Below are 72089 nucleotides of genomic sequence, written 5' to 3'. Positions count from 1 at the left end.
TTAAATATTTTATTGATTTATTTGTAAATTGCTATATATTTTTTTTATAAATAGCAACGTAAACATAACTATATATATAGGAAGCTTATTAAGGATGTCCTTATTTAAGAATAATGAAGATATTTTATTACGGGCCTATAATTTATTGATTGATCGAAACCGTTCATATTTTAGGACATCTTTCAAGATCATTTATGCAAAAAATTAGCCAAATTGAAAACGTTTTAGCCATTTAATTATCATCAACATCATTTTAATATTATTTGACGGGCTGTAATTGTCTACAAACAATTTGACTAATTTGATTGATTTAGAGATTATCCTTAAGAAGAGACCTAAGAAATAGACGGTTTCAATTATTGAACTGAACTTTTGGGTAATCCCCATAAAATATGATCTCACTTTTCTAAAAATGAGGATATCTTTACTTGAAATTCTCTATCTCTATATATATAGTTATTGTGAGGCATCTAAAACTTTTGGATGTGCGGTATTATAACTTGAACATGAGTTACAATTCACTTATATATGGCTGTGAAGATGAAAAACATGTATAATGCGAACTTCTATCTGTTATAGTTAAGCATGAGACACGTCTACATACATTGAAGCATTTATATGAGAGTCCTTGGTTTTGTATTGATATTGGAGTTTTAAAATCAAATGCAAGTGTTTGGCATGCAATCCAACAATTTCAATATCAATACTCTCTTTCTTAGAGTTATTTTACAATACAAATTTGTAATCTATGAATCACATTATACATTAAAGGAAAAATGTGATTCGTCACAATATTCGAAGACTAAAAGAATATTTGTTTAACATAAGGTTGTATTGCTGAGTTTTTCTAGTTTTCCCATGCTTTAAGACATATAAGGCTAAAATGTCCCTGTAAATATTTAATTAAAAAATAAAGCAAGAACTTTGATGATCACCATACAGTGTGATATGAAAGGATGAGACTAGGTACATGCTTAATTTTCAGCCCATTCGCCACACCCTTTGAAAGATCAGACTAATTAACGACTTTTACTTAGTTGCTAGTCAATGTGCATAATCATACTATATAACAATCAGAAAAACTCTAGCTGCCACTCCAAAAGAAAAAACTCTTTCTTCTCCTCAACCTATCCATAGGAGAGGGGCGGCCCTTGTGTTCTTACAGACTGCTCCTCCCCTCGCCCCTCTATCCTTTGTTTTTCTTTTTCTTTTTCTGTGTTTTTTATTTTTATCCTTTCGGATACTCTCCTCCCAATAAGTGAAAGCGTTTCCATCTCTCATTGCGAGAGTTTCTCCTGCTAAACACTTTTGTAGTTTTGTTGGCTTGCCTACGGAGTATGTTAGTAGTAATTATCCAACACAAAAAGGTATATCATGTAATGCTACTTGATTTTTTAAGCAGCCTTTAATCATCTGACCAAAAAAAATAAAAACAGCAGCCTTTAAGTAATGATCAAATTGGGGTCGCTACACTCCTGTGATTTGATTTAGGGCAGGCGTCATGCCCCCAATCAAGGTATTAAATTTTGAAATTTTCGGTGAAAATTGCCAAAAATTTCGTTTTTTTAGGAATCTGAAATTGAAACACATGTTTGATAATTTTTCGTGAAGACTTCGGCCAAATTTATCGAAATTTTCCTATTTTCTATTTTATCCAACTTCAAAAATTTACCAAAAATAGCTTGAAACTCCAAATAATTCACCGAAAAATTCTATGGACTCGTATTGATGAGTACTAATTTCCTATGATCTCAAAATAGTCAAATTGCTTTCAAAAAAATTATGAAAAATCCTACTCTCATCATTTAATTCTAAAAATAATAATCATCGCCAAATTCTTGAATTTTCATTTTCTAAAATTCATTTCCACACAAATAAGCTCTAAAACCACAACCAAAGGTCTAAGTTAGTTAAAATAAACTTAAAGAAATTTCTAATTCCTTTAAACAAACCTTAAAACAAGTTTAAAAAATTTAAGTAACAAAATTATCATAAGCCAAAATTTGAGTTGTTACACTCAGTGAAGACAAAGCTTGGCTAGGTGAGAGGGACGGGAAAAAAGGAAGGAAAGATAAAATATAAAAAAAATTGTAGAGAGAGGCACGGGGAAAAAATTAAAGAAAGAAAAAAATTTTTATAAAAAAAAAAAAAAAAGAAAAAAGGAGGGGGGGTTTGGGGCCTTTGGGCAATTGGAAAGAAAAAAAAAAGTCTGGGATTTCGTTTAGTTATTTTAAACCTTAAACTCTAATACATTTCTATATAAAAAAATAATTAAAAGTATCATAAAGGGTCTAAAACCTAATATCCTAAAGAATATAGAGTATATAGGGTTTAATGTATAAATTATAGAATATAAAGAGTATTAGGGTATATAGAGTATATAGAGTATTAGGGTTTAGATTTTAGTGTATAATTAAATTATATAATATAAAGAAGATACTAATTTTATTTAACAGTATTTGCTACAGCGCATTATATTCACCTTATATCACATAAAACCTACTATATAATTTGATTTCTTCAATGTTCTTTATCAATTTAGTAGATAATATGTTAAATAAACATATGGTAAAGTTTCATTAAAAATTTCCGTATTTTGATAGCAATTTTCATCGGTTCCGTCTAATTTTTGTTGAAATTTAAAAATCTTCGAAATTTTCATTGAAATTTTCGTCGAAATTTCCATCTAAATTTCCTCGAAATCTGAAATTTAATTATTTGCCCCCAATGTACCGAAGAATAATTTTCTTTTTTGCACATCCTAGATATTGTGACATTTGCCAGTTCATGCATAATTTGATATTTAAAGTTTAGAATTGACTTTTAATATTTCTATTGTTACTCACTCTTTAAACTACCTATTCCTAACTAGAAGATATTAAGAAGTGGAAGCTTAGGTGTTACATTATATAATATAGGCTCAAATACATTTATATCCACTAACTATAGGGTCCATTTCAAGTTGGTCCATGAACAATTAATATTTCAAATTTCCCCATTAACTATAGGGTTCATTTCAAGTTAGTCCACGAACTATAAAACATTTCAAATTTTCCCATTAACTATAGGGTTCATTTCAAGTTGTTCCACTAACAAAAAACATACAGAATGGTAGACAAAATCAGGTTGACAAAAAAACCGAACCAAACCGGATTATTTATATATATAATTTTTTGTTTATTAAATAAAAGTTATATATTTTGAATAAAAAAGGTATAAGGTGTTTTTGGAACATGCTTAGTTCAAACCCATGACCACTTGAGGAGAGTGAAAGTGTGAATTCTCACTACACCATTTAGTCACTTATGATATTTAAGTATATGCAATATATTTATAGGCATACTGATACTTGAAATATAATAATTTATAAAATTATAATTGGTATTCTATACTATAACCTTATACACTAAACCATAAAGTCTGAAACCTTATACCTTAAAAATTAACCCTATACTCTAATAATTTTAGTATATAAATTATAAATTATAGTTTTGGACTTTTAGTAATATGTTTACAATAAAGAAACTATATAATATAAACTAGTAGAATTTTTAGACTTTTTGCAATGATAATATTTAAATAGAGACCTAAAATAATATCTTAAAAAAAAGGAATGATAGATAAACTATATTTAATTTTATAAATTATTATATTTCAAGTATCAGTATGCCTATAAATATATTGCATGTACTTGAATTTCATAAATGATTAAGTGGTGTAGTGAGAATTCATACTTTGACTCTCCTCACAAGGTCATGGGTTCAAATCCCAACATGTGCAAAAAACAACTTACATCTTTTTTATTCAATATATATAACTTTTATATAATATAAATATATATAAATAATCCAGTTCGGTTCGATTTTTTTGTCAACCCGATTTTGTCTACCATTCTGTATGTTTTTTGTTAGTTCATGGACCAACTTGAAATAAACCCTATAGTTAATGGAGAAATTTGAAATGTTTTATAGTTCGTAGACCAACTTGAAATGAACCCTATAGTTAATGGGAAAATTTGAAATGTTTTATAATTCGTGGACCAACTTGAAATGAACCCTATAATTGGTGGATGTAATGTACTTGAGTCTATAATATATATGGTGGTCTAAGTTGGGATGGGTGGCAGTAAAGCTGGATATTGCACTTTAAGTGAAAATTTGGACAAAAGGACAATATTGATGTGTTGTAGTAAAGATGAAGGACCACATTGAGTGAAAATACACTTTAAGAATCAAATTGATATTTGAGTGAAAATTGAGAGATCATTTGTGATAAAAAGCCTATTTTTAATATTACAAATTAGTTAATGAACTTTTTTAAAATAGCATGATAGTCAATTATTGACCAAAACGAAATTAAGAGAAATTATGTGAATTAACAACCGGACAAAAAACAAAAAGGAATTTACGGAAACTGCCACTGTGCTGACATGTGGCTGATGTCAACAATGTCCAATTTTTAAAAAGTACATATAAGTCAATAATAATCACTTTTTTTTTTTTAATTGGTAACTATCACACAATTGCCGTTTTTAGTTGGTAATCATGTGACAATTATCGTTTTTTATTGGTAATTGTGTGACAACTGTTACCGTTTTCCGTTTTTTAATTGGTAATTAACTATTACATAGTTACTATTTTTAAACTTGGTGATTGTGTGACAGTCACCATTTTTAAAATTGAATCAAACTATTTTTGAAGGGCAAGTTAGTAATTTAACATGAGGAATAGTACGTATAGGGCTGTCCAAATTGGGCTGGGCACATTGACTGTTATGTAATTTACAAATATGTGCAAGTGACTATATATTATGGGAACCCAAATTGTATTTTGACTATTATAAAATTTTTAAATATTTTTATTGATTTATTTGTAATTTGCTATATTATTTTTCTTATAAATAGCAACGTAAACATAACTATATATATAGGAAGCTTATTAAGGATGTCCTTATTTAAGAATAATGATGATATTTTATTACGGGCCTATAATTCATTGATTGATCGAAACTGTTCATAGTTTAGGATATCTTTCAAGATCATTTATGCAAAAAATTAGTTAAATTGAAAACGTTTTAGCCATTTAATTATCATCAACATCATTTTAATATTATTTGACGGGCGTATTTGTCTACAAACAATTTGACTAATTTGATTGATTTAGAGATGATCCTTAAGAAGAGACCAAAGAAATAGATGGTTTCAATTATTGGAGAGAACTTTTGGGTAATCCCCATAAAATATGATCTCAATTTTCTAAAAATGAGGATATCTTTACTTGAAATTCTCTATCTCTATATATATAGTTATTGTGAGGCATCTAAAACTTTTGGATGTGCGATATTATAACTTGAACATGAGTTCCAATTCACATATATATGGCTGTGAAGATGAAAACCATGTATAATGCGAACTTCGATCTGTTATAGTTAAGCATGAGACACGTCTACATACATTGAAGCATTTATATGAGAGTCCTTTGTTTTGTATTGATATTGGAGTTTTAAAATCAAATGCAAGTGTTTGGCATGCAATCCAACAACTTCAATATCAATACTCTCTTTCTTAGAGTTATTTTACAATACAAATTTGTAATCTAAGAATCACATTATACATTAAAGGAAAAATGTGATTCGTCACAATATTCGAAGACTAAAAGAATAGTTGTTTAATGTTGATGCAAATTTCCGTAAGAAAGTTACAACAACTTAGGGGTAGTGACCTGGCTGATCCAAAGTCCTGCTGGATGATGATGATGTGATCTTCCTGTAGACAAACACAAGATCAAAGGAGATGGACCGGTGTGGTACCAGCCAAACACGCTCCGATGATGAAGTCAGTGATGTGTGTTTGATGGTGTTTGAATGGAAGTGAGGAAGAACATGTGATGAACTTGGGAGAATGGAAAGAACAAGGCAAATGTTCTGGGTTTATTCTCAGCAAGTCCAAGTGTGTTTTTGGTAAGCCAAAGTTTGTGCAAGTGTTTGCTTTGTGATGGCTGGATGGGTGGTGATTCTGGCTTTGTGCATATAAGTTGGTTTATATAGACAAGGGAAGGTGTGGAGAGTAAGTTACCTGCATGTGATTGAGTGGCTGAGAGAGATCCACGCGTTCGGTCATAACTAGTAGCATGCACAGCTACTCACCTCCTTTGCATTCAATGCTGCATTGAATGCAAGGATGGAAGATCAGGTGGAATGCCCCAATAGTCATGGCTGTGAGCTGGAATGTCTTATCTGTCAGAGAGTCACGTCAGGTGCACTTGAGTATGGCGGTTCGTCCCAACGTGATCTTCTTTAGGATGGCGGTGGGAGGCCGAGCCGATCCGAACACATGTCCTCACGTGTAGACGTGAAACCCATGTGTGATCGGATCAGATTTAGACAAGTCGGCCAAGCCGATTAGGTAGGTAGTGCAGTGATCCTCTCAAGTGAAATCCGGCCGCAACTAGGTTCTGAGATGACGATCACCAAAGCCGAGCCGATCCGAACTGGGAATGGAATGGACTGAGTTGATGTGGTGATGTGGAGATCCACGTCTGATCGTGATCGGTCATTGGTCCGGGCCGAGCCGAACCAATGGTTGAGATGATCAGGTGGTGACAAGATTGTCGAAGCACGTCTGATCGTGATCGGTCATTGGGCCGGGCCGAGCCGAACCAATGGTTTGAGATGATCAGGGGGTGACAAGATTGTCAAAGCACGTCTGATCGTGATCGGTCATTGGTCCGGGCCGAGCCGAACCAATGGTTGAGATGATCAGGTGGTGACAAGATTGTCGAAGCATGTCTGATCGTGATCGGTCATTGGTCCGGGCCGAGCTGAACCAATGGTTGAGATGATCAGGTGGTGACAAGATTGTCGAAGCACGTCTGATCGTGATCGGTCATTGGTCCGGACTGAGCCAAACCAATGGTTGAGATGATCAGGTGGTGACAAGATTGTTGAAGCACGTCTGATCGTGATCGGTCATTGGGCCGGGCCGAGCCGAACCAATGGGTGAGATGATCAGGTGGTGACAAGATTGTCGAAGCACGTCTGATCGTGATCGGTCATTGGGCCGGGCCGAGCCGAACCAATGGTCGAGGTGTGACTGGAGAAAAATGATCTCCAGATCCGAGCCGAACTGATGGTGCCGAAAAAGATGATCTCTCGAATTCCTAGTGGATCCCAATGTCGGTTCGGATCGGATATGGGTAACCCGGAGGTAAGAGCCGATCTCAGATGTACATGTTGTTGGCATTTGCTGAGCTAAGATGATGACACAGATGGCTGGGTCTGACCAAGTTGACTATCAAAGAGTCTGAACAAAAATGGGACCTGGTGTGCCACGTGTTGGTCTGTGTTTGGCCATTGAATCCATGTGGATTTATCCACAAACAGGAGTCCCCTAACTTCCGGTCCGAGCAGACTTGTGATGGATTGGAAGTTGAAAAAAGGTGATGACCTGTAAGAAGTGACATTCGGCCTGACTTGGCTATTATGATAAAATGCAATGATAATTCCCAACTTGTTTTCGGATAAGCCTGATGTGCATGATGAAAATAAGTAGAAACTATAAATCCCTGATGATCTCAGATGGGTTTGATGTGTCCATTGAGATATTAGGAATTTTGTTTTTGAGAAAAAATATTCAAACTTACTTTCAGATCGGCTCGGTATGTACGATGAAAGTTTGAGTTTGAGGGTATATTTTTCTTTTTGGAAATATCCTGTCGAACGTTAGGACTGTAGAAAGTCACTTCGGCTCGGACAGGGGTTTTTATAGACCTGATGAGTCTTTTTCTGTTGGGCGCCGGGACTGTGGCCAGTCGCTCCGGCTTGGACCAGGTGTTTTTATAGACCTGATGAGTCTTTTCCTGTTGGGCGCCGGGACTGTGACCAGTCGCTCCGGCTTGGACCAGGTGTTTTTATAGACCTGATGAGTCTTTTCCTGTTGGGCGCCGGGACTGTGGCCAGTCACTCCGGCTTGGACCAGGTGTTTTTAGCTTCAAAATCTGAGAATCAAAGTGGATCTAGATGTGTTCATCTATATTTGTCGAAAGAAGATCAGATCGGACAGTCCCCGATCTTGATCAAGTCAGAGGAAATGTTTAGAACACCATTGTAGAACCAGGCAAACACTTTAGTATTTGTGCGTAGGTATGTAAGTGCGTTTGAGCACTGAGCCGAGCTGATCTGAGTCTTGAGCCGATCCGAACAGGTTGGTCCGATTTCTCCTCGACAAAACCGGGACTTCTTCCCAATCCCTAATAAGGAGAGGCCGAACCGATCAGGCAGATAATGCAGTAATCCCTTCAAGTGAAATCCGGCTGTGACTAGGATTTGAAATGATGATCACCAAAGCCGAGCCGAGCCGAGCTGGGATAACCAAGAAAGGATGAACACTCAATTCTTAGAATATCCTCAGATCGGGTCGGATTGGATGTGGGGGATCCGCCGGGATGATCCGACCTGATCTGAAGGGCCAGAGGCGAAGTCGAAGGTCTTAGCCCTCAACCAATATGAGCATCTCTGGTTTCAACGGTGTTGGTGGTCCTCCTTGGGTCAGTGATCTTCACCCTTAGGGCTCCGGTCAGGAATTGATTAATCTTGTCAGCTCGGGCGAGAGTCTCTATTGCGTCACGAAGAGAGTAGCAGTTGTTCGTGACGTGACCATGGTTGGAATGGTACCTACAATAGATATCTTCCTTGATTTTGTCCTGAGGTGGACCTCGAATCTCCTTAGGGACCGGGAGCAGATCCTTGATTTTGGAAAAGATATCCTCCAAGCTTGTGTCTCAAGGTACTGGACGTAACGAGGCTCCCCGCTTAGGAGTTGGCTTGACTCCGCAGTTTTGGTCTTCTTCCCCTGAGACAGGCGATTAGGGTATGAGGTTTCTTCCTCCTTCCGCTTGGGAGTTGACTGGTTGGTTTTCAGTGCTTCCACTTGAGCGTTCCACTCTTCAGCTCGAGCCCATTTGGTGGCTTCAGCGGAGAGCTCGTCGTAGGTGGATGAAGGGTTCCTCATCAGATGGGAGCGGAGTCCCCCGGCGAGCAGACCTTGTATAAGAGCGTTCTTAGCCGATCTGTCGTCGCAATCATCACACTTCGTGTATTCGATGTTGAAGCGGATCAGATAGGTCTTAAGGCTCTCCCCTTGATGAGTGACATATCGTTCAAGTTGTAGAGTCGTTCGGATACAACCCGATATCTCGTCAGGAAGGCTCTCCGGAGATCGGAGAAAGAGTCAATGGAGTTCGGCTGGAGAGTTCGAAACCACCCCCGAGCCGATCCCTTCAAGGTTGAAGGGAAGATTCTGCACTTCGTGGCCTCAGATGCCTGGCGGGCCTCCATGGCATATCTGAAGCTGTCAAGATGATCGTAGGGATCTCTAGTCCCGTCGTACTGATCCATCTTGGGGGGTTTTGTATCCCGGGAGACCTCAGCATCCATGATCCTGCTGGTATATGGGAGGGGGAGCTCTTCCCCGTGATCGGTTCTACCGATGTACCCCCTGGAGACCTCGACTTGGCCGAGCCGATCGTGGACACTCCGGATTTGGCTTTGTACAAGGGTCCGGACCAAATTTTCCACGTCGGGAGTGGTCGGCTCGGCATGATTCTCCCCCGAGCGCTCGGTTCGATCACCGAGTCTCTCGCTCACTGGTTGGCGGGTGATCCTTTCACTGAGTGGACGACGGTCGGACATGACCATAGTATCCCCCAATCGCTCCGCGGCGGATCGTCTCCCCGAATGAGTGTCCGATGTGGAGGGGCCTTGACTGGTGGCGGGACCAAGTCTGCTTCTGACTGGCACCCTGGGTTCAGTCGAACCAGTTGGGTTGACATCCCCCAACCTGGATCGGATTGGAGGTCGTTGATCCGTGCCCGGCTCGGCACGGTCTCCTCCCAGACCTTCGGGAGAGTGTTTCCTGAAGGCCGCCTGCTTCTGCTGGAGGAGGCGGTGGGCTTTCAAGAACTCGGCCTGCTCAGCCGGAGGCATGTCCTCGAAGCCCGGAAATATGTGATCCGCACTTTCCCGAGCCGACCGGTCGTCCACGTCGGCTGGGGAGCTTTGCCGAGAAGGAGACGGTGAGAAGACTTCCTGCTCGGCTCGGGTCTGGCGCGATCGGAAACCTGATCCCTCACTGTTCTCGAGCTGAGCACGATGGCGTGCAAGTTCCCCGGCCAGCTCGGCCTGTTTTGCGAGCAGCTCATTATTCTGCTTCAGGAGTACATTCTCAGCGGCTAGATGTCGCTGGCTCTCCTTAAGGAGTTTGTGAGCAGCCCTGATTTTTGAGGGACCCTTGGGTTTTGGTGTCCTGGGGAGTTGTGCTCCCCTCGTCTTCTCAGGTGTCTCAGGCTGATGTTGTTCATCATTCTGAGACGCCCCTGAAGAAGAACTGCTGTCACGAAAGATGGTAGCCATGATGACTTGTGTGAAGGAAGAGCTTAGCACACGCAGTGATGAACGCAACGGCTGAAGTCGATCCTCCCACAGACGGCGCCAATCTGTTGATGCAACTTTCCGTAAGAAAGTTACAACAACTTAGGGGTAGTGACCTGGCTGATCCAAAGTCCTGCTGGATGATGATGATGTGATCTTCCTGTAGACAAACACAAGATCAAAGGAGATGGACCGGTGTGGTACCAGCCAAACACGCTCCGATGATGAAGTCAGTGATGTGTGTTTGATGGTGTTTGAATGGAAGTGAGGAAGAACATGTGATGAACTTGGGAGAATGGAAAGAACAAGGCAAATGTTCTGGGTTTATTCTCAGCAAGTCCAAGTGTGTTTTTGGTAAGCCAAAGTTTGTGCAAATGTTTGCTTTGTGATGGCTGGATGGGTGGTGATTCTGGCTTTGTGCATATAAGTTGGTTTATATAGACAAGGGAAGGTGTGGAGAGTAAGTTACCTGCATGTGATTGAGTGGCTGAGAGAGATCCACGCGTTCGGTCATAACTAGTAGCATGCACAGCTACTCACCTCCTTTGCATTCAATGCTGCATTGAATGCAAGGATGGAAGATCAGGTGGAATGCCCCAATAGTCATGGCTGTGAGCTGGAATGTCTTATCTGTCAGAGAGTTACGTCAGGTGCACTTGAGTATGGCGGTTCGTCCCAACGTGATCTTCTTTAGGATGGCGGTGGGAGGCCGAGCCGATCCGAACACATGTCCTCACGTGTAGACGTGAAACCCATGTGTGATCGGATCGGATTTAGACAAGTCGGCCAAGCCGATTAGGTAGGTAGTGCAGTGATCCTCTCAAGTGAAATCCGGCCGCAACTAGGTTCTGAGATGACGATCACCAAAGCCGAGCCGATCCGAACTGGGAATGGAATGGACTGAGTTGATGTGGTGATGTGGAGATCCACGTCTGATCGTGATCGGTCATTGGTCCGGGCCGAGCCGAACCAATGGTTGAGATGATCAGGTGGTGACAAGATTGTCGAAGCACGTCTGATCGTGATCGGTCATTGGGCCGGGCCGAGCCGAACCAATGGTTTGAGATGATCAGGGGGTGACAAGATTGTCAAAGCACGTCTGATCGTGATCGGTCATTGGTCCGGGCCGAGCCGAACCAATGGTTGAGATGATCAGGTGGTGACAAGATTGTCGAAGCACGTCTGATCGTGATCGGTCATTGGTCCGGGCCGAGCCGAACCAATGGTTGAGATGATCAGGTGGTGACAAGATTGTCGAAGCACGTCTGATCGTGATCGGTCATTGGTCCGGACCGAGCCGAACCAATGGTTGAGATGATCAGGTGGTGACAAGATTGTTGAAGCACGTCTGATCGTGATCGGTCATTGGGCCGGGCCGAGCCGAATCAATGGTTGAGATGATCAGGTGGTGACAAGATTGTCGAAGCACGTCTGATCGTGATCGGTCATTGGGCCGGGCCGAGCCGAACCAATGGTCGAGGTGTGACTGGAGAAAAATGATCTCCAGATCCGAGCCGAACTGATGGTGCCGAAAAAGATGATCTCTCGAATTCCTAGTGGATCCCAATGTCGGTTCGGATCGGATATGGGTAACCCGGAGGTAAGAGCCGATCTCAGATGTACATGTTGTTGGCATTTGCTGAGCTAAGATGATGACACAGATGGCTGGGTCTGACCAAGTTGACTATCAAAGAGTCTGAGCAAAAATGGGACCTGGTGTGCCACGTGTTGGTCTGTGTTTGGCCATTGAATCCATATGGATTTATCCACAAACATTTAACATAAGGTTGTATTGCTGAGTTTTTCTAGTTTTCCCATGCTTTAAGACATATAAGGCTAAAATGTCCCTGTAAATATTTAATTAAAAAAATAAAGCAAGAACTTTGATGATCACCATACAGTGTGATATGAAAGGATGAGACTAGGTACATGCTTAATTTTCAGCCATTCGCCACACCCTTTGAAAGATGAGACTAACGACGTTTACTTAGTTGCTAGTTAATGTGAATAATCATACTATATAAACAAGTTATTAACAACTGTACCCAAATCAAATTTTTGGATAAGCAAAGCTTGACTTTGTGGACTACACTTCTTACTTACTCCACTTCTATCAAATATCAACCTATCATGCATCAAAACCATATAAAGCATGTTTGATTAAAAAAAATTAAAAAGAAATTTGAAAGAGTACGTGTTTATCTTTAATTCAAACTTCAAAGCACATCCTAGTGTACGTACATCATTTGATATCTAAAGTTTCGAATTTGCTTTTGAAATTTCTAATGTAACTCATTTTATACAATTCATCGTAATCCAATGTCTCAACTATCTATTCCTAACTAGAAGATATTATTAAGTGGGAAGATTAGGTGTTACATTATTAATGATTTCCTTATCTATGGTGGTCTTTGTTGAGCTGGGTGGCAATTAAGTTTGTTAATGATTTCCTTATTAATGCAGCGTGGATATGTAGGTCAGTAGGTCGTAAAATTTTTATTAATTAATATCATTTGTTATAAATGGCAGCGTGCTGAATCTAATTATATATAGTGATCCTTCTAATGTGAGATCTTTCATTTAAAAGTAAATAAATGATTGTTTATGGGGCTTATTCCATATTGTAATTTGACAATAGAAGCTATTAATTTTTTAAGTCTCATTTTAAGGATTAACTGCAAAAAAATTGATAAATTATAAATTATTTAACCGTTTGATCAAAGAGTCCTCATTTCAAGTATTTGTCGAAGACATTATATATGCTCATCAATTTATTTGATCAAAATTAGATATCCTAATGATTTTCAATTTGTATACTTTTTTGCATAAATGATTTTTGATCATAGAGACCTACAAAATGGATGGTTCAGATCATTAAAATACAATATAGAATGAGCCTCATGAGAGATCCCTTAAATGAAATTATGTAAAAAATTCCTTAACGGAAGGGGTTATCTAACTATATATGTATATATATATAGATAATTAGGATTAAATACCAAATCCCAATAATGTTTTGGTATAGCATGAATACCATATAATATTTCAATTGAACTACTAAATTTAAATGTAGTTTTTTAGATTAGGTTACAAATATGTTGGCCCCTTTGATTTGAGCCTTTTCCATCTGACATTTTTGTCCTTTGGCCCACATATGATGAGTGTTAATTAAAATTTATAAGGTTTTGACAAAATTGCCCTTGAGGCTTTTATATTATCTTGAAATTTGATAATGTAGTCTCAACTTCACATTTAGTTGTGATCGTACGACACTCATAACTTCAAATTTAGTTGTAACTGAACAACAGTCGACACATTTAAGTTGTAAGATAGTCACAGTTAAATTGTGACTTAATTGAATTTTTTTTAAAGAAATTATACAACAATATAGTATAAATAGAGATCAAAAACATACTTTTACTCAAAATAATACATAGTATAATGGTGTGAGTTCTCTTTTTCAATTTACCAAGACAGTCACAGTTAAGTTGTGACTGGATTGATTTTTGTTTTAATACAATATAGTATAAATTAATGTAATATTTGTGATGTAATCAAGGAATAAAATTTTAGGTTTCGAGGAAATTTCGATGGAAATTTCGACAAAAATTTCGAAGATTTTTAAATTTCGACAGAAATTAGACGGAAACGACGGAAATTGCTATCAAAATACGGAAATTTTGAATGAAACTTTACCATATGTTTATTTAACATATTATCTTCTACATTGATAAAAAACATTGAAGAAACCAAATTATATAGTTGGTTTCATGTGATATAAGATGAATATAATGCGCGCTAGAGGCAAATACTGTTAAAAAAATAGTGCACTAATTAATAATTACATAAATTTGATTGAACAAACACCTCAGAGTTTGTGTAATTTATTTTCCAGTTTTCATAAATGAAAAGAACTTTTCAGAGCTTTGGATTGTTGTTATTTGTGCTTGTTTGAAGTTGTTCCATTATTACTTTCATTGGAAATTTCAAGGACGAAATTCTTTGAAGGGGGATAGATTGTGAGACCCTGTATTTTTCCAAGTTTTATTTTGAAAAATATTTGAAAGATTTTAAAAATTTATTTGAGAAATAAAATATTTTAGATTAATTTTATAATTTTTGTTTTGAATTAGTTTAACCCGTTTTTTGACTTTTTGAACTATTGGGCTTTTGACTTCAATTTGTGGCATACAAACATGTGAGCGCAAAGTGTGCATCAATCGGAACTACGGTTTGAGAGATATGAGCAGTTGAAATGATGGACATTTTTGTAAATTTATAAACATAAATTTTAAAAACCCAAAATCAAATTTTTTATGTTAATTTCTCTCTCCACATTATTATTTACGCAACCCACTACCCATTACCCACCACCTGATCTCATTCTCTCCTCCTTTTCTCTTTTTTTTTTTTTTTCCTTCTCCTTTTTTTTTTTTCTTCTTCCTTTCTCTCATTTCCTCCTTCAGTAACTCCATGTCTGCGCCGACCACTAGCCCACCCTCTTTCTTTCTATCTATCTATCTATCTATCTATCTATCTCTCTCTCTCTCTCTCTCTCTCTCTCTCTCTCTCTCTCTTAGTATCGCCATACTCACCTGCGCCGACCACCAGTCCACCCTCATCTCTTTCTCCCTGCTCTCGCCCCCTGTCGTCGCCCCCTGCCGCCGAAACCCACCAAAACCTAGGCCCTCCTCTATTCCTCCACATCTTCAGCTCCTCCCAAATCGCAGCCTCCTCAAAACCCAGAAAATCCCACTCAACCGAAAACTTCACCGAAATTTCAAGAATTTCAGCGAAATTATCGAAATTTCGGCTAAATCATCGAAATCCAGAAGAAATTTTGTTGGTTTAGTGTTAAAATTTCCATACCTCAAAAAATAGAAAATTTCGACGAATTTTTTGAAATTTAAATCCTTGGATGTAATATTATTTTTATTTTTTTTATTGTTATGGCATGTGATGTAATATTTGTAAATTTTAATACTTTTTACTTTATTATTTTATTTGACTTTTCAATTAATACCTAATCTAAAATGCTATTTAATTTTGGGATTAATGTCATTTTGCTCCCCAGACTATTACACATGTATCAGTTTGCTCCCCAGACTTCTAATTTGGAAAATTAAGGACCCTGACTTTTTCAGTTTTGCCAATTAAGGTTATTCCGTCAATTTATACATTTTTCATCTAAAATGTCGAGATGATCAAGCAAAATTTAGCAAGAAATAAAAGAGGAAAAATGATGCATGAGGAAAAAATGATAAGATCTAATTGGAAGGGACCATTTTGCCCTCAAAGATTTGGATAAAAAATGTGTAAATTGACAAAAGAACCTCAATTGGCAAAATTGAAAAAGTCAGAGTCCTTAATTTTCCAAATTAGAAGTCTGGGGAGCAAACTGATACAAGTGTAATAGTCGGGGGAGCAAAATGGTATTAATCCCTTTAATTTTAGTACCTAAACTAAAAAATTATTAAAATTTTAGTAACTATATATATATATAATTAGGATTAATATATATTGTGACACCCATCTTAAAATATTATATGTAAGATTCTCTAATTTTAACAAGAGTGGCCATCCATATATGGTTATGAAGATAATAAAAATATATAACGATAACTTCTCTTATAGTTAAACATGAAAAATGTAAGCATTACAAGAGATGTATATCTTGTAATGATATACAGCCCCATTCCATTAAGAGATTTTTTAAATAAATATATTTAAAGGATGTCTTGTGGGGTCCATTCTATATTGTATTTTAACCATTCGAACCATTTATGTTGTAGGTCTCTATTGAAGGATCATTTTTTGCAAAAAATTAGACAAATCATAAACTATTAAGATATCTAATTTTGATAAAATAAATCGACAAATAAAATGTTTTCGATAAATACTTAAAATGGTAAGCATTTAATCAATGGTTAAATGGTTTCTGATTTATCTAATTTTTTGTAAAGTTGATCTTCAATGGAGACCAAAAAAATAGATAGTTCCGATTATTATAATACAATGTGAAGTAGATCCCACAAAAGATCCCTTAAATAAGCTTATTTAAGGAATTCCTTTAAGAGACACCTAAAATATAGACGGTTTCGATAATTGAATTCCTTACTCTATGTTGAGCTGGTGAGTAGGTGATCAATTATATATATAGTCCTTCTCTAGGGCGGATGCTCACTTTTTTTTTTTCACGGATTTCTAGCACTGAGCGCTAGATAGCGTCATCGAGTGCTCAACAATGTCTTTTTCTTCTTCTCTCGAGAGCTTAGCACTGGCTTTGTCGGTTTTATGTTAAGTTTTGGGATGAACCATTCTACAAGCCCTATTATACACCCTAGGAGGGTATGGGTGAACTGTCAGAAAGTACCCTAAAAAATCGTGGAGGAAACGGTGTTGAGCGCTCGGCTGTTATAAAATAATCACTATCGAGCGCTTGGTACAATCACCAAGTGCTCGACTACGAGAATTTGAAAAAAAAAAAAAAAAAAAAAAAGCGGATGCGTCCGCTCTAGAGAAATTCCCTATATATATACAGGCCCCTTCTATTAAGGGATCCCTCAAAGAAGCTTATTTTAGGGATCTCTTGTAGGGTCCATTCCACATTGTATTTTGATGATCAAAACCGTCTACTTTTTTGGTGTCGATCCATTGTAGGATTGTCTTTGCAAAAAATTAGGTTAATCGGAAACCATTTGATCGTTGATTAAATGGTCACCATTTCAAGTGTTTATCAAACATATTTTGTTCTTCTATTTATTTGATCAAAGTTGGATAGCTTAATGATTTCTGATTTTTCTAATTTTTTAAAAGGATGACCTTTCAATATAAACCTAAAAAACAGACGTTCGAATCGTTGAAATACTATATGGAGTGGGTCCATGACGGTTCTCTTAAATAAAATTATTTGAAGAATCGCTCAGTGGAATGAGCTTATATATATGTACAGTTTTTCTCTAAGAAGGACGCATCCTTTTTTTTTTTTTTTTTTTTGCGGATTCTCGTCACCGAGTGCTCAGTAGTTCATTTTTTATACTAGCCGAGCGTTGCAACAAGCACTCGGCATCGCTTACTCCGCTGATTTTTAGGGAACTTCCTTGACGGTTCACCTTATACCCTCCTAGGGTGTAGAATGAGGTGTAAAGACAGCATGTTAGGTTTTAACTCGGAGATTTTGGACGGAGCCCAAAATCCTGAAGTTAAAACCTAACATAAAGCTGACAAACCAGTACTGAGCGCTCGGGAGAAGAAGAAAATGGCACTGCTGAGTGCTCGGTGCTGGAAATCCATGAAAAAAAATTGTGGGTGTCCACTCTAGAGAAGGACTATATATATATATTAGTATCGACATGAGTTGTATGTTTAATTGACATTGGAGTTTTAAATCAAATATGAGTGCTATATTTATTTTCTTAGAGTTATTTTACAATACAATCATACAACCTTGTATTTTATGCAATTGCATCCAACAGCTTAGAGTTAATCATAGAAACAGTATGCGAACTTTACCTTGACTTTCACTTAAATTCCGTGAACTTTAGTTTTAGATTCTTGAGTCCTCAAACTTTTCCACGTTACTCACCTCAGTCCATTTCGTCCAATTTTTTTCCAAATTTCTATCAAATACTTGTACGTGACAAGCACATGATTGACTTTTACGGGGCAAAAATGTTAAATTTTAAAGTCCATGTGCATATCACATGCAAATATATGACGAAAATTGAAAAAAATAAAATTGCAGAGCAGATTGAAGTAAGTAACATGGAAAATTTTATGGACTCAAGAATCTAAAAGTAAAGTTCGTGCACTCAATTGAGACTCGGGATAAAGTTCACGGATTGTTAGTATAATTAAGTCTACTGTTTGTTATCATTCTATACTTTTAGATAAGAAAATGTCATTTCTCTCATTCAAAGAGTAAAAATAGTAATTGTATAACATAAGACTGTAGGGTTAATCTTTTTTTACCTTTTCATATTTTTTTTTTTACTAATTAATTAGCTTTCATGCGATTTGAACTCATAACCTACTCTGACACTAAGAAACTAAATGTCATCCACTAAATCAAATAATCATTAACTATTTAATCTATATATATATATAAAGCAAACTCCCCTCTTAAATGAAATTTTCATAAACTCCCAAAACACCCTCCTATTAAAAAAATACTACAGCAAAATAATTTAAGGGAAAATTTTTCAAAAAGGACTTAAACTTTGACCCTTGTGTCAATTCAGGATATGAATTATGGGTTATACCAATCTGCCTCCTCAACTTTACTTTCGATGCCAATATACGACTTCCATCAATTCGGTTTGCAAATTTTGTCCAACAGCACGTAATCACTTTTTCAGCGGTAAATTCATTATTCTACTTGTATAAATTCATCATTTATACAACTCATAATACGTACGCATCTTGATCTGACACGTAGGTCAAAGTTTAAGTCTTTTTTGAAAACTTTTCCCATAATTTAATAAAGGGCAAAACAGTAAAACCATCATTTAAAAAAAAGGCCAAATGACACTTTTGGTCCCTGTACTTTCATGAAATTTCCACGTTGGTCCTGTTCTTTTAATTTTGGCAATTTTAGTCATGTGCTTTCAATATGATAGCAATTAATTAAGTCCAAATCATTAATCTTGTTTAAATTGATGATGGAAAATTCAACGTGCATTGTACGTGAGTGACATTTTAGACATATTACTCCACTTGGATGCCTATGTAAACCCATACCTACCCCTATACGCAATCAATAAGGAAAAATAATAAATTTTAACGTCAAACTTAATATGTTAAATAACGAATAGGAGCTTAAATAAGCATCTAAGTAGACTAAAAGATTCGAAATGTCACCCATGTGCGAAGCACGTGCTTCCACGTCAGATTTTCCGTTAACAATTTAAAATTAACTATTTGGAATTAATTGTTATATATCATATAGAAAGTACATGACCAAAATTTGTCAAAAATAGAAGTACAGACCAAAGTGGAAATTTCGTAAAATACAGTGACCAAAAATGTCATTTGGCCTAAAAAAAAAATTTAAATTAAATAGTACTAACTCACTACTCTCCTTCTAAATCAAACCACTATAACACACACAAGCCCCAAGAAAAAAAAATTAACTAAACAATATTTATATTATTACAAATAGATAAGTTAGGGATTATGATATAAAAAGTTAAGTTATCCATCTATCTACCGGTTAGTGTTTTAGAAAAGAAATACTAAACAAATAATTGAAGTTAAAATAATAAAATTTTCTTGTGAGTTAACATTAAACAAAAAGTTGCAATTTTATGATGAAAAAGCCTATTGATACACGTGTCAATTAAGGGGCTAGTTGAGAATAAAACAAGAACTTTCATAATCACTATATAGTGTGATATGCACCACCGAGAAAAATTTTCCTACAATATATAGGGATAAAGATGACTTGGTATCTCAATCTAATAACATGATGACACTCATGCTTTTATACTTTATCACATAAAAATTTCTCTAATTTCAAGAAAATTTTTATCTATTAGGATGTTGTACAAGTCAACCTCTATTGGAAAAATTTTCTCATGCACTGCCATATCACACCATAGAAAAGAACTTACCTGCAACAGCAAGGATGCCACTTGCTATCCCCTCCCCTCTTCTCTCTCTATCTCTCTCACTCTCTTTCTCTCTTCCTCTCTCTCTCTAATTGGGATAACACATGTTATAGGAACATGTAAGTTATTATCCACACCATATACCTAATTTTCAGCCCATTCGCCACATCCTTTGAAGGATGAGTCTGGCAAATTTTGACGTAGTTGCTAGTTAATGTGCATCATCACACTATAACAAGTTACTACTAGCAACTATACCCAAATCATTGGCCAAAAAAAAAAAAATAATAATAATAATACCCAAATCAAATTCTTGGATAATTACACCATTTTCTTTTAAAAAGTTGGAGCAAATTTTGTACGTGGTCCCACCTGCCAAGCAAAGCTTGACATTGTGGACTACACTTTACTTACTGCGCGCACTCCTATCAAGTATCAACCTATCATGCATCAGACTGATAAAAAAAAAACCTATCATGCATCAAAACAAAAAGAAGCATGTTTCATAAAGTTTCAATGCTCTCTCTCTCTCTCTCTCTCCCTCCCCCAATCTTTAAAGGCCTATAAATAGAGAGAGCCAAGCCACATTATGTTCACTCAGTAATCACCTCTTTACCTTGATCAATCCATATATACATTGTGTTGTTATAAGCAAAAATATGGCATTCACAAAGACTTTTCTTCTTCTTGGCCTTGTTGTTGCTGTTCTCCTCATCTCCTTCGAGGTCTCAGCCCGTGAGCTGGCTGAGACTACTACTCTAACCCGTGAGTTAATTTCTCGCCTTCTTAACCAATGTATATGTATATATTTATTTCTTGTATTCCTGTAGTAATTTGTGAATTTAAGCACATTCTAAGGTGCATGACAATAATTAGCATGCTATGAATTTAGAATATACATAAATATACGTGTTCATGTTTCCATGCAAGATATATTAATAGCTCTCTGTAGGAGTACTTTTAATTGTTATTAAAGAATGGACACGAATTTTTTATGAATCTTATTTCGAGAGAATTTAATATCTTAGAATATAAAATCGTATATAGAGACCCGTTTCTCAGTTAAAATTATCCTAAAATTTAATTTTGAATGGTAATCTATACCCAAAAATATTAAATCTTATAAAAAAAAAAAAAAAAAAATCCTTTTCAGTATCTCAAGTGACATATATACCTGATACCTATATATAGTACTGTTTTTCTCATTTTATTTACGTATATCATTCTTTTTTTTCAGAAGAGAGTGTAGAAAAGGATGGACACGGAGGACATGGAGGACATCACGGAGGACACGGAGGAGAGGAGAGTGCAGAACTAGATGGACACGGAGGACATCATGGCGGAGGACATCATGGAGGAGGACATCATGGAGGAGAAGAGAGTGCAGAACTAGATGGACATGGAGGACACCATGGCGGAGGACATCATGGAGGAGGACATCATGGAGGAGAAGAGAGTACAGAACTAGATGGACATGGAGGACACCATGGCGGAGGACATCATGGAGGAGAAGAGAGTGCAGAACTAGATGGACATGGAGGACACCATGGCGGAGGACATCATGGAGGAGGACATCATGGAGGAGAAGAGAGTACAGAACTAGATGGACATGGAGGACATCATGGCGGAGGACATCACGGAGGACACGGTAAAGCTGGAGCTGGAACCACTGAGACTGAAACAGAGAATTAGATAAACTGTTCAATATTGCCTGTGACACATATTGCAGGCAATTGTAAGAGGAGTCGTATATGGAAGCTTGTTTATCAATAAACTTGTATAATTGGTTGAGTAGTCAATGGATAAACTCTCAATCGATCATATATAGGCAGCTTTTAAAGTTTAATTATCTTTGTATTCTCTGTCATGTAAGCCTTGGATTTCCTATATGTTATGTATCAGATCGAGTGCGCTTTAATTTTCTAGTTCATCATATTGTGTACTGTAACTATAAGGGACTTCTATTTGGAACCTATCATCCATATTTCCTTCATACTCATTCCAAAATATAAGAACTAATTTGGACCACTTTCTTATGATACGTTACACGTACTACCGCATCATTGATATATAAAGATTGAACGCACCCATGCAATTAAGATCACCTTTATTAGTCTGGTACAAGAATATTGTGATCCATTCGGACAAAAAAAGAAAAAGAAAAAAGGAGAATATTGTGATACATGATGTAACTCGATCATGTGTAAGCAACTCTTACTACCAAAGCATCCAAATATATAACACACACACACATGCACATATATATATATATAAAATTAATTTACATTGCATAATGTATTGTCGACGAACAATCCAAACATAATTTTAAAAATTATGTTTTATATACACAAACTAATAAACATAATATTATGAACAAAAATATACCTTGTATGAATATTTTCTATGTATATTATACGACAAAAGAACTATATTATTGGGTTAAGATAATTCAAGAAATAATTAATTTAGGATGCATGATAGGCATACCCTTTATCCTGAAAATGTGTAATAAAATTAAATTTTAAACAATTAGGTTAGTCACCTAACCCGCTTGCCATGCACAATATTCAACACAGTGTTCAGACTCATGTGCCTCCCAGAACCATAAGTCTTCAAGCTTGTTGCGATCTTCTTCTCTCTTCTCCATTCTCTTCGATGATTTCGCACAATGGTCTTCTTTGATTTCGTATGTCGATCTTCTTCGATTTTGCACATCAATCTTCTTCGATTTCGCACATCGATCTTCTTCTTTCTTCTCAATTTCTCTTCGGTGATTTCGCTCATTGATCTTCTTTGATTTCGTAATTCGATCTTCTTCAATTTCGTGATTCGATCTTGTTCTTTATCAATCATTGAGTTTTAAGGTATGTTTGGCTTTAAATTATGATTAATTTCTTTTTCTTTTTTCGTTTTTTATTTTGATTGTTTTTTTAATTTCGATCTTGATTTCCAAATTTGTGAATCGATATTTACCTCGATTTCACCCTCAGATTTGTAACTGATTGCATTGAAATTGATTTTGCAGATTTATTTTTACTTTATCTACAGTTTCAGTTTGCATTTTCAGTTTGATTTCCAATTTTACATATTGATATTTACCTTTATTTCACACTAGGATTTGTAGTTGATTGCATTATAATCAATCTCTATAATCGATTTTGTAGATTTATTTTTGTTGTAGCTACAATTTTAGTTTTAGTTTGATTTCAATTTTTTTATTTCTAATTTTGCAGATCGATATTTACCTCTATTTCACAGATTTGTAGCTGATTGCATTGAAATCAATATCTATAATTGATTTTGCAAATTTATTTATTTTTTGTAGCTACAGTTTTAGTTCAATTGTAATTTCAGTTGCGGAAATTCTTAAATTTGATGTACCAATTTGTATATGAAGTTCGTCCTTTTATTGGTGTGTATATCTATTGCTTTTCTGGAAGGTGGTCTGCAAATGAAGAAGAAGAATAAAGGTGGTTGTGGTTAAATTTAAATGTTGTGAAGGCACTCATAATTCAATGATAATAAAAAAAATTTAAAAAAACTTTCTCAAAACACGAGATAATTTATTATGTCCCATAAAGGATATCTATCTATCTATACTATCATAAAATTCTAGAAAGAGGGTTCGTTATTATACACGTTTCACCAAATTTTAGTTTCCCTAAAATACCCTATACTAAACAAAACTATTAAAAAAAAACTTTATTTGAAGAGGTTAAAAATAAAAAATAATTTAAATAAAATAAAAATAACTAATTCAGTCACTAATTAACTACCCACTACTCTCTCTCTCTCTCATGTCTCTCTTCTTTTTCATCTCTTTCTAATTTATTAAAGAGAGATTTAGAGTCCAATCCATTTTATGAGTCATTCTTACACTAACATCAGTAGTGATTTAGAGATTTAAGGCCAGTTTGGTATTACTGTGAGAAAAAACAGCTGTGAAGTAAAATAACTGTGAAGTAAAGTCAGTAGTAAAGTAAAGCAGTTGAGTGTTTGGTAAACTATGTTTTCAAAAGTGCTATGAGTGCAAAAAACAGTATCAAAGTGTTTGGTAAATGTTAATGTCAAAAGTGCTGTGACTGTGTATAATTACTAAAATGGACATGATGCTGAAAGTGTCTTTCACTTATTTGTTTGGCAAAACTAAATGTTTTCTTACTTATTTTTTGAATTTGTGGCTACAAATTTTTATTAGCATTAATTTTTTTAAGAACAACATTATTAAATAAGTATTCCTATTATTTTTTTAAGTATATTATAATTTTAATCGTACAAATAAAATATCATAATTAATTATTACAATATAAAATATAACTAACAATGGACATATTTTTTAATTTAAAATAAACAAATAAAAAATTATAGAAATCAATAAGGGTAGTATGGGTAAAATAAAATATTCATTGTTATTGTAATTCACTGCAGTTTTCAAAAGCACCTAGAAACCTGCTTTTTGTTTTTGCTGTAGGGAGTTGAGAATTCTGGGGGAAAACAATTTTTATTTTTTTACTAAACACCAAAACTGCTGTAGGTGATTGAGAATTGTCATTCACAACAGTTTTTGGGTGCTTCACCGCAATCCCAAACGGGGCCTTAATCAAGTCCTTTTATGCCATGTAAGATTTTTGTATTCCAAACTTGCCCATTTTATTATTAATATATTTTAAACGGATAATTCATGACATAGAAATCTTACAAGTTAAAAAATTTAAGTTCCACAATTTAAAGGATTAAGTTTATAAAATTTATGAGATTTGAATTTTAAAATTTAAGTTCCACAATGTGATATTATGATACATCTAAGGTAAAATATGTGTGCATATATATATACTAATTAAATATATATATATATAGATGTCTGAGCATTCGGCCTAAGTTTAGATACATCGTTTTGTACATTTCAATTGTACCAAGCGGGTTGGTACATTTTAGTTGTACAAACACATAAATTTGACACATTTTAATTGTACTAATACGTGAATTGGTACATTTTAAAATGTACCAACACGTGGTTTGGTACATTTTAATTGTACCACTATGTGAGTTTTCAATATGTGGCAACAGATAAATGGGTTGGTAAACAAGAAGTAACTTGGTAGGCTAAAAAGACTCAAAAACTAAAAAAAACAAAGAAGAATAATAAAAAAGAGAAAAAAAAAATCACAGAAATTACATGGGAACTGATATCACCTTAGAAAGCCAAACTTGTGGTGGTAATTGTACTAGTTTCTATTGTACCCATGTTAGTTGTAGGGAAAGCCAGTGAACCATCTTCACTGTTTGATCTCTCTCCTAATCCCTCTCATGATATCTCCCCCTCTAGACTTCCTCATAATCATAAGCATCTCCATTCCTAAGCATCCCCTCAATATCAAATACAACTTAAGAAACACATGTTGCATTGGACTTGCCCTGATCGATGAGCATTGTGAGGAGTGCTTGATCACCTATAGTATTTAATTTGTTTGAATAATAGTAGTTGGGCCTGGGTCTCAAACGCTTCCTCATGCTTTGTCGTCGTAGTTTATTTCCTTTCATTTTTTGCTTTTTGGGTACAAGTTGTTCTTTCATTTTGTTTGTCACTCACTCCTTTATTATTTCAAACATCCTATTAGTCAAGGGTTAGTCGGCAGTGTTTGATTCAGATTCAAATTCAAATTCCACCATCAAATGACCAAACATTGAGTAAAGAAGTAAAAAGAAAACATGTGGGCTTGAGAAAAAGGAAGGCGAAAGTCCTACAGTAATTTGGTTTTTTAATTCAAAATTTAAGTAAAGATAATAATACAATATCTATTTGGTTTGTGAAAAATATGATAAAATCAGTACAAGGGAAGTCTACGGTAAGACTAGCAATATTTACAGAGACAGTTTAGCCTTATATCAATTTTGAGAGAAATATATTAGTTAAGAAGGCGAGAAATTAACTCACGGGTTAGATGTGATATTTGGCTTAATTTTCAGCCCATTCGCCACATCCTTCCAAAGATAAGACTGGCAACTTTTGACTTAGTTGTTAGCTAATCAATGTGCATAATCACCATTAAAACAACTTATTAACAACTATAACCCAAATCAAATTCAGTGTCCCACCAGCTAAGCAGAGCTTGACTTTGTGGACTACACTTCTTACTTACTGCACTCTAAGTCCTATCAATTATCAACCTATAATGAATCAAAACCAAATAAAGCGTGTTTGATAAAGTCTAAAAGTTTCAATGCTGTCCACAAATCTCTCTCTCTCTCTCTCTCTCTCTCTCTCTCTCTCTCTCTCTCACCACACTGGTCTATAAATAGAGAGAACCAGGCCACATTATCTTCACCCAACAATCGCCTCTTACCTTTTCCATATACATTGTGTTGATTACTTAAGCAAAAAATGGCATCCTCAAAGACTTTTCTTCTTCTTGGCATTGTCTTTGTTGTCCTCCTCTGCTCCTCTGAGGTCTTAGCCCGTGAGCTGGCTGAGACTACTACTCTAACCCGTGAGTTAATTTCTCGCATTCTTAACTAATATATATATATATATATCTCTTATATTCTTGTAGTGATTATTTCTGAATTTAAGCATATTCTAAGGTACTGCATGACGCATGATGAGTGATGATGACAATAATTAGCATGCATGCTACGAATTTAGAATGTATATGTACATAGTACATACATACATGTTTTCTTGCAAGATTGTATAATTTAGTTTACTCTTAATTCAACGTACGACTCAAATTCATAGTTATCTTATAAAAATATTAACATATATATATATATATATATGCAAGTATAATTGGTATTGCAAAACAACAAGAAAATGTATGGAGAATAACTGACTATTCTCACATTCCTTTTATCTTTTTGTGAAGTAAATATCACATTCTTAAGTGAAATACATATAGTACTTTTCTACTTATATCACTTTTTTAGTAACTTCTTCGTATATTATTTTTGTAGAGGAGAGCGTAGAAAGAGATGGACATGGAGGACACGGTGGACATGGAGGACACGGTGGACATGGAGGGCATGGAGGACACGGTGGACATGGAGGGCATGGAGGACACGGAGGAGAGGAGAATGTAGAAAAGGATGGACACGGAGGACACGGTGGACACGGAGGCCACGGTGGCCACGGTGGACATGGTGGACATGGAGGACATGGCAAACGAGGACCTGGATCTGCTGAGACTGAAACTGAGAATTAGATAACCCTTGAATATTGCCTGTGACATATATGGAAAGCTTGTTTGTCAATAAAGTTGTATGAGTAGTTGGTCGACCGATAGACTCTCAATCGATCATATATAGGCAGGCTCGTAAAGTTAAATTATCTTTGTATTCTCTGTCATGTAAGGCCTGGATTTCCTTAATCTTATGTATCACAAAGCACTTTGTTTTGCTAAACTCATATTGTGTCAAAAATGCCTATAGCACTTTATATATATATATATATATATATATATATATATATATGCTTGTGGTAGTATAAGGGACCTCTGTTTGGGACCTATAAATATCCTCCCATTTTCCTAAAAACTATTTAGACCGGCCACATGATATACCACACTATCACATCATTGATATATAAAGGTGGAACGCACCTATATAATTATGACCACCTTTATTAGTGTGGTACAACAATATTGTGATCCATACCGACCAAAAACAAAATTTATTGTGATCCATGTAGGCATGTAGCAACTCATGTTTAAGCAACCGTATTATCAATTTACCAACACATCCAAATATATAATAGATTTAATTAAAGAAAAATTTGTTTCATATAATGACCGATCGGCCAAAAGTTTGAATTTTCTGTTTGTTTTTACTTAAGTTTAAATTCTAATAGTTTAAATTTATAACATATGACTTCATCTGAAAAAAAAAAAAAAAAAAAAAAAATTATAACATATGACTAAGATTGGAACAAGTATAGCAAATAATTCAAATCTCCAACACAGCTCCAAACTATTAACAAGGGCAAAGGAGAGTACTCTCAGCAAGCATGGCTACTTCTGCAGTTGAAGAACATGACAAAGGCACGTAGCATGAAAATGATATGGGTCACAATTATTTTGGCTAAACAACGAATGATCACGTGCATAATAAAGCACGAGTTATCAGTCGGACACAGTCGATCAGTGACAGAGTGTAAAGGGCAAATCCAAACTATCCATGTCCGCTTGCTAGCTTGGGAATTGAATAAAACCGACCATGGGCCAAATTCGTAATTTCACATGCGGATAAGACCCAGTGACGTAAGGAAGGACGTCTATATGGTATGCCATGTGTCTCAGTATATTTTGTACGGCATGACATTTTTTTTTATACAAAATTTTATCATTCCATATAGTATTTCAACGATTCGAAACGTTTATTTTTTAAGTTTGCATTAAAGGATCATCTTTCCAAAAAAAAAACAATGCTATATTTATCACATTTTTATACCACATTTTTATACTATATCATGTGTCATTACTTTATTAGACAGAGTTTTTCTTTTTATTTTTTAATATCCAATGTATGAATGTCATGTAAGTTGTTACATAAGTTGGTATGAAATTATGGTATAAAAATGTAGTATATCTAGCACTACTGTTCCAAAAAAGATGGTAAATCAGAAACAATGTATCATATAAGATTAGATAGTCAATATTTTAAATATTTATTTTATTGACCATTTAATTTTTATAAATAAATAATTTTTTTTTAATTTTTTATAAGAATGATATTTTAATAAAACTCAAAAAAAAAAAAAAAATTTAAATTATTAGAATTTTATACAAAATGAACTCTATTAAACATTTGAGTTAAAGTTTGTGTCAAAAATAGAATATTACGAATCTACAAAAGATTTGATAAAAAAGCTACAAATCATCATCGTGTCTGTGGACATGTGAGGTGGGTCACGAGACAAAGGAGATTGAGATAGTCAACATGACAATGTGAACAGCATAAAGTTCCTTCAAACTCTTTGCGGCTACATCTTCTATCTTTATTTCTACTTCCATAATTTAATAGATATGATAACAACCAATAATGTTAGGATACATTATTTTAGTACTATATTGTGTATAATCTATTAAAGATGTGATTTTAAAGAGTTTCACCTAAAGAAGTTACTAGTGCAAAAATATGATCTTCATAACATTACTCGATAATAAAGTGAAGCTACTACCACTCTACCTATACCACAACCAAAACTAATTTATTAACTGAGGGGTCCTACTCCTACTATTGCATTGCCAGCTGCCCAACAGTTTTGTTGGTTTGCATGTATAGATCATATCCCATACAATAGATTTAATTTTTCTCCAAGTTTCGAAAGTTCATTAGGGATATAGGTGCTAATCCATCGGTGGACGATCGACCACCGCAATAGGAAAGCTTAAAACATTTTATTTGTGCTATGATAAAGTTAGAGAAAGAGTTTAGTATTACAGACTTCGTAAAAAATGAGATTACCTAAATTATCTTTCATTCAACAAATAGTCTCATAAAAAAAACTAATAAATAAAGACATAGTTGTAAAATACAACAATTAAAAAAAAAAACAGTCTACTACCTTAAAACATGGAGATATCAAATAATTGTTGACAGTTATAAAATTAATAACAAAATATAAAAAAAATACAGTCAAAATACCAATTGACACGTACAGAATACGTGTCAAGAGGTTAGTATTTATAAGGCCAGGCTGTATATATTAAGTGAGCGCGCATACCTCACATTTGAAAATGTGATCTTATCATACACTATATATATATATAGGGAGACGATTTTTGCACTCCTCTTTTCTTTTGCACTTCATCTCCTTTTTTAATGTATTTTGTAAATTTTTATTATATATATTTCTAAATTTACTCTTTATGACTGTTGAATTTTTTTTTTTAATTATCTTTCAGTAATGATTATTTTTTCTTAAATTATCTCATACTTATTAAAAAAATAAAAATAAGTAATTTTTTATCCCCCTCGTCGTTTCTTCTTCATATTGTATCTCTTTGCCTTCTATGCCATTTTTTTTTTCTTTTGTGAACCAGTCTTGTACGTGCTTTCAATTATTATTTTATACTTTATTAGGAAAATATTTAGTCTGTCATATTTTTTTTCGTTTTCTTCATGAGGGTCATGATTTATGTATCTTTTTCTTTTGATGGTGAATTTGTGTTATGAAATTAATTGGGGTTTTCAATTAGTCCACTCCCTCATTCTTGAGTCTTTTGACTCCGTAAAAAAAAAAAAAAAAAAAAGTTCTCATGCCAATTAAGCAACCACTACTTATTTGTAGCATATTTGATTTTTCAAAAAATGAATGTCACATGACAGCTTAATAAGAAAGAAAATATGTACTATATCATGAAGACGGACAGAAGTGTAGAGAATTACATAAGTTTTTCTTCCTTTTTAAAAGAGAGTTATAGAAATAGATATATTATTGACAGTTTTAAAAAATTAAATGTGTAGGATTTAATGTTGCATAGGTGACATTCTATAATTAAAAGCTAAAAGGTATATGTGGAAAATAAATAATAAAAATAGGTACAAACATTTAAAAATATAAGAAATAGTGCAAATGAAAAAAAAAAAAAGAGGAGTACGAAAATCACCTCCATATATATATATTGAGTTTTTCAATAAATTTCTAATTGATTTCGGGTCAATTTAAATGTTTTTATAATGATCTTGCTCTTATGATCTTGCTCTTATGTTTTCAATAGGTTGCTGGTCCTTCCTCTTATGATCTTGCTCAGGTTTATCATGGTCAATGGGTGAGTCCTCTTGGTTATGGTGCTAGTATCTTGGGTTCTTCTCCACCTGTGTGGTGCTACAACTGCAATTCCCCTCAGCATGGTACCAATAGTTGTCCGCATCGTTATCATGGACCTGATTCTTTCACTACTCCCTTTGCTGGCGCACACATGGCTTTTCCACCTCCTTCTTTCCCGGAGATGAGTTGGATTCCAGACACTGGTGCCAACCACCATATGACCCCAACAATGCTCTACCGAATCCCCAACCTTATAATGGTAATAATAGAGTCTTCTTGGGTAACAGTGATTCTATGAACATAGCCCACGCTGGTAACACATCTCTCCACCTTGGTTCTCAATCTTTTCGTCTTAATAATATTTTTCATGTCCCCTCTTTTTATAAAAATCTTTTGTCAGTTGCAAAATTCACAAAAGATAACTCTATTAGTTTTTACGTTTCATCCCTTTGGTTTTTAGATTTTTGACTTACATTCTGGTTTGCCTCTTTTTCAGGGCCCATATATGTAAAGATGGCCTTTACTCCATTTCTGAGTCGTTGCCTCAAGCTTTTGCCGCCCAATCCTCGGATCTTTGGCACAAGCATCTCGGGCATCTATCTCATCCTATCCTTAGTCGCTTAGGTTCTCATTTAGGTCTTTCTAGTGCTAGGCGTTATTTTTGTAAGCATTGTGCCCTTGGAAAATCTAGTCAACTTCCCTTTGCAATTAATAATAAACGAGTGTTATCTCTCTTTTATTTAATTCATGGTGATGTATGGATGTCTCATATTTCCTCTATTTCTGGTTTCATTACTATGTCTTATTTACTGATGATTATTCTCACTACTCTTGGATATATCCCATGCGCAGGAAGTCCGAAGTTTTTGGTCATTTCAAAACCTTTATTGATGTGGTTCAAAATCTTTTTAATTCTTCTGTTAAGTTTTTCCAAAGTGATGGTGGCACTGAATATGTTAACCATCAATTTATTGATTTTTGTCATTCCTTAGGAATCCAACATCATCTCTAGCTCTTGTCCTCATACTCTGCAACAAAATGGTCTTGCGAAGCGTAAGCACAAACACATTGCCACAATGACTCGGATTCTCTTGTCCTTGTCACATGCCTCTCTTTCTTTGTGGGTCGAGGCGGCCCTCACGGCTGTCCATTTAATTAGTCTTCTTCCTACACCTCTTTTAAATTGGTCTTGTCCTTTTTCTCTCTTATATAATCGTCTACCATCTTACTCTCATCTTAAGGTGTTTGGTTGTGCGTGTTACCCTCACTTGGGGGCTTATGTCTTAAATAAGTTGATGAAATGTTTCCTTGAATGTGTATTTATCAATTATAGCTTGCATCATAAGGGGTATCGATGTCTTGATCCTAACACTAACCGGGTTTATGTTTCAAGGCATGTGGTTTTTGATGAACAAAGTTTTCCATATGTTACTCGTGCGGCACCTTCGGTCTCTCCTACGGTGGATTTTGACATTTTTCCTGTTGATTCTCAACTGCTCCCTATACCACCTCCTGCCGCTGCCCCACCACAGGACCTTGACCCGACTCCTAAGCCTGAGACTGAGCTGCCCTCTCCTCTACTTTCTGCATCGCAACTTGCGCCCCCAGCCTTGCCTCCAGTCAACACGCACACCATGAAAACACGTAGTAAGGATGATATTGTTTGTCCTAAAACTAGAACTGATGGCATTATTCGTTATCCTCTCATAGAGGTGCATGCATTATTCCTAAAACTAGAACGATATCTAGTGTATCCACTAAGGCTTATAGAAGATGGTAAATCTCTTTCATGCCCTCAACCTTATGTCAGCCTTGCTATTATTTGACTCTTTATTATTGGTTATTAACTGCTGTTGTTACTTTCTAAATTTTTAGTACTTTTAATGTTCATGTTGAATCATAAAAATTCAAAAAATATGGTTGGGGATATAAACCCCACCTTGGATGCATTCAAAATGAGAGGAAAAGAGTTTTAAAAGAGAAAGGATTAGATGCCAATTCAAAAATAAAGATCAGATCATGTTATTTGAATAAGGGATCGTGTTAGTTTCTAGAATTTGTTATATTGCGCTATTTTCTTTATCAAAACCATTGTATTTATTTTTATTTAATCACTCACAAGCTCTAGGCTAGATTAAAGACAATATCAATTGTATTGAAGAAGTCAATAATAAACAAAGACTCAAGGTATACTGCACTTCATTCATTTCAGGAAAATAACAGTTTTTTGTCTATTTGACTAGTCATTCACTGAACATAAAGAACAATGTTTTTCATGTACAGTGGCTAATACTTATGTGACAGTCACTGCAGTGGGACCATTTCGAGTTTTGCTTATTAAAGCCCATTTAATTGAAAGCCCATTTTCTGTTTTTCTAAACATGTATGTGCACAACACATGACTTGCTTTCCCTCACCGAATTAGATCTGATTGCATCTTTACCTTTCACGCCACTCACTCACACACACCTCAGCACTATTCATTATCTTCTCCATTTCTGATTTTTACAAAATAAAGCAATATTTGATTTTACAGCTCCTCATTCCTATCCTTAGCAATACTAAGATATCTCTCTAGGACAAAAGGAATATGTCATTTATTCGTCTCTTATAGACAGCCATTGATTGGCTTCCACGTGGCTCAAGCAAACATGAGAATTGCGTGTGTTGGTGTATGGGTATATGTGGGATCGGTTCAGACTTTTTTGAGGGGGTTGATGAGCATATTTTCAGTGGGGATTTTCGGGTGTTCATGCTTGGGCATTTTGGGTATGTGCTCATCATTTATCAAGTAAGAAAATGCTTTTGATTTTCAAAAACTAAATGATTTTCTTAACTTGTTTTTCATCTAAAATCTGAATGAGTTTGATTGTAGTTTAAAATCTTTTCACATATACATAAACACATTCATTTAGATTTTAGATAAAGGATTCTCCATTAGCCTTTTCATGTCTTTTGCTTGAGAAGGCTGATTTTTAAAGAATCCAAATTTGCATATCATGTTCATATATTGAAGAATCTGCTGGGCTTGGTGTGAATTGGTGCCATGGGTTGATGAGCTTGGAGTTGGAGCTGCCTTCTTCATGAATGACCGATTGCCTTACTTATGGAAGTTGCACATAGGGGTAAGAAGCTGTCACTTAGTTTAAGACTTAGTGATTGAGCTTGTGTACTGTATGCTCCCTTTGTATTGAATCTCCTCTATAGTAGATTGCCCGGTTAGCTGAAAAAGACCCTCAGTTTTTACCCTTTGTGCTTTTGTTGGGTGAACATCTTGTGTGCATTCGTCTCTATTTTGTATTGTTATATTTACTGACTCACTCAACTTTTAAACACAAATATGCACTGTAGCTATATGCTTGAAATTGCTATATGTCATATGGAACTGTCTAGCTAATCACACACCACTGTAGTTATGGATAACACTGAGATGTCTACTGTGATGGGTCCTCTGAGTGTATAGGATGTCACTTGATCCTTTGGTGTTTGACTTGTGTTGTTTACAAAAGTTATTTTTTTATTGACAAGTCAATCTGTGTCTTCAGATTTTTGCTACTGTGACGTCAGAGTTTTGTCTGTTTGATTAGTTTCTGAGTGATCATATAAAATACAAATTGGGGTCCGATTACTGACAGTAGTTTTAATCAAGTTAATTAGGTAGATAAATAACATAATACAAACTTTCAGATCGACATTTGATTTTGAATTCAAATAGACTCAATCATCATCATTTAAGCCTTATAAATAGAATAGAGTTGTTGAAAAAAGAGAGAGAGAAAAAAAAAAGACACCGAAAGGCTGCAGGAAGAAGAGAAACGTACGTCTGCCATCACCAAAGCTTTGCTAGTTAGGTAGATGACACTTCCTTTAATTTTTGTTTCTTTTAGTTTTATCAAATTGGTTTCGGCAGAAACTACAAAAGCTCCATTTCATTTTCTCTCAATTGGTTTCGGCTGAAACCACGGGAGTTTATGAAAGGATTCGCTGAATTCTCCCTCTTTCAAAAATTGGTTTCGGCTGAAACTCCACCCTAAAAAAAATGGATTCGGCTGAATCCAAAAAAAAAAAAAAGATTCGGCTGAATCCACAAAAAGGGGATTTAGTAAAAGAGAGGCCTTTGGCTCCATGGTTCATTATGAATCCACAAAAGCATCACCGAAGCATCACATACACTTGAGCGCTCTGCTTCTCAAAAGTACAGAGAGTGAAAGCTAAAAGAAAAAAAAAAAGGCAAAAGAAAGAAAAGGAGAAAAACAAAATAAATGAAGCTATGACAATACAGCACAATAAAAAAAAGGTGCTGCACTTCTGCCTGCAAAAGCCAAATGTGCTTCTCCACCAAAAGAAAAGGAAGAAAAAAAAAAAAGTCTTGCTGCACCAAGCCTCACGCTAGCAAGGAGGGCAAAACTTATTTCTTGTTGTTTATAAAGCTCTCTCGAGGTAGTAATAAAAAGGATGCTGCATTTTGCCGATGCCATGCCTAGAGAAAAAAAGCAATCCTAGTTAGTCCTCTGGCCAAAGTCAATTCATTACCATCTTACATGAAGCTAAAGAGACAAGAAAATCAAGTCAAGCAGTATAGCCCTCTAAGGAAAAGATAAAAGAAATAGGTGGCAGAGTTTGGGTGCTATTGAGATTTAATCAATTAATCCTACAAGTCACCAAAGAAGGCTACTGCAGTAGTTTTGCTGTGGACAACGGGGAGTAGAGTTCGCCAAGTCCAGGAAAGGCCATCAAAGTTAACTTATAGGCCAACCCCAAGTCTCATGGGCTCACTGCATGGTTAATAAATACAAGGGCAGTGGCCAAAACTAAGCCTTCAAGCCCGTAAATTTAATGGGTTTTTGTTCAGGCTTTGAGAACCCATTAATAATTTAAATTTGCCTATTAAAAAATAATTGGTACAAAATAAACAAACTTCTTTCCCAAATTTATTTTCGTCCATTAAAAAATAAAATGTATCAATTAATAAATATTTTATACAAAATAATTAGTGGGCACATTTTCTTCCATTCCAAATCTCAAAACATCTCTTTCAATTGATACAAAACCATTTTTCTCAAACGATACAAAACCACCTCTTTCAATTGGTACAAAACTAACCCTCCAAAGTGGCACAAAGCCAACCAAGTCAAATTCTTTATCGCACTACGTCTGGTTTGATCCCATCATGGGTATGTAGGCAATGTGAGCAAAATTCACATTCAACCGCATTCACAAAGTTCTCCAAATTCACTTAGAATTAATTCATACAAGTTTTTTTGAATTAATTTCGCACCAAATCAAATCCGTCCAAATTCTCTAGAAATTAGTTCTATACACAAAAGTCTCTGAATTAATTTATCAAATCAAATCCAAGGGCTCTAAACCCTACCCAAATTACATAAATTTTTTAAGTGGGTCATCCACCCATTTAATTTCCATAATCTTGGAACTACGTGTATGTGGTTTGATCCTGCAATGGGTACGTAAGCAACCTAAAATATGGGTGCAACCGCAGTTGTAAATAAATTCCATTTCAATGGGTCTTTAACCTATTGGAAATCCAAACACTCACAAAGTAATCCGTTGGTTTCATTGCAATTGGAATCAAATGATATTCCCTTGAGACAAGCGACTGTAATTAAGAGATGTACTCCACCTTGAATGGATCGTACCCAAAATAATAAAACCTTTATTTCTTGAATGAATTTAGGTGAAATTATGTTGAGTAATATTATTTATTTATTTACAAATTTTGTTCAACAGCTCATAATTCATTGTTTGGACATTTATTTATTTTTAATTTCAAAATATGAATTTTTCATAAACTTCTAAACAATCTACACTAATACAATTAGAATTATGCAATAAGTAGAAATCTACTTAATATAATGAACCTACATCATAAAATTTTAACGCACCTACACCATAAAATTTCAAGGAATATAATGAATCTACACCCATAAACAAGTAATTAACTTACAAAGGAACAAATATTTGTGTAAAAAAGAAAAAAGCTAAGGAACCTACATAAATTATTCAATAAGAACTTACGTTATCATATTCAATATTTAATGAAAATACAATAGCTAATACACCTCCAATAGACAAAAAAAAAAAAAAAAAACATGTTAATTGAGAGATAATTATATGAATTAAATAAAAGAAAAGAAAAGACACAAATTAAAGCAGCTATATATATATATTTTTATTTCTTTTTCTTTTCAGAGAATTTGGACCCAAATGCCCTCGCTTGGAATTTGTTGATGTACCACATGTAGCAAGTAATACCCTGAAGGCGCAAGATACTTGGAAGAGGGTGTCGTAACCTCAACTTCAAATGTCGATCTCCCAATTTTTCTCACCTTCTTAGCATCAAGAACCAACAATCTTTGATTCATTGAGAATGAATGTGTGTTGAAGGAGGGTGCCACCATTGTCACTGACACCAAATTTGGTGCAAGTGTTCCTCTCACTGAAAATCGAATAACAAGCTTTCTTGCGTATTTGATCTTAACTTGAGATTTGGGTGCAATGATTTTTGGTCGTAAATTAGTGTATTGTTGTTCCAAATAAGAAGGATAAAAGGCCTCCAAGCTCAACTCCGTTGGAAACAGCACGTTGTTTCCGAATTGGTACAAGTCATGAGGATTACTACCTCCAACAAGCACCCGACCATCGCGTAGCAATAGTGCCGCGGAATGGTACATCCGTGGTATGGTGGTCGGGTTTTGTACTTCGAATCGTGACCCGGTTGCATTGTCGGGTCTGTAAACTACTGGGTTTAAAACAGGGTTCTGCCCAATTTCCCACCCTGCAGCCCCTGCTCCTCCACCGTTGATGATCAAGACGTCACCGTTTGGAAGCAATATCATGTCACTCATAACTCTAGCTTGGGGCATTGTCTCCACAACCCACTGCGGATTCGGGTCGGATATTTTGATCCGAGCGCATGTGTTTAGAGCTTCCACAAATGTGCCCTTGTTTGCATTGGTATAAGACCCTTTGGGAGTTCCACCACACACCAGAACCTCAGCTTCAACAAACTGAGACTGCGATAAGTTCTTCAGAGGGAGCAACACCGCCGAGCCGGTGCTCGGATAAGACCTCGGGTCGCCACCGGGTATTACCGGGTACGTCTTGACGATGGTGTTGTTCACATAATTGAACAATATAGCTCGATTATTGGCGAAAATAAACAAGCTACCATCCACGTTGAGAAAAACAAATGGGTACAAATTGTTCTCTTCTTTGGGCTCATTGGTCTGCACAAGGAAAGGCAAACTGTACACGTTCATAGAAGACTCAGTTTTTGGATAAAACTCGTAGTTGAATTGTCTCCGACCACCAATGATAATCATTCGTCCATCTGGCAGAATATGATTGGTTGAGTACCATCGCCGAACGTTCAAAGCAGAGTCAATCTCCGTCCAATCACAACCGGTGCAGGGCTCGAAAATCCTGACCCTACGTTCGCCGTTATCAGAGCCACCAGATTGGACAAGACTGCCGTTAGCCGTTACAACCCCAGAGGAGCACCAAACATTGGTCTGGACCATAAGGGGTCGAAAGGAATTGGTGGCAACGTCGTACTCGGCGGAGTGTGCGGTGCAGTCGTTTGTGCCGTTGCGGCATTTGCCATCGGGCAGTGACAAATTGGATTTGCCGAAGTCAGTGCGGTCGAAAATGACGACGCGGTCGTTGTGGAGGAGTTGCATGTGCATGGCCGAAATGCCAATGCTTTCTTGCAACAATTTCCAGCTGCCACCAGCAGCGTGGCTCAGAGAGGGTCCTACTCCCTCCAAGAAGAGGAAGTGATCATGAGATAAGAAGCAGAGGAATACTGAGAGAATGACAGTTATTGGCTTCATTATGCTTGATGGGGGTGTGTCTCAACTCTCACGCACCTGTTCCTATTTATAGATCCTTGTGGAAGAGAGATATAGAGAGAGTACCCACATATGCATGAATGTGAACGTAGCGATCGACATGGTGTCCAACTATTTGGAAAAATTAATTATTGTATATATAATGGTAACATTAAGTGATACATGTGAATTACCAACTCAATTATAAGGCTGTGCATTACACGTATATACTAGCTTTTATTAAGGGTAACTAGAACTTTAGAGTTCAATTAATTTTAAATAGTATATCATCATGTCACATGATATGAACTTTGCATAGAATAAATTTTAAACTAATTACTCTTTAATAGTGGAAATGTCCGGTTTAAAACTAGTTGCAGTCCCATGATATTTTCTTTCGAAATTAGAGAAACTTTATCGGGAGATAATTACTTTGCAGCTTCTTTGGGATCCTATCCTATAGTTTATTATGATGAATATGTGTCATGTTTGAGGGTAGCTAGGTCAATGATATCATCAGTAATTCTTTGATAGGGTTGGTCAGGGGCATCAATATATTCTTGATTTCCAATAAATTTATGAGAACCAACCAAAACAACAAAGGAAAAAGAGAATGAGAAGGGAGAGGCGGGGGTAGGACATGCGGGCCTCTGAGGAACACAGGAACCACCGCCTCCACTCCTATAAATACTTGGCTGAGACAGATAGGGTTGGGGAGAGAGAAGAGAGCGTTTGAGGGTGGCGGCTAGGGTTTTTTAGGTTTATAAGAATGATCTTTTTTATACGTATACGTAGTTTATAATTTTGATATTAATAATTAATTGTACATGTGTACGTTATATTATTAATTTTTAATTATGAGGAGGAAGATTCAAATTTAAAATCTCTATCTCGAATATTGTATAGAAAAATATCACTAAACCAATATAGGTAGTTGGTAATTTTTTTACATATTTCAAATTACATACGTACTATACTTTTTTTGGCAGGAGATTATATACTATGCTATGCAGCATGCAGTCAGTTAATAAAAGTTTTGGATTGAAAATTTTTAATTACATGTAGGGTGGAATTTAATTGGGAGCTTCTCGAGGAAACATTATTGAGTGTATCCAATATACTGTCACGTCCAAGAGAGAGACAGAGACATAAATGAGAGAAAGAGAAAGGAGAGAGGGAGATCGAGGGGGAGAGAGACAGAAATGAGAGGGAGGGATGCCACCTCTCCTATCCCGGTGATAGGCAAGTCATTCTCTTGGTTCTTAATCTCCAGTGTTTGGCATACAAACCTCATTCTATGAAAGAAGTATTAATTATTACTACAGTGGAGAAGTAAGAAGTATTAATTTTTAAGGATTGAAGGATATATCCAACGTACAGTGGAGAATTAAAGAGTTTAGTTTATTGTTATAAACCGAGATATATATTCGATCCTAATATAGTTTATTATGATGATTATGTGTCATGGTTGAGATATCTACCGTGGCTCAATGATGATTAATTCTTTTGTACGGTTGGTCAGGCACATAAATTCTTGATATCCAATACATTCGTTATATATATAATATTCTGTTGTGATCTTATTCTTACAATGTCAACTGAATTGTGATTAGCTGATCCAATTAGTTAGGTACGTAATAGGGACGTCGAAATAAAAATTGCACGTCGTGATCATATTCATACAATATTATATCTATATATATATATATATATTAAGTTGATATACGATGACATTATGACATACATTCTGCGTCTATATTCTTTCTTAGTTTGAATATTGATGAGTCTTGTGCCAAGTTTCTATCACCTAATTTTTTTTGGACAATCATATTTTCCACTAGCTTGTAGTTCTTGGCCTTTATAATATTCAAACTAAGGAGTTATGTATCGACCCTTCAAAAAAAAAAGGCTCTTGATTCATGAACCATAATGATTAGCCAGCCATATATGCATGGTTGTTGACAAATTATAAGTCAAACATTTGATTCATGAACCTATAATAAGCACCAGTTGCATTCAAACATTTTGTTATATCGATCAGTAGACAACCAAATGTTGAATCAATTAATTAAAATATAGTGTCTGATTTTATTATTTTTATTTTTTGGTAATGAGCAACCAGAAAACGCTTAATTTGAAGAACTTCTAACCAATTATATCAAGCTTTCCAAATATGGATGTATATATAAAAATGTTTCCTACATGATAAGATAAGGTTATTTAATTTTCTTTCCCCTTTGATACCCTGATTCTAAAGCTAGACATATATATATATATATATATTCCAATGCTCTCCCAGCTAGCTAGCTAGCTGCATCATTTTCACAAATATATTATATATGCATATATGTTGAAGTGAAATGATTTCTATAATACAAAAAAAGTCAGCATCTTAATTTGTTTATTTCTCTTGTTTGGTGGTTCACTTTGCTTTCACTTTGGGCATTGGCACTTAAGAAGGATTAATTAGTATGTTTTAGCCTTTTCGAGATTAACTAGAAAATCGTTAGGTTGGCACTATATTTTCACACAATTAAACAATAAGGTTTAACTGGATGGTAATTAAAAAATTTAATTAGATAAGACAATATTTTCCAGACGTCTCCATCCATTTTCTTGGTTTTTTTCTTTTAATATATGGAAATGGGAGGTCCTCATTCCGGGACGTGCGGGGTCATTTGAGGCGAGAGTGTCACATACGGTTTCTTTGAGAAGGGTGTGATACCACCACCTACTTGCTAGACTCGATGAGCGGTCCACGTACATATCAAAAAGTTTAATAACCCAACTAACTTTTTTCCTACTTAATTATTTAAAAAAGAAAACTTTATGAGGCAATTTTGATCATATTAATAGTGATAAAGTTGAGAGTACTGTTGATGTGCAAAACTCGTCATGCAATCAACCAAGCCTCTGACCTCCACGTCAAGGCCTATATCGACCACCACGCCACTCTTCTTCTACCCTGTACACTAAGAGAACACTAAGCGTAAGGGGGCATCGGTGTGGTATCGGCCAAGGACTCTCCGACGCTCAAATCAATAAACACACCTTCTTTCTGGTACGTACCCAGGAGTATTCTTCTTAAGCTTACTGGAACCTTTGGTGAAAGGAAGAACAAGTGCTGAGAAAGACAATTGAATTGATAGAAAAACTTAAGAACGGTGAGGTTAACTGAGGAACCCCTGACCTCTAACACATATATGTTATCATTAATGTGGAGACAAAGCAGTTTAGCAGAGTTGGAATTGTTGAAATTCCTAGCCATAGGCCGGTGCATGCTTTCAACCTATTGTTAAATGTGATTGACAGTGGTGGTTGGAGCCTTGACCAGGCAGTCTGTCCAAGCCCCCTCGAACCCCACTCTACCGTCGATGCCCGACTTGAGTACCGGGTCAGCTCCTGTGGCACAAAGGGTCCGCCAATCTCACAGCAAACGTGGTCAGGTCGATGATGCAGCCCACTCATCATCGTCGCAACCCGGCCAGGGTAAGAGAAATGTTCATACCGATTGTGTTTAGATTCAACTGTATTTAGATATTCTAAGATTAAAGTGAAATTAATTGTTATATTTTCTTTTGTAGGTACCAAAGCAACGAGGGGCCCATGTAGAGGGTTGAAATCGTCAAGGATCACACATGTGACGTTGACGAGGATTTCGATCGTGTGCGCGGATGGTCAACAACAACCGGCCAACCCAAAGATCCACAGTATGTTCGTGCACGACGTTGGAGCGCTTATTCGTGATATATGCCCCATGCTTACCGCTAGATGGAAAGATATTGATCTCACCCACAAGGAGCGCATCAGGATCTTAATCTCAGTGAGTATAGTTTGATTAATACAAAATGATGAATTTGATCAACCCTAACAACATAATATTTCTTCTTTTCAGGTAAACTTTAACGTGGGGGAGAATGACAACACAACAAAATATTTGGATGATTTATGCAATAATAAGTTCAAGAAGTGGAAGCACAATCTGCACATGTACTACAAGAAGTGGGCATCGCCAGTTAAGGACCAACCCCCCTGAGGAGATGGTAGATCGGCTTGAGCAGTGGCAGTATATGTGCACAGAGTTTGAGACTCCTACATTTTTTGTACGTTATATCATTTTCAAACTTCAAAATATTATTTTCCTTTATTATTCCATTCCTTTATTGTATATGCCCTAATACATTTATAATTTTTCTAATATTTAATAGAAGAAGTCGACCGCCAATGTGAAAAACTGGAAAGCGCTTGCAAGGATTGAACATCATGGTGGTTCGAAACCCATCACAAACTGGGTGGAGGAGCGACGTCTGGTACGTCGTTCTTTAATTTAATTTAACACAAATATATTTGTTAGTATTTTTTAATCTTTGACAATATTATTTTTTTGTTCAGGCGTGTTCGCAATTTGCGAAGATCAACACCTACGAGGATGTCTATTGCAGTCATGCGGCAGTGATGCAGCTAGAGCGATGCACGTTAGTTTTTTATCATTTAATTTTTTTCACAATTTTTTATATTTACATTTAATTTCTTAATTTCTAACTTGTGTATCTGGTTTTGAAGGATGCAATGCTGGTTAAGAGGGCGAGGTATTTGGATGACGCGGCCAGCCAGATCCCTCCTGACACTTCGTTGGAGCTAATCCAACCTGATCCTGATGCCAACCTTCGTATTCTAATTGACACACTCGTTTTTAGGCCCGGTAGGGAGATACGCGGCATGGGATATGAGATGATTCGTGACGTCAGTATGTACCCCTGGTCTTCTTCTTAGCCATCTACAGCCATCGCCGATCTGAACACTCAATTGGAGCAGATGCAGCCTCAGCTATATTCCGGGAGAGAGACTCGCGAGGCACATGTGAGAGAGGTGCAAGCATATGTGAGTTAGATGCAGGCAGAGATGCATGCACAACAAGCACAGATGCAGGCACAGTTGCATAACTTCGTCACCCAAAGTGACTTTAGGAGACGACATCATAACTTCGTTGCTCGATGTGACGAACTATATTCGTCCCCCAAAGTGGTTTGAGGCTACGTCGTATATCTTTGTCGCCTAAAGTCACTTTGCGCGCCTAAAGTCACCTTTAGGCAACGAATATCATGAATTTGTCACCTAAGATCATGAGCTACAGGCTTTGGGCGACAAAGTTTCTAACAAAGCATTTTCGTTGCCCAAACCCTTAGGCGACGAAATCTGATTTTGAGGGACGAAAATGCTTAAGGTAATTTTTTTTGTAGGGTAAGATAGTTGAATAGGAATTTTGGGTGTGACTCTGATACCATGCTAAGAAACGTTTTAGGGTGAAATATTTTGAATTAATTTTATTCATCCCTTAATGGGGGTATTTATACAAGTATACACAATCTCCTAATTACAGAAGGAGTAATTACATAGTCACATATATTTCCACATAAACCCACAATGACTAGGAATTCTAACATTTATCTTGGTTTTCATATGTGTTGGTTGTTAAAAATGTTTTCAGAATAAAAAAATGTGAAAAATCAGTTTAAAATGAAATTTTCGTATAGAGGACCGATCCTACACTATGTAGGATTAATCCTCCAAGAACTAGAAAATTGTTTTTAAAATTAATTTCAGCCTAGAGGATCGATCATATGGTTTAAAAGATTGATCCTATGCTTCAGATGATCGATTCGATGGTTCAGAGGATCGATCCTACAATTCTGAGGAACCATATTCCCGAACCTTTGTTTTTTAGCAGGATTGATCATGTCGAACTTTTGACGAAATCTGACTTTAAAATGGAATAATATTTTGTTATATTGTATTGCAATGAATCTGTAGGTACTTATATAGTGATGGACCAATAGTATAGATCCTACAATCAAGCTATTACTCTAATTACACGTCTAATGAATCTGTACACGTCTAATGTCCAGCTACACTACCTCTAGAATAGGAAAGAAGATCACAAATATAATTACAATTAAGTGTTGACTATCAACCCAATATCTCAACACTCCCCTTCAAGTTGGTGCATAGATGTTACACATGCCTAACTTGCCCAAAAACTTCGAGAACACCTGATTTGAAACCGTTTTGGTGAGGATGTTGGCCAACTAATCTGCTGATCGAATCTAAGGCAACTCCACAATTTTTTCATCCAACTTCTCCTTGATGAAGAAGCTATCTACTTTCACGTGTTTTGTATGATCATGTTGAACCGGATTATGGGCAATATCACATGTTGTTTTATTGCCACAATATAATCGAATTGGTAACCTAATCAGATATCCCAAATCCTGCAAGAGAAGTCTTAGCCATAATACTTCACAAACTCCAAGTGTCATACCTCTGTATTCAGCTTTTGCACTTGAACGTGCAACAACATTCTGTTTTTTGCTTCTCCATGTAACGAGAATACCACCTATGAATGTGAAGTAACCTGAAGTAGATCGCCTGTCATCTACTACTCTAGCCCATTTAGCATCAGTATATGCATCCATGCTCTGATGATCTCCATTTTTAGTGAATAAAATTCCCTTTCTAGGAGCATACTTTAAATAACTCAAAATGTGCATAATTGCTTTCATATGTTGCTCTCCAGGGTTATGCATAAATTGGCTGACAATACTCAATGCATAAGCAAGGTCCGGCCTTGTGTGTGCTAAGTACATCAATCTTCCTACGAGTCTTTGATATCTCCTTTTATCCACTGGTACCTAATTCGACTCAATACGTAGCTTCAACTCTTCTTCCATTGGTGTATCAGCTAGTTGCCATGTTGACAAACCAGTTTCATGTACTAGATCTAAGGCATACTTTCTTTGAGATAGAAAGATCCCTTAATCAGATCGAGACACTTCGATCCTAAGAAAATATTTCAAGGGACCGAGGTCTTTCATTTCGAATTCCCTGGACAAGTAACTTTGTAGAGCCTTCATTTCCTCATGATCATTCCCTGTAACTACCATGTCATCCGCATATACAATAAGTGCAGTAATCTTACCCTACTGTTTCTTCAAGAATAAAGTGTGGTCTGAATTGCTTTAACGGTAACCAAAGGCTCTCATAGACTTCGTGAATCTTCCGAACTAAGCTCTCAAAGATTGTTTCAACCTATACAACGAGTTTTTTAATCTGCACACCTTCCAATTATGCATTTCTGGTATCATACATCTTGGTGGGAGGTCCATGTAGACTTCTTCTGACAACTTGTCATGTGAAAATGCGTTTTTCACATCAAACTGTTGTAATGGCCAATCCAAGTTCGCAGCAAGAGACAACAAGACTCGAACCGTGTTGATTTTGGCTACATGTGCAAATGTCTCTGTATAATCGATCCTATAGGTTTAGGTGTACCCTTTTGCCACCAGTCTCGCCTTAAAGCGTTCAATTATACCATCTGCTTTGTACTTCACAGTATCAACCCATCGACATCCAACTAGTGTTTTTCCTAGTGGACGGTCAACAAGTTCCCAAGTTCTATTTTTTTTTTCAAGGACTTCATTTCCTCATTCATAGCAGCTTTCCACCTTAGGTCAGCTAAAGCTTCCTACACACTGTTAGGAATAGATACAGTAGATAATTGATTTACAAATGACTAATCGATTTGATTCTGACAAACGATGGTTAGACACATAATGACTCATTGGCCGCAACCGAATATTTAACTTTACTAGAAAGTGTAGGTTCACATGTGGTTTCAGGATACCTCTGGTGTGACGGTGTGGTAGTTGTTTTCTAGATGGTTCAAACACCAAATCAGGAACATCCTCAGCAAGAAATTGATCTGTTGTATCAGTTGCTTATGGTGCGAGGGACTCAGACAGAGATGGAGCCGTAACTTCATTTTCTTGGTGATCATCACCACTTTGGTCCAAAGTTATACCACTCATATCCAATTCACCCACACCTTCATTCACTGGACCAGTTTATGAGTGATCATCACCATTAATGTCCAAATTCTTACCACTCGTATCCAAGTCACTCACATCCTGGTTACCAGGTTCAGGAAGCTCCCCTAAATCAAAGACACAAACCCCATAGCCTAGAGTCTGAACTGTCTCGTGGTACTCCCCCTAAAGTTCAGGCTTAGAGGAAAAATACATCGAGTCTTCTTGGAAAACAACATCCAATGTAATAAACATTTTTTGAGTTGGAGGGTGATAGTATCGGTACCCTTTTTTGATTAGCAGCGTACCCTAGAAAGACACAGTGCAATGCTCGAGGAGTCAACTTGCTGCGTTGATGCTTATGTAGGTGTATGAATACGAGACAACCAAAAACATGTGGAGGTAAGTTTGGGACGACCGGGGCAATAACCGCTTCAATGAAAGCCTGGGATGGTGTTTGAAAATCAATAGTGTTGGATGGTACCCGATTAATCAAATACGCTGCAGAGGAAAGTGCTTCTCCTTGGCCAATAAGACAACGACATATGAGCTTCTATCAACGAAGCACGAACAACCTCCAACAAATGACGATTCTTTTGCTCGGCCACCCCATTCTGTTGGGGTGTATACAGACAAGTAGTTTGATGAATAATTCTGTGTGCTTCAAAATATAGCTGAAATTTAAAACTCAGGTATTCTCCTGCATTATCACTGCGGAGAACCTTAATCTATGCTTTCTACTGAATACTAACCATTTTGTGAAATCTTTGAAATAACCAGTTCACTTCCCCTTTAGGTCTGTAATCAGCACACCTAGGTCATCCTGGTGCAATTGTCAATAAAAGTAACAAACCAACGTGATCCACCCAAGGTAGTGCTTTGGATGGACCCCAAACATCAGAATGTATGATCATAAAAGTAACTGAACTCTTATTCAAAGTTGATGGAAAAGAAGCACGATGGATTTTTGTAAGTTCACAAATATCACAATGGAAACTAGAAACATCAAATTGTGCAAACAAACTAGGAAATAATAACCAAAGGAAGCATGCCCCAAACGTCGGTGCCATAACCAGATATCAGATTTTTTTTTTTCTCTTCCTCTGAGCAGTTCACTATCAAAGCTTGACGCAACTTATTGGAACTCTTTGACACCAAGTCCAAGTAATACAGCTTCATTCACCTAACACCACAACCAATCGTTTGCCTTGTTTGAATGTCCTTAGCAATAAAAAAGTTAGGCCAAAAAATTACAATACAAAATAAGGCAACGGTGATTTGTGCAACTGACAAAAGATTATAATCCAAAGACGGAACTACGAAAGAAGAATCTAAATTCAAAGTATCAGTGAGAGGCAAGGATCCTTCCCTAATAACCGGGGCAGAAATACCATTGGCATTGGAAACAAACTTCTGTGATGACTGTTTAAGGGATGAGACCTGTCTAGAAGCAAATGTCATATGGTTCGTAGCACCAAAATCAATAATCCATACACTATTAGAAACAGATGCAGACATATTCAAAACCTTACTATCATTACCTGCAGCAGCTACCAACGTCGAGGCCTTTCCATCAACATCATCATCTGTCTTTGTTTCAACAACTTCAACAATGGCGGTCCTTTTGGAATTCCTCTTCCTTGGATCACGGCTATGATCCCACCATTCTGGATATTCCACTAGTTCATAGCAACGACTTTTGGTGTGACTAGTTTGGTCACAATGAATGCACTTGTCGGTGCCACTGATGCCCTTAAGATTGCTGGACTGAGATCGGTCTTGCTGGTTCTGAGGAGGCTGGTTCTGATTAGACTGGTTTCTTGCCACCATGGCTGTAGCTTCAGAATTCTTGGGCTCTCCATTCATGGTTGTACGGCGAACCGATTCACGGTGGACTAAAGCATAACATTCTTCTAATTCGAGAATAGGATCCTTTCTCAAAATTTCACCACGGATTTGTTCAAATTCACTATCTAATCAAGCAAGAAAGATATGCACCCTTTGTCGCATAACTGATTTTTAGTAAGATTCAACATCGTTTTCACTCTCCATGATCACTTTATCATGATGATCCAGTACACTAAAATGTTTGGTTAATTCTCCATAATACACAGAGAGTGCTTTACCATTCTATTTGGTAGAGAAAGCCTTCTAATTCAAGGAAAAAACCTGTAACTCATTTGCTCCATCACGAAAAAATTTAGACAGAGCTCTCCAAATTTCTCAAGTGGTGGGTAAGCGGATGTATCACTTCATAATTTCTAGGGACATTGACATCAACAACCATCTCTTTACCTTCTGGTTGTCTGCATACCACTTCTCATATCCGTCATCCTTCTCATTAGGTGGCTGTGAATTACCACGAATAGAGGAAAGTTTCTCCTTCTCAGCAATATGCATCTCCATGATTTGAGACCACATATCATAATTTGTTTCATTGAGTATAAACCCTACTTTGAACGATGAGCCTTCCAATTGAACAACAATGGGAACATATTTGGTCCTAGACGCTTAGGAATCTGACTTGCCCATAGTGACTCGATTGCGGCCAAAAATCTGCAGATGAAGGTATGATAATTCGAGAATGAGATCGCGGGTTCAATGAATTCGATGATGATGATGATTCAGGTTTCAAAGATCTGGGTGCAGCGTCAAAGATAGAAGGACGCGATCACAAAAGAGACAGGTTTTTTTGGAACCTGCTCTGATACCAACTTAAAAATGGAATAATATTTCGTTATATTGTATTGCAATGAATCTATAGGTATATATATAGTGATGGACCAATAGTATAGATCCTACAATCAAGCTATTACGATCCTACAATCAATTAAGATGTCCTACAATCAAGCTATTACTTTAATTACACGTCTAATGTCCAGCTACACTACCTCTAGAATTAGGAAGAAGATCACAAAGATAATTACAATTAAGTGTTGACTATCAATCCAATATCTCAACATTCTGAGCTTTGTTAAGTCCTTCCACAAGGTTTCATTCCTAATTCATCTCTAAACTTTCCATATAGGGTCTATGATTTATTTCTTTCTCTTATAATGTTTTGTCTAATTTCCTTGTTCCATAAGGTTTTTAAGTCCTATTTCAATTATAATTCTTTCCTTTAAGATTTGTGACTTATTTCCTACTTTGTTAAGGTTTTCCTTCTTCTAAATACCTACTTTTCTCATAAGTCTTGTGGCTCACACACATTATACACTTTTGAGAGATTTTGCATATTAGGGTTTAGTGTGAGTTTTATTACACTTCAATGAACTTCCTCCTTGCATAAACACAATTCATATAGGATTGTTCATCGTGAATAAGCATATATAGTTTGAATAGATTATTCCTTGTGATCGAATCTATACTATCACTTTCATTCATCCATCTTCCATCAAAGATTGAAGTCGAGTTTGTGAACTCTTGTCTTCAAGGTGTCGGTAAAAAGGTCTCCCTACAATTTTCGTAACCCAAGAGCTACAGGTGGCTTGAGGTCAATTTACTTTCTAGAAGGATTCTAGTTAGAGTTAGTATTAACTCACTAGATGTATCCTTCCAGGTTATTATAGTGGATTGTTTTTTTGGACTAGATCCCGCGGTTTTTACCCATTGAAGGATTTTCCGCGTTAATAAATCTCTGGTGTTCTTTGTGATTGTTTATGATTGCTTTGTTTTGTTGATTGATTTACATTGGCATGGTTTAATCCGCTGCTTAATTAATCAATTTGGTAAAATTAAAATTGGATAAATTGTTTATTAAGTCTATTCACCCCCACTCTAGGCTTATTTAGTGACCAACTTTGGAATTTCACGCTAGGCATAATTTACATCCTTAAGCTTGAAAATCCTCACTATATTAGTCTATGAGTGGGCTAAGTATGCTACGGGTGTATTAGTCGAGAAACCTTATATGAATTTGGTAAATTTCTTGCTTTGGGCTACGATTGCGCTAAAGTGGGTCCAAGTTAAAGAACATTCAAAGATGGTGTTGATAGTATCTATTATCTATCATAAGGATTTGGTGTTGTAGTGGGTACAATCTTTGGTTAATAATATTTTAACTCGTTAGTTGTTTTCTAGAGGTGACATTTTAGCACATATTTCAGGAAGCCAATGTCGTTTCAGATTTGCTTCCTAAGCGGGGTAGATATTAGACATTTTCCCATACTAGCTAGGAACAACTAGTTCCCCTTAGTCATGGTGGATCGATGTTAAAGAGATGCTACTGGTTTTGGTTATCTTCGGGGTTTGTTGTAGTTAATGTTTTTTTTTTATTTCTTGGAAAAAAACAAATAAGGAAATATGCTTTTAGTATGTTACCATAAAAGAAAGGATTACATTTTTCTGACAGCTCAGATTCAATGCATATTATACACATGGCAACACCTTAGTCTAAAACTAGTTACACAATTTGTATTTTACAGAGTAGTCATTCATAAAATATTTTGAATAGCCTCCAATATAGCATAACATTCTTTGTCTATGTGATTCTATAAATTTCTTCACTCTGACGCTGAAAAATTAAAAGGTCGAGGTTTAGCCAAACTCTTCATGCATCAAGGATTCAAATGGGTAGGAAGCCAATCAAGCGGTCGCCAAAGGAACATTCATTTATCAAGGCCCTGAATTGTGAGGACTCTTAAGTTCTCTCAGCATCTGGTAACAACTTAATTGTCCATTTTTTTCACTTTAAATTGCAAGATCAATTACTACTTTCTTCACATGTTTGTGAAAACTAGTATGGCACAATTATTTGACGAGTTTCCAAAGATTTGGTTGAATTATTCCAAGTATTGTTTATGTGATAACCTGGTTTTTAATATATTTTTATTTGGAATATTATATTGTTAATGTCCACCTAATAATAATTGAGTATGATTTTGGTTGTATTTTAATTGTAATTGTGTTTTGGGCTATGATATTCTAAGTTTTATTTATTAGTTATGTCTAAGCATAGAAAACTCTATGTTTTAAATAGGGAAAAATTTACAAACATGACACATACTTTGATGGTTGTTTTATTTTAGGACATTAATTTTGCTTTGTATTAATGAAGGACACATACTTTCATTTCATGTCAATTAAGGACTATGTTTTTTTTTTTTTTTTTTTTTTTCAGTTTTTATCTCAACTTTGGTCCGATATTGGACCCATCAAAACTCCACCAAACTCAGAAAAATTATATTGGGTTTAAAGATATGCATCTCCTCTTTACAACCATATAAAGATCACTCAAATCAGATCTCTACAACTCTAGATAATCGGCTCCAAAGTAGGGTACCCGAAACTATTCGATTTTTCAAATTTTTTCCCAGAAGTCCAATTGGACAATTTCGGGTACCCTACTTTTAGGCCAATTATATGGAGTTGTAAGATGTCTGATTTGAGTTATCTTTATAAGGTTGTAAAGAGGAGACACATAGTTTTAAACCAAGTATAAGTTTGCTAAATTTGGTGGAGCTTTGATGGGTCCAATATCAGGCCAAAGTTGAGATAAAACATGGTCTTTAATTGACACAAAATAAAAGTATGTATCCTTCATTAACACGAATCAAAATTAATGTTTTAAATGAAACAATCATCAAAGTATGATCGAGCGCTGTTTGTAAAATTTTTCCTTTTAAATAATATATGTAAATATACAAGCCCCTATCATGGGGCCTATTCTATATTTTATTTCAACGATCCATCTATTTTGTAGGTTTCTATTCCAAGATCATTTTTGCAAACAATTAGACAAATCATAATCTATTAATATATCTAATTTTGGTCAAATAAATAGATGAACAAAATGCTTTTGATAAACACTTGAAATTGTGACCCTTTAATCAATGGTCAAATGATTTTTGATTTACCTAATTCGCTGAAAGGACGATCCTTCAATGAAGACCTAACAAATAGATGATTCCGGTCATCAAAATACAATGTGAAGTGCACCCCACAAAATATCCTTTAAATAAACTTATTTAAAGGATCCCTCAAAGGAAGAGGCCGATGTATCTATACATGCCTCTTTTTTTAAAAGATCAATCAAATAATTTAAAGGATGATATTCATTAGTTAATCAAACGGATAAATGGTTTCCAATTTAATTAGCTAGTTTTGTGCAAGGATGATCTTCAAATTCAACGGAGACCTAAAATGTAGACAGTTTCGATCATCAAAATACAATGTGTGGTGGCCGGTCCCCACAAGAGATCCCTTATTTACCCTTAAAAGAGAGATTCCTCAATAGAAGGGGTCTGTATATCTATATAAATATATATACAATAACATTCACCCAGTCACCATAAAGCGTGGAATATCATGTTCACCTAACCACCTGCTTATCATGTTAGTATATCTGATTTTGTTCTAGAAGCCTTTGGCCCCTATTTTCAAGAAAGGATGAAAAAAGGACAATATGAACTCAGAATATTTTTTCTCTCTACCCTTCCACAGGTCAGTACCTCCTTCTCCCACATACATTTTTCTTTTTCTCCCAAAAAAACTCACCGACACCATCTCTCATTCACTCCCACGGATTTCCATCTTCTCTAGAATCTCTCTTTTGTTTTTGGACAGCTACTCTCTCTTTCTCTCTCTTGATCTTTTTCTTTAAAATTCTCCCCTCAATAAATTTATGGTTTATTCGCGCCAATGCCCCCTGAAAGTAACTTCAATTTACAATTTTCAATTTGCCCCCTGAAACTTCATTCCTCCCACTTTGCCCCCTGAACTTTACAAAATACCATATTTCGTCAACTCCATTAGTCCAACCGTTTGAAATGCTGATATAACACCTACATGTCCAATATCCAGGACTAACAACCCGCCATGTGGACAAAAAATTATTATATATAAAACTATAATATATCAAAAAAATTAAAAAGTTTTATGAATTCACTATGAATGATGGCAAGTCTATTGTAGACCGATGGCAAGTCTATTGTAGACCAAGTGCAAGACTTACTGATATTGGTCACAAAGCTTCATTTAGTCAAAATAATTGTTCCAGAGTCATTGCAAGTTGGGGCTATCATGTCAAAATTACTCCCTGGCTGGAACAATTATAGGAAAAAAATTTCTGCATATGGCATGCGGCAAATGTGAGTCTGCAAGATCTTTTGAAAGAGATCTAAATTGAAGAGGAAACTAGAAATCGAGAAAAAGATTTTTCCTCTCAAGATTTCACCAAGGTTAACAATATAAAAGGGAGTAGTAACAAGTTCAAGAAGAACTTTAAAGTGACTAACACAGGAAAGTTTAAAAAGACTAACCCCAACAATAAGAATGGCAAGAAAGTTGGAGCATGCCACGTACCATTGTGGAAAGAAAGACTATTTTATTCGTTACTGCAGGTTCAAGAAAAATGAGGATGCCAAATTGAATAAAACAAATATGGTAGAAGAAACTCAAATCATTGCTATGGTGTCCGAATTGCAAATTGGCATGACCACTGAATTGAACATGGCTGCAACAACAAAATCTAATGAATGGTGGCTTGATTATGGGGCTACAATTCATGTTTGCAATGAAAAAACACAATTCAAGACCTACAAGTTAGAAGAGGATGGTCAGGAGGTGTTAATGGCCGGGCAACCATAATTCAGCCATGGTTCTAGGAAAAAGGACGGTTGAAGTACTCCAATTTACTTCTGGAAAAACAATGACTTTGACAAATGTTTTTCATGTCCCAAACATTTGGAAGAATCTGGTTTCTGCAAATTTACTATGTAAAAATGGCATTAAGGCCATTCTAGAGTCCAATAAGTTTATACTTTCGAAGAATGGTGTGTTTGTTGGGAAGGGTTTCTCTTGTGATGAAATGTTCAAACTCAATATTAATAAAGTGAATTCTTCTGTTTTTATTGTTGACTCCTCTTCTTATTTATGGCATTCTAGGTTAGCACATTTAAACTTTAGATCTTTGAAATATTTGTCTAAGCGTGGTTTAATTTCTTGTAAAGAAGTTTCATCCAAAAAATTGTGAAATCTGTGCTCAATCTAAAATTACTAAGAAACCTTTGAAGAAGGCAGAAAGAAACACATGAATTTTAGACTTAGTGCATTCTGATATTTGTGAGTACAATGGAACTTTAACAAGGGGAGGAAAACGTTATTTTATTACTTTTATTGATGACTGCTCGATCTAGACTTACTTATGTATATTTTTTTTCTAGTAAAGATGAAGCTTTTGAGTTTTTTAAATGATACAAGGCTGAAGTCGAGAATCAAAAAGAAGAGAAAATTACAGTCTTTCGTAGTGATAGAGGTGATGAATATTTTTCACATGAGTTTTCTTTGTTTTGTGAAGAACATGGTATCATTCATCAGAAAACTGCACCTTATAGACCACAACAAAATGGCTTGGCATAAAGAATGAATAGAACATTGACTAATATGATTAATTCTATGATTATAAATGCTAATGTTCCTATTTATTTATGGGGTACGTGAAGCATTATTTACTGCATGCCATATTCAAAACATAATTACTTCTAAAAAGACACATGTGTCTCTGTATGAAGTATGGAAGGGTAGAAAACCAAATCTTAACTATTTTAGAATTTGGGGCTGTTTGGCTTTTTATAAGACTCATAATCCTAAAAGATCAAAATTGGGTCCTAGAGGTATTAAAAGTATTTTCGTTGGATATGCAGCAAACTCTGGCGTAAAGGTTGCTTGATGTAAAGTCAAATGTTATTGTTGAATCTAGCGATGTAGAATTCTTTGAGGAAATATTCTATAAAGATCCTAGTCCTGGTTCAGTTTTAGAAAATACTCAAGAGCCAGTGGTAGAAACAAATTCTAGTTCATCTCTCAATAAGAAGATAAAACAACCTGACGTGGTTTTTGAACCAAGGAAAAGTCTAAGAACTAGGAATTAAAGAAAAGAATTTAGATCCTAACTTTATTTCTTCACAAACCATTGTGTTTTTGGTAAATGGAGATAGAAATCAAGTTCTAAATAAAATACTCATCATATTACATGTTGAAGAAGACCCTAAAAGTCTGAATGAAGCAATTACTTCAAGAGATGCTGCCTTTTGGAAGGAGGCCATAGACAATGAGATGGACTCATTGCTATCTAATCAAACGTGGATTTTAGTAGACTTGTCACCAGGTTCTAAACCAATTGGTTGTAAATGGGTATTTAGAAGGAAATATAATTCTGATCGAGGTTAGTAGCCAAAGGTTTTAAATAGAAAAAAGATGTAGATTACTTCGACACTTATGCACCTGTAGTTAGAATCACATCCATTAGAGTGTTGTTTGCTTTAGCATCCATACACAATTTATTTGTACATCAAATGGATGTGAAAACGACTTTTTTAAAAGGTGATTTGGATGAAGAAGTATATATGGAACAGCCAGAAGGATTTGTTTTGCCAGGAAATGAAAAGAAAGTTTGCAAGTTAGTCAAGTCTCTATATGGTCTAAAACAAGTACCAAAACAATGGCATGACAAATTTGATAATGTAATTTTATCAAATGGTTTTAGACATAACAACGCTGATAAATGCATCTACGCTAAATTCACAAATGAGTATGGTGTTATTATATGTCTATATGTAGATGACTTGTTAATTTTTGGAACCAATATGAAAGCTATTTCTGAAACTAAGAAGTATCTAAGTTCCAACTTCAAAATGAAAGATTTAATTGAAGTGGATACTATCTTATATTGGATAATATGGTTTTTGAATTTGAATTCTGGAAGCTGATATGGTTAGCCGATTGGTAGTTTGTTTCCTTAGTTTTAAATTTGAATTGTTTGTTTCTTTTTTTATTAGGATTGAAGCTCTTATCCTATAGCTTATCTTATCTCTATAAAGGGATGTACTCTGCTACTTAATTAAAATAAGAACATACAGTTTCTATATGGTATCAGAGCCACCGATCCTTTAAACCTTAGCTTCTCATTACAACTTCCTCTGCGCAATGGCCTCCACCACCGTCCAATATCCTTACCCAGCTACCCTCAATGTGGCAAATTTTGTTTCTATCAAATTGACGCAGACAAATTATCTCATGTGGAAAACACAAATCATGGGTTTGATTGAATCCCAAGACATGATAGGATTCATTGATAAAGGTCTTCCTTGTCTGCCCAAATACCAACTTCCTACAAATTCTACACAGGATGCAGATGCACCACCAGCGCCAGTCAATCCGGCATATATAGCCTGGAAGAAGTCCGATGGTCTTCTCCGGGGCAGGATTACAGGAACATTATCTGAAGAAGTCTTAGCCGTAGTTGTTGGACTTAACACTACTTATGATGTCTGGATGGCAATCTCACGTGCCTTTGCACAGGATTCACAGGAAAGGGAGTTTTATCTCCAACAAAAACTGCGGATGCATAAGAAAGGTGATTCTACCCTTACTGCTTATTTGCTTAGCTTTAAGAACAATTGTGATGCTCTTGCAGCAATTGGAAAGCCGGTTCCCGATCGAGAAAAGGTGTATGCATTACTCACTGGCCTTGGTTCCGGATATGAATCTTTTGTGACAACTATGTTGAAGCCACCCACTCCTTGCTATGATGTGGTAGTGCCTTTGTTGAAGTCACATGAAAATATAAGGCTGTTATATGCACAGGATAATCTGAATCATCATACTGCATTCATGGGTCAGCGTCAAAATATTTCCAAGCCACGTTTTGGAAGAGCTAATTCCTTTAGTTCGCGAGGAAGAGGTTTTACACAGACTAGTCGATCCACTGACTCTGGCTCTCGTTCTAATGTTGGTGTGATTAACAATCCAACTGGTGCACCTAGCTCCTCAAATTCAAATACGAAGGGTCAGTATTGTCAAATTTGTTCCAAACCTAATCATACGGCTCTCCGCTGTTGGCATAGGTTTAATCAATCCTTTCAAACTAAGGACATACCAAAGGCTCTTACTACTCTCACCATATCTAGCGCTCAAGACCAAGAGTGGTTCCCTGATACCGGCGCTAGTGTACACATGACCAATGACTCTGGTAAGCTTTATTTCATTACGCCGTATCATGGGCATGACAAAATAATGGTGGGTAATGATGAATTTCTAGAAATTACACATGTTGGAAAGGCTGCTATCCATGTTGATAACACTGTGTTACATTTGGATGATGTTTTGGTTGTGCCTGGAATTAAAAAAAATTTAATCTTTGTCAGTCAATTAACTTCAGATCTACCATATCAGTTTGAGTTTACTGATACTTATTTTTTGGGTAAGAACAAAGCAACTCAGCAAATAGTGGTGAAAGGAAGGAGGAGCGATGATCTCTACAGTCTACGGCCTGTAAATAAAGTGGTGTGTTATGCAAACAGGTGTTCTGTTGTTTCCAAGTCTACATGGCACCATCGGTTAGGACATACACATCAGCAAATATTTGATTTCTTATGTCGTCGAAATTTAATTTCTAGTTCTGTTGCTACTTCTAATAAGGAAGTTTGTACTAGCTGCCAGATGGCCAAGTCTTGTCGCTTGCCTTTTATTTCATCTAATAAAAATGATCTTGGGTTGTTTGATAAAATACATTGTGATTTGTGGGGACCAGCACCTGTTGCTTCTGTCCAGCTGTTTCGCTATTATGTGATTTTCGTTGATGAATTCTCTCGGTTCACATGGATGTTTCCTTTTAAGTTAAAAAGTGATTTTACTTCTTGCTTCACTAAGTTTCATAAATATGTGACCACACAATTTGGTAAACAGATCAAAATACTTCAATCTGATGGTGGCGGTGAATTTGTGAATCAGGTTTTGGCTAATTATCTTTCTTCTCATGGAATTGTTCATTATAAGTCTTGTCTGTTTACACCTGAACAAAATGGCATAGCAGAACGTAAGCATCGTAATATTACTAAGCTTGGGTTAACATTGTTGTTTCATGGAGGGGTGCCTAAACGGTTTTGGGTAGAAGCTTTCCATACAACTGTTTGGCTCATAAATAGATTGCCTACGCGGGTCCTTGATATGGAATCACCATTTGCAAGGCTATATGGTCATACTCCAGATTATACTTCTCTACGGGCTTTTGGATCTCGTTGTTTTCCTTATTTACGGCCTTATGCTCAGCATAAATTTAATCCTCGGTCTTTGCCTTGTGTTTTTTTGGGATATTGTGATGAGTACAAGGGTTATAGATGCTTTTATCCACCTACTGGCAAAGTTTATATCTCCCGTCATGTGGTATTTGATGAGGATAATTATCCTTTTAAGAATCATGGATCCTTATTTAATCCTACTGCTTCCTTGACTGATTTTGCAGTTTTTCCTGACTAGCTTACAGCTACAGTGGAGCCTACTTCCTCTCAACCTTCACCTCCGTTCACAGGCCCACGTGATCCAGTTTTGGAAGATATTATTTCAGTTGCTAGTGGCGTGACGTGTGTTAAGGCTGGCTCATCTTCTCCTCCTCATTCTCCAGTTCCATCCTTAATTGTTTCTCCATTGTCTGATGAGGAGCCATCTAATGGGAATTCACCTATTTCAATCACTGTGTTGAGTGTTCATTTTACATCATTTTATGATACTAACTCCCTAACCTAGAGTGCAAGAACTCGACATTTTGTGTCTTGTTAGTTTGTTTTAGTGTTTTGTAGGTTAAACGAAGCAATTAATGATGAAGAAAGGAGCCAAATGGGGCTATTTTGAGCTAAAAATGGAAAAAATAGAAAAAGGAATCTTGAGAGAATCTTCGAAGGATCTGGAATCTGGAAGGAATCTTTGGAGAATCTCAGATATAATCTTTTGGGGAATCTTTTTGGTCAAGGTTGACTTTTGGTCAAAGTCAAAGGTCAAATGTCAAAGTCAATGGTCAACCATGCACACAACCCTAGCCCAAAGGACCAACGTCATGCGCCTATTGCAAGCCCAATTGGAGGAAGCCCAAGTGTGCCATTACAAGGTCCAAAAGCCCAAGCCAATGCCGCACCTATAGCTGATCCAAGGCCCAAGTAAGGAATCCTTCATGGTCAAGGAAAATCTCACAAGATTCAGTCAAAGATTACAAGGAATCCTAGTTGAAGAAGAAGTCAAAACCCTGTAAAATAGAGCATGAATTTCGACAGTGATTCTGTACCTCTACAGATTGAATCAGGTGTCATGCCATATATAGTTGGAAAGCTACGAATGTTAGCTTCGCAGGGAATTTACGGATTTCGATTCCGAGTTTTCTAGCTCAAGATATGGCCGTTTTAGTGGAGGTAGCGCAGCAGTTTCGCGAACTGAAAAGAAAGTTACGCCCAAAAAGAGCCCAAATCAGCCCAAGGCCCACTTTTGGCCGAAAATTAGAAGCCTTAAGGAGCAAGGAATGCACTTATCCCACATTGGAAAATCAGCAAAACCTCTCCACCTCCTCACTACTATATAAGACCCTCACTCCCTCACATATCAGATATCATCTTCTACACCTTACACCTTTTTATTTTTTGATAGTTAGAGAGAGAGAGATCGAGAAGTTGGCGCAAAGAGGAGGAGAGGGCAGCAAGCCTTCTTGCTGCCCTAGCCGCATCTTCCTTGTTTCTTCTTTTCTTCTTCTTTTGATTTCCTTTGTTTCCTTTAGTTAATAATTAGTCTATTATTCTTTCATTATGGATTCAACGTTTGATTATTTAATGAACGTTGATTCTTTTATTTTCTTTATTATGTTTTGATTTTAGTTTTGCATTGTTAAGATGATGATGAAGCTCTTATTATTCGATCAATGTTGATTTATGCTTAATGAAATAAAGCCATGTGATTTAATGTGATGTTTGCATGCGATAAATTCCTATTGTCTGTTTTAATTGATTCTATTTGTTTGCACTCTTTGACTAGCTACCATAGAGTTGTTTGCATCTAGTAATTGTTATGAAATTGAGAGGTGATAATAAAGCTAATCAATTCAGTAGGTAACAAGGAGGTATCCTAAGAATTTATCTTTGATAAATAGGTTTCATAGATGTCATCTAGATCGATAATCAAGATACTATCATGCTCTATTTGTTTGTCGTTTTCATATAATCTTAATGACTCTTGCATGGTTAACAGCTTAGGTAGACGATAATCAAGCTTCCTAGGAACATGTGAGTTAACTAGGTTAAGTTGCGATAATCAAGCTCTTAATCTATGAATAAGGAAAACAATAGTTAGGCGAGTGTCCGATAATCAAGGCCTCTCGGCTGGCAAACTTTATTGTATGTGTTCACTTTCAATTGCATGTCACCATAATAGTTGTAATCTTATAATATGTGGTGGATTCTGAATTCTAAACAATGCCATGTTTTGTGTGTGTGTGTGTGTCTCATCTCTACAAACCCCCCTATCAGTAGTATTTCTAATATGTCAAGTTGAGTTGGTTTATTGATACTAAACCCATTCCCTGTGGGATCGACCTCGTACTTTGCACCCTTTGCTACCATGCGATTCGTGCACTTGTGAGTAAACTTAGAGCTTTGGTAAGTATTTGTGTTAATTAATTTGCTCTAAGAAAACAAACAACAAGTTTTTGGCGCCGTTGCCGGGGAATGGTGATTAGTGTCATGAATTAACTTGACTTGTTATTAGAATTAAGATTTTTTTTATCTTTTGTTTTTAGTTAAGTTTTAATAAAGCTGTTTTCTTTTTAAATTCCTATTCTAACTAATTATTGTTTCTTGAGAGTTTTTGGGAAGGTTCAAAACAATCCAAGGTGGATGACGAGCTTGCCAAAGCCGAGAGCAAGAAAGGGTAGAGGAGGACATTTAAGTTGAAGATTAGCACCGTCTGGCTGAAGACGTACAAACTTAGCGTTGTTTGGGAGGCAACCCAAAGTTTTTGAAGAAATCAAGAGGAGCAAACCAAGGATCATCATGGTGGCTGCACACATGTAGAAGTCGTTCTTGCAATACAAGTAACAATTTCTTTTATCTTTGCTTCAAGTTTTAGTTGGTTTTATTTTTTTTGTTTTTGGTCATTTGTTTTGATTCCCTTACTTAATTGATCATGCATGTTTTTTTTATTTCTTTCACATTGAGGGCAATGTGTCATTTAAGTTTGGGGGGAAAGGCAATTTCATTGGTTTTTGTTTTTAGATTTCTATGGTTTTAGAAAAAAAATTTCAAAATTTTGGCCCAGAGGTTCGGTCCTCTCCTTGGAGGTCCAGTCCTCTGCACTGCTGGAAGAAGATGACCTCTCTGGAGGTCCGGTCCTCAAAGGTGAGGACCGGTCCTCTCTGTAGCTGGAATGGAGCTTCGCTTCTGGAGGTCCGATCCTCTCTCATTGGGGACCGGTCCTCTCTGTGCACTTGCTAGAGCCATGCTCTCTGGAGGTCCGGTCCTCTCCTTTGAGGACCGGTCCTCTAGAGCTTTGTACGAAAAATAAAATAAATGTTTTGAGTTTTTTTGTGTGTTCGGACAGTTTTTGAGTCCCCAACAAATTGATATAATTGTTTATGGTCATTAAGAAGCATGTTTAGCATTGTGTTTATGATATGTGTTCTTCTTTTTCTAATATTGTTCCATAACTTATTTTGCAATTCCATGTGATTAGGCCTTGTTTTCATGAACTTGAGTTGTGATTTGCATGATTTAGTGATTGATATATATTTTAGAGTAGACTTATGTGACCCATGAGAGATTTTGAGCCTTGTCCTTCATTTCGCGAGTGTTGTACATCACTCTATTCTTTCTTTGTCGTTTAAGTTGTTGTGTGATCTCATTATTTATTCTTTTGATCAAATGCTTGAAATTTACAACTTTGTGAATCAATACGCTAGAACTTCTATCTTATTCTATGCAAAGCATTTTTATAACTACATGAACCCTAAGAGATGATTTTAGGTCATCTTTGTCTTAACTATAACTAAAAAGCCAACCCTTTGTGTTTTATCCCTAGTTACCCCTTTTGAGCCTTATAGCGTTTTCTTTGTTTACCCATACTATATACCTAAACCTTAAGTTTGGGGGAGTTACACCCCTACCCTGTTTACCATTTATCTATGGATTTGCATTGATTATGAATTTTGAGGTTGAAAAAAAAAAGTGTTTATGCATAGCTTGAAACAAAAGTGTTTATGGTAGCTTGATTTTAGTTTTGCATTGTTAAGATGATGATGAAGCTCTTATTATTCGATCAATGTTGATTTATGCTTAATGAAATAAAGCCATGTGCTTTAATGTGATGTTTGCATGCGATAAATTCCTATTGTGCTTTAATTGATTCTATTTGTTTGCACTCTTTGACTAGCTACCATAGAGTTGTTTGCATCTAGTAATTGTTATAAAATTGAGAGGTGATAATCAAGCTAATCAATTCAGTAGGTAACAAGGAGGTATCCTAAGAACTTATCTTTGATAAATAGGTTTCATAGATGTCATCTAGATCGATAATCAAGATACTATCATGCTCTATGTGTTTGTCGTTTTCATATAATCTTAATGACTCTTGCATGGTTAACAGCTTAGGTAGACGATAATCAAGCTTCCTAGGAACATGTGAGTTAACTAGGTTAAGTTGCGATAATCAAGCTCTTAATCTATGAATAAGGAAAACAATAGTTAGGCGAGTGTTCGATAATCAAGGCCTCCCGGCTGGCAAACTTTATTGTATGTGTTCACTTTCAATTGCATGTCACCATAATAGTTGTAATCTTATAATATGTGGTGGATTCTGAATTCTTAACAATGCCGTGTTTTATGTGTGTGTGTGTGTCTCATCTCTACAAACCCCCTATCAGTAGTATTTCTAATATGTCAAGTTGAGTTGGTTTATTGATACTAAACTCATTCTCTGTGGGATCGACCTCGTACTTTGCACCCTTTGCTACCATGCGATTTGTGCACTTGCGAATAAACTTAGAGCTTTGATAAGTATTTGTGTTAATTAATTTGCTCTAAGAAAACAAACAACACACTGATGCAGCGCCTGTTCAAATCACTCATGCAGCGCCTCTTCCAATCACTGATGTCCCATCTTTGACTACTCAACCCGCTGGTGTCGCACCCTTGCCTATTCAGCCCATTGATGTCGCACTTCCTCTAGCGTCTCATCATTCCATGACTACTCGGTCAAAATCCGGTATTGTAAAGCCTAATTCTATGTATTGTTTCTCTGTTGTTACTGAACCTAGAGAACCCAAATCTGTGAAATCTACCTTAAAACATAGTGGATGAGCAGCTGCCATGGATGAAGAATTACAGGCTTTGCGTGCTAATGACACTTGGGATCTGAACTCGTGCCTCGTGTTCCAGGCTGCAACATTGTTGGTTGCAGGTGGGTTTTTAAAACCAAATTGAAGTCTGATGGTTCGTTAGAGCATCTCAAAGCTTGGCTAGTTGCCAAAGGATTCTCCCAGGTACCTGGTTTGGATTTTATTGAAACTTTTTCTCCAGTAATTAAGCCTACAACCATCAGGATTATTTTAACACTTGCCCTTGCTCAACAATGGGTATTCGTCAATTGGACGTAAAAAATGCTTTTTTGCATGGTTATTTGTCTGAACCTGTGTACATGGAGCAACCCCCTGGTTTCCAAGATTCTAAGTATCCTCATCATGTGTGCAAATTGAAGCGTGCTTTATATGGTCTCCGACAAGCTCCACGTGCATGGTTTGATCGGTTCACTACTTTTTTACTGGATCTTGGTTTTTTCTGTAGTGTGGCAGACTCTTCTTTGTTTGTTTTAAATCGTGGCAGTCACGTGCTTGTCTTACTTTTATATGTCGATGACATAATTTTAACTGGCAGCTCTATTTCTCTTATATAGAAAAAGTGCTACAAAAGTATAAGCATTTACACATAATAGAAGCATCAACTCCTTATGATCCTAAAATCAAATTGTTTGTAAATTCTGGAAGATCCGTTGCACAAGTTGATTATGCTAGTGTAATTGGAAGTCTAATGTATGTTACATATAGCACAAGACCAGATATAGCGTTTGCTATTTGTAAACTTTCAAGATACACCAGCAATCCTAGTATAGCACATTGGAAAGCAATTTGTAGAGTTTTGGGGTATCTTAAGAGGACCATTAATTTGGGTCTATTTTACTCTAAAAATTTCCAGTTGGACTAGAGGGATACTCATATGCTAGTTGGGTTAGTAAGAATAGTGATAGTATGTCTACATCAGGGTGGATTTTCACTATTGCAGGAGGAGCAATTTCTTGGGCACAAACAGTCTTAGCAAAGTCCACTATGCACTATGAATTTATTGCATTAGCAACAGCAAACAAAGAAGCAGAATGGTTGAGAAATTTGTTATTTGAAATAGAGTTGTGGCCACAACTGATCTCATTAATTTCTTTGTATTTTTAGTGAAGCTACTTTGTCTAGAGCTTATAACAAGGTATATAATAGAAAATCTAGACATATTAGCTTATGACATGAGTATGTCAAACAGTTAATAACAAATGGAGTTATTAACATAACTTATGTAAGATCAAATAAAAATCTTGCAGATCCATTCACTAAGGGACTCTCGAGAGATATGATACAAAATACATCTAGCTAGTGAAATGAGACTAATTAAAACCCTTTACATAAAATAACCAGTCATATATAGTAACCCAACTTTTCCTAGCTAGAACATCACTAGTTTCAAAGTTAAATGGGTAATAACAAGTTACCGATAAGTGGTTTGATTATGCACTGAATCATATATATAGTCTATTCCAGGATGCTCAGTGTATATTGCTATGATAGAGAGGATGAGTTTTAAACTCTTAATGAGGTATAATAGTTTTGTATTTCTTCAGTAGCAGAGACATATATTGAGTAACCTCACCTATATAAATATAAGAAGTGGTGCTGCTTCTAACAAGAGTTATGGGTGTTTCTCTTGTAAATGTTTATGAAACCAGGAAGTAGCACAAGGCCATAATAGTGCTAAATTGTTTCAAAATTTTCTCCAAGGAAATTTTAATATGATCATGTGTGTGGTTTTATCCGGTTTTGACACAATGGAAACACAGTTTAAGGTATGAAAAGGCCATTGATGTCTCTGTCAAAACTTTGATATACTTACACTAATTAATTGAAGGTTAAAATCAAAAGGTACCTTCTTGTATACATGAAAATACGGGTATGATTTAATTAAGTGTTTAAAATATATTACAATTTAGGTGAGAATTGTTGGTACTGTAATATATGTTTATAACATTGATTTGAATGAGAGAATGATATTTCCAGTTTGTATATTTTGAAATGGGAAGGAATTTGTTATAAATTTCAAAAAAAAAAAAATATATATATATATATGACTGATGTGCATATATTATTCAAATTGGTCGGTAGGTGCATTGCTTTAGAAAAAGTAACTTTGATTTTAACAATTGCAATAAACTTTGGGTATTCAGTTATATCCAATAGATGCGTCTGTCCACCATGTGGCTGTTATGGCACCTCTTCACTTTGGATCAAGTGGGTGTTTTGGCACCCATTGGAATCTATAAAAACCCACAAAGTGGGAATACTGCAATAAGTAAAAAAAAATCAATCTCTCTCTAACTCTTAATTATTATCTATATATCATACAATTTCCTTGTTAGAAATTTCTAAGAGAATTTCAGTTGTTGCTAAACTCTATAATTTCAATCTTTGTTGTATCTTGGAAGTGTTCTATCTAGAATTCATTAGCAAACTCTACCGAGTGAGGGCAATTATCACTTTAAGGAAAACGTTCTAACGTGCCTCAAAGTTCAATTTCTGTCTATTCTCAATTTGGTTCTAACAATACATGCAGGCACAGGTTCGATAAACAGAGAGACTAAGAAATCCTTAAGAACAATTCCAGCATGAGTAAAGCCATCTTCATACTTATATAAAACTTCAATCACACGTGTAAGATTTAGGATTGGCAATAGCAGGGGCATGGGGATATTGCTGGTAGGGTGGAGGCACGCTTCATTTATGTCCTTCCATGCATCATTCACTTGTTTAGTTAGTTCGATTTTTGTTTGTTCTTCTGTGGCACCATATTCTTTCATGTAACATTCCACATATGAGGCAACATGCCCTCTCTTTTGCTCAAACTACATGGTAGAAATCTTTAGAGTTGTGGCTGTCAAGAACTGTGAAAGAAACTTGCTTCAAGGCACGTTGTAACAACGCTTTCTTTCAGACAATATTTGCCCCCACTTCCAGTGTGCAAAGGGATTCGCAAGTATGCCTTGTGGATACAATGAAGCCTAGAGAATTCTATTGTCTGCTAATGTCCTACACGACCAAGAACAAATAGAACAAGAATGCTCGAGTTTTCCAAAGAACTAAAGCTGCAAATATTAGTTCTCTGTATTTTGCTTTTTGGTGAAAAGATGGAGATGATTTTGATTAGTTATCTAAACTGCAGATATCTTTCCTTTTTTATAGAGTTCAATTAATGTGTCTTTTTCGAAGTGGTATAACACCCATTCATTTGAATTTAATCCAAGAGGTATCATTTTCATTTGAATCATGCATGTTCATGAAAAGTCATGACCCAATGAACATAAAACCTCTCCAAAAGATTCAGCAACCTTTCAAAGAGACACATTGATTCAGAAAAGGCATATATGAGCCAATTCCAAGAGAGCCCAATGAACTTGATTCATTTCTGCCAAGAATTTTCATTCTTTTTGATAATTTGAAAATTATCCAACAATTGTTGGAATAGGAAAGTACCAAGTTGTTGCCTAATTTAATACACAATGGCACTGTTGTTCGTTATTATCTCCATGATTGAATTTTAAGAAAACAATAGCCAACAACTCGGTTGTTTCTAATTGAGCAATGACGGCTAAATTTGTTGCTTATAGGAATAGGAAACAGTGCTTTGGCAACCAGTTTACAACGACAGAAATTCATTGCCGAAAATAATAGGCAATGAATTTCTGACTTTGGGCAAGGAATATCGATCGTTGTTTAGTCCGTTTTTTTTTTGGTAGTATCGTAGAGATGATTTTATTTTTAATAAGGTCCTCATTCAAGTGTCATATATCCTTCAAATAAAACTAAATAAGAAATTGTAGAAATATATAAATTTAGGGAGACGATTTTCGAACTTCTCTTTTCTCCATTTGCACTCCTTATTTTTTTAATGATTATAAATAGTTTTATTATTTGTTTTTCACATATACCCTTTAGCTTTTAATTATATAATGTCACCTATACAAAATTAAATCCCACACATTTAATTTTTTTAAATTGTCATAATTATTTCTATTTCTCTAACTCTCTTTTAAAAAGAAAGAAACACTTATGTAATTCTCTCCCCTTCTGTGCATCCTCTTTGCTTAGTAAGCTATCATGTGACATTCATTCATTAAAGAATCAAATATGCTACAGATAATGAGTGGTTGTTTGGCATGGGAACATTTTTCTTGGCAGTGTCAAAAGACCCAAAAATGAGAGAGTGAACTAATTGAAAACCCCAATTTTATAACACAAAACCCACCATTAAAGAAAAAGATACAGAAATCATAACCCTCATGAGAAAACCCATAAAAATATGACAGGCTAAATATTTTCCTAATGAAGTATAGAATGATGATTAAAAGCACAAGATTGGTTCACAAAACAAAAAAGAAAATCATGGTGCATGGCTTAGAAGGCAGAGAGATGCAATATAAAAAAGATACGTCAAGAGGAGGGAAAATCATTGCCCAAAGATATTTAAAATAAAAATTCAGAAGTCATAAAGGGTAGATTTGGAAAAATATATAATAAAAATATACAAAACACATTAGAAAAGGAGATGGAGTGCAAAAATTGCCTCCCTAAATTTAATGCAAACAAACAATCCAAATTGCTTTATTCAAACATGGTTTTCAAGGGAAATTAATGGAGACAGTTTTAGAGGACTGGTACCTTATTTTACTACAGGACGTATGGATATGGTCTGGGAGACCTAATTTAATTTATAGTTGGAAAAGAGAACAAGTCCAAATTGTAGCTAGCTAAGCTTATACGGGCACAGGTTCGATAAACAGAGAGACTATGAAATCCTTAAGCACAATTCCAGCATGAGTAAAGCCATCTTCATACTTATATATCACTTCAAACACACGTGTAAGATTGAGGATTGGCAATAGCAGGGGCATGGGGATATTGCTGGTAGGGTGGAGGCACGCTTCGTTTATGTCCTTCCATGCATCATTCACTTGTTTAGTTAGTTCGATTTTTGTTTGTTCTTCTGTGGCACCATATTCTTTCATGTAACATTCCACGGATGAGGCAACATGCCCTCTCTTTTGCACAAACTACATGGTATATGAAGGTTAAGGTTAAAAGCTAGGGGGTACGTACGTTATGCATGCATATATGTACAGAAAAGATAAGAAAACAAAATTAAAAAAAGAAAAAGAAAAAGAAGGATAGAGTTGTAAGTACGTACATGGTCGGACCTCATGTCATCCATGAGTCTTCCAATTAGTGATGAAGCCTTGACAATCTTAGGATCATTGAACACCCAGTCCAAGGAATCTTTTGTAACAATAACTCCCATTAAAACAAAGCATGTGGTTGCGAGCAAAAAGTAGGATGTATTAAGTGCTGCCGACATGTATTCATCCAATGTTGGTGTGTATTTCTGGTCGAACCATTTGGCTTCCTGGAAGTCAGCTCTAACTTGAACTTTCATCTGAGAGAGAGATATCCACCAATTAAGCTATGTAATTAATCTCTATACACAGTATCATGGCCAAAAAAAATATCTCTATACACATTATATATATATAATAATTACATGACAAAATTTTTTTAAAAAAATTTAATATAACAATTCCACAAGAGTTGATTACTTCCAAACAAATCAGGTTCAAGTGTTTGTCGTTGTAAAATTTTACACAATTTTATTTAAGTGATGCCACATGGGACTCATTTCATATCGATCGTACGATTCGAGCTGTCTATTTTTTAGGTCTTTATTCAAATATCATTTATGCAAAAATTTAGACAAATCAGAAAGCATAAGATCGATATCTAATTTTGATCAAATAAATATACATATATAATGTTTCGATAAACATTTGAAATGATGACCATTTAATCAAACAGTTAAATGATGTTCAGTTTATCTTAATTTTGCAAGGTTAATCATTGAAAGAAAACATAAAAAATAAACGGCTTCGATCGTCAAATTTTCATGTAAAGTAGGCACCACAAGAAATCTCTTATTTACCCTTAAATGAGATCGAGATCCCTCATTAATTAGAAAAGGCCTTATAAATAGAGAAGATGTTTTTCTCCTCTTAATCACTTTTCTCTACCTTTCAAAAAAAAAATCACTTTTCTCTAATTATGATATCAATAGGCACATATGTTTTTCTGTGCTTAACGGTAACAATATATTGAATAGTAGCTAATTAGGTTAGCTAAGAAATATGAATTACTGCTTCTCTGGCATAGTGGATGCGATATAAGTTTCCCTCATTTGCAAGCCTTTCTTCGATTTCAGTGTAGACATCCAGTAGGGCCTGATAACAGATTTTCATATACTCTGGAAGTTGATCCATGGCAGAGATGTCCCACCTGGTATATCATGTTATTGGCAACATGTTATTAATTATCATGTTAGATGTTGAAAATAAGCTAATATATTTTGATGACGGGTAGTACTTATTCATTAATTCAAACCTAATTAAACATATTAATCAACGGATTAAACATGTTGCCAGTGTGGTACTATATATCAATATATAATAGATAGTGAAATGTATACGAATGAAATTTAATTCAAACCTCTCAACAGCTTCAGTAAAGAGTTCTAGTTCTTCATATTTGCCATACACATCATAAATGTCATCGATAATGACTGTCATGTCAATAACTTTGCATAATGTCCTCCTAGCAAAGTAATATTTAGGCTCAAAGAAGACTCCTAAAGCCCAAAAGTAGCACTCGGTTACCCTGTCTCTTGCAAAACGTAGCTTGTTTACAAAGTCCAAGTCCTTCCACCATCTGATGAATTAATTACACGTACAATATAACTTAATTAGAAGAATTAATAACTTTGATTTTCTTTAATCTAATTTTATGACATGCATGATCTATAGCTAGCTAATTAACAATTAAGAATTAATTAATTAACCTTGCAATTTCACTTAGTTCCTTCTGATGGACGTGCAGAATGTTGAAATCCAACTTTGCAAATGCCTGGATAGTTTGATTATGTGAATCATGATCTTCCTCGTAGATGGACAAGTAATGCCTAGCTTGCTTCTAGCCTTGGGAAGCCCTTCCAGAATGGTTGATGCAAGGCATGAGTTACTTGTTTCGAAAGTGGGCCCGGCCGGGGGGCTCAAACGTTGTGTTGTAGCCAAGTAGTTCTCAAGATGAGTAATGGTGAAGGTTAGTGCCTCATCTAGTATATCCTCTCCATGTATCCTAAGATGTGTGGCTTCGTACAAGCTTAATAATCCTACTACATCATTCACAAGCGATTCCTTGAATTTTCCATCATCATCCTTAAACTTGTTGAATACATCTGCATAACCAACCATTAATTACATCCATGCATGATTAATTAGAAGAAGAAAACATTAATCGAGAATTATATATAAAACTATTTTTGAGCAATCGGATCATGAGGACTTACCACATGAAACCGTATAACCTTGTTGTCTAAGCAATCGGAAACGGAGAGCAACAGTGAATAGGTTATCATTATTTTTCTGGTCATCACAGTGATCGTAAGAATTGCTGTGAATTTGCTGCAAAACTTCATCAATCTCACTTTCAAAATGGTAGGAGACACCTAAGCGCTGGATGTCATCAATCAAGTCCATTTTTTGTGAAGGGTTTTTAAGTGCTGGAGCCATTATCATCCTCTTCACCTTTTCCTTCAGTGCTTGGACCTGTTGCTCAATTTTAGCATCTGCAGTTTCATATATACGTACACAGACAAATTTATAGGGAATTAAAGCAAGCTAGTTTGACCTGGATATATAGCTTCTTGCTGCACACAAATTCAAGCCATTAATCAAAATCAATCTATACATATTCTAGCTAAGTACTATTGAAGCATATGACAGAAAATGATCACCCCAAATGCTGGGAGAAAAATTAGCTGAACGTCGATTAACATCATCAGCTGGAGTGGCATTTGGAATTTGAGCATGCAGCTGAAACTAAGGGGGGTGTACTCAATTAAGACTTTTAAAGACTTTTGTTAAATTAAAAAGTTAGGAGGTACTCAATCAAGACTTTTATATACTTTTAAAAAGTCTATAAAAGTCAGGGGGTACTCAATCAAAACTTTTTAAAAGTCTATGAAAGTCATACGGTACTCAAAATGTCAATGATTTTCACAGATTTCTCAAATTCATAGACTTTGAAAGACTTTTGGCATTAAAGTATAGATACCAAATCTTCTTATTTCTCTTCCATTTCCCCTCAAAACTTTGAAAGACTTTTGAGAAAAGGCTTCCCATTTTCTCTCTCCGCATCCTTTAACATTGCATGCGCGCGTGTATGTCCCTTCCAACATTGATACACCTATTCCTTATATTGTCCCATCACTATGCCATTACATATAAATAGACCTGTCATATACGGTTCTAACTCCAGACTTCAGTGCTCCAGAAGTTAGTTTTATGGGTTTACAACATGTCAATTATAATATATTGTTCTACCCTTTTATTTTTTGTATGTTTACGTTGAGAGTTTCAAGGA

General features: G+C 35.8%; 2 protein-coding genes and 2 pseudogenes across 2 annotated transcripts; 1 reads left to right on the top strand and 3 right to left on the bottom strand.

Moving 5' to 3' along the window:
* LOC147299263 (uncharacterized) overlaps window positions 1-9981 on the bottom strand; it is a 25214-nt pseudogene extending 15233 nt beyond the window's left edge.
* Window positions 9982-20646: 10665 nt separating this feature from the next.
* On the top strand, window positions 20647-27431 carry LOC147299262 (uncharacterized). The gene is made up of 3 exons (XM_086229886.1): window positions 20647-20798; window positions 21271-21720; window positions 26985-27431. Exons 1-3 carry the CDS (start codon window positions 20693-20695, stop codon window positions 27230-27232), a joined length of 804 nt encoding a protein of 267 aa, XP_086086012.1. The 5' UTR covers window positions 20647-20692; the 3' UTR covers window positions 27233-27431.
* A 9573-nt stretch (window positions 27432-37004) lies between these two features.
* On the bottom strand, window positions 37005-38519 carry LOC147299261 (aldehyde oxidase GLOX1 pseudogene; annotated as a pseudogene).
* Window positions 38520-68278: 29759 nt separating this feature from the next.
* Window positions 68279-70376, bottom strand: LOC147299260 ((-)-germacrene D synthase-like). The gene is made up of 4 exons (XM_086252051.1): window positions 70158-70376; window positions 69809-69947; window positions 68812-69057; window positions 68279-68677 (listed from the first exon to the last, which is right to left on the bottom strand). The coding sequence occupies exons 1-4, from the start codon at window positions 70235-70237 to the stop codon at window positions 68381-68383; spliced, it is 762 nt and encodes a 253-aa protein (XP_086108177.1). The 5' UTR covers window positions 70238-70376; the 3' UTR covers window positions 68279-68380.
* Between the last annotated feature and the right edge of the window lie 1713 nt (window positions 70377-72089).

This window comes from Dryas octopetala, chromosome 1, assembly GCF_963921425.1.
Source record: "Dryas octopetala chromosome 1, drDryOcto1.1, whole genome shotgun sequence".
In the NCBI taxonomy this organism is placed as follows: Eukaryota; Viridiplantae; Streptophyta; class Magnoliopsida; order Rosales; family Rosaceae; genus Dryas; species Dryas octopetala.
The sequence above is the reverse complement of the archived record's forward strand: the minus strand, read 5'-3'. Positions and strand labels throughout refer to the sequence as shown.

Bases quoted from the DNA above. Each gene is read 5' to 3' on its own strand.
- LOC147299262 (XM_086229886.1), top strand. From the start codon at position 20,693: ATGGCATTCACAAAGACTTTTCTTCTTCTTGGCCTTGTTGTTGCTGTT. The intron at 20,799-21,270 runs GTGAGTTAATTT...CTTTTTTTTCAG, and splicing joins TGAGACTACTACTCTAACCC to AAGAGAGTGTAGAAAAGGAT. The intron at 21,721-26,984 runs ATTAGATAAACT...TTATTTTTGTAG, and splicing joins CACTGAGACTGAAACAGAGA to AGGAGAGCGTAGAAAGAGAT.
- LOC147299260 (XM_086252051.1), bottom strand. From the start codon at position 70,237: ATGACAGTCATTATCGATGACATTTATGATGTGTATGGCAAATATGAA. The intron at 69,058-69,808 runs GTAATTCATATT...TCTCTCTCTCAG, and splicing joins TCCACTATGCCAGAGAAGCA to ATGAAAGTTCAAGTTAGAGC. The intron at 68,678-68,811 runs GTACGTACTTAC...TATACCATGTAG, and splicing joins ATGACATGAGGTCCGACCAT to TTTGTGCAAAAGAGAGGGCA.